This window comes from Rutidosis leptorrhynchoides, chromosome 11, assembly GCF_046630445.1.
Source record: "Rutidosis leptorrhynchoides isolate AG116_Rl617_1_P2 chromosome 11, CSIRO_AGI_Rlap_v1, whole genome shotgun sequence".
NCBI lineage: Eukaryota > Viridiplantae > Streptophyta > Magnoliopsida > Asterales > Asteraceae > Rutidosis > Rutidosis leptorrhynchoides.
Genome location: NC_092343.1, coordinates 75,016,803 through 75,088,891, shown reverse-complemented (window position 1 = coordinate 75,088,891; position 72,089 = coordinate 75,016,803). Strand labels below are relative to the sequence as shown.

General features: G+C 33.6%; 4 protein-coding genes and 1 pseudogene across 4 annotated transcripts; 1 reads left to right on the top strand and 4 right to left on the bottom strand.

The window, feature by feature from the left end:
- The first annotated feature begins 19,792 nt into the window (after window positions 1-19,792).
- LOC139877736 (aluminum-activated malate transporter 13-like) lies at window positions 19,793-22,413 on the top strand. Its single transcript, XM_071865158.1, has 6 exons — window positions 19,793-20,066; window positions 20,481-20,621; window positions 20,712-20,984; window positions 21,071-21,180; window positions 21,368-21,511; window positions 21,614-22,413. The coding sequence occupies exons 1-6, from the start codon at window positions 19,793-19,795 to the stop codon at window positions 21,932-21,934; spliced, it is 1,263 nt and encodes a 420-aa protein (XP_071721259.1). The 3' UTR covers window positions 21,935-22,413.
- A 4,292-nt stretch (window positions 22,414-26,705) lies between these two features.
- On the bottom strand, window positions 26,706-29,880 carry LOC139874692 (uncharacterized; annotated as a pseudogene).
- Window positions 29,881-31,094: 1,214 nt separating this feature from the next.
- Window positions 31,095-33,614, bottom strand: LOC139874245 (uncharacterized). The gene is made up of 6 exons (XM_071861700.1): window positions 33,499-33,614; window positions 33,171-33,371; window positions 32,384-32,683; window positions 32,128-32,289; window positions 31,403-31,486; window positions 31,095-31,321 (listed from the first exon to the last, which is right to left on the bottom strand). The coding sequence occupies exons 1-6, from the start codon at window positions 33,526-33,528 to the stop codon at window positions 31,214-31,216; spliced, it is 885 nt and encodes a 294-aa protein (XP_071717801.1). The 5' UTR covers window positions 33,529-33,614; the 3' UTR covers window positions 31,095-31,213.
- A 4,613-nt stretch (window positions 33,615-38,227) lies between these two features.
- LOC139874246 (uncharacterized) lies at window positions 38,228-41,887 on the bottom strand. The gene is made up of 7 exons (XM_071861701.1): window positions 41,752-41,887; window positions 41,613-41,680; window positions 40,967-41,075; window positions 40,401-40,483; window positions 39,685-39,843; window positions 39,330-39,431; window positions 38,228-38,427 (listed from the first exon to the last, which is right to left on the bottom strand). Exons 1-7 carry the CDS (start codon window positions 41,798-41,800, stop codon window positions 38,275-38,277), a joined length of 723 nt encoding a protein of 240 aa, XP_071717802.1. The 5' UTR covers window positions 41,801-41,887; the 3' UTR covers window positions 38,228-38,274.
- Window positions 41,888-43,145: 1,258 nt separating this feature from the next.
- LOC139877122 (uncharacterized) lies at window positions 43,146-47,363 on the bottom strand. Its single transcript, XM_071864540.1, has 9 exons — window positions 47,010-47,363; window positions 46,256-46,317; window positions 46,036-46,090; window positions 45,025-45,123; window positions 44,789-44,875; window positions 44,283-44,399; window positions 44,040-44,132; window positions 43,837-43,867; window positions 43,146-43,715 (listed from the first exon to the last, which is right to left on the bottom strand). The coding sequence occupies exons 1-9, from the start codon at window positions 47,124-47,126 to the stop codon at window positions 43,531-43,533; spliced, it is 846 nt and encodes a 281-aa protein (XP_071720641.1). The 5' UTR covers window positions 47,127-47,363; the 3' UTR covers window positions 43,146-43,530.
- Window positions 47,364-72,089: the final 24,726 nt, after the last annotated feature.

The window sequence follows — 72,089 nt, the reverse complement described above, 5'->3', positions numbered from 1 at the left end:
ATCACACTTTCCAAAAGCGCACATTATCCATTTATGTTAAAACAACATTCAACCTCAAGTATGGAGGATCATACAAGTTATGGTCTTTTGAAAAGAAGCTGGTTGGTATTATAAAAGAAGCTCTTTGGACTCCAACTAGTAAAAGCAACATTAATATCAGCTCCTTAACCATAGTAAAATTTAACAAATACATCGTTGTTTAGTAACTGGATATCATACAAAATTTACAGAGTTTACAAAATAATAATGATAATATCTGCAGAACTGATCGAAGAACAACTGGTGTTTAGAAAAGCGTAGACATATACATAGAAAGTAGAGACGACATTTTTGACCCAATTGTTGAATAGGTTAATTTAGGTTATGATAATTATTTTCTTGATTTCATTTGAGATATAATACATAACCCAAATTAACCCATTCAATAATGGGCCGAAAATGCAGTCTCTACTTTCTATGTATATGTCTACTCTTTTCTAAACTCCAGCCGTTCTTCGATCAAGTCTTCAGAAACTATCATTATAATATTGTAAACTAGGTAATTTTATATGATATCGAGTTACTAAACAACGATGTATTTGGTAAAATTTACTACGGTTAAGGGAGCTGAGATTATGTTGCTTTTAGTTGTAATGTTGCTATTACTAGTTGCAGACCAAAGAGCTTTTTTTATAAGACCAACGAGCTTCGTTTCAAAAGACCATAACTTGTCTGATCCTCCATACGTGAGGCTGAATGTTGTTTTGACATACGAGGATAATGTGCTTTTGGAGAGTGTAATTTTGGAGCAGGATAGAAAAGGCATCCAAATGAAAAGCATGGAATAATTTGGTGGGTATTTGTAGAGAGGAATGTGAGGAATTTCATTATTAATAGCAAAGGATGGTAGAAGGTTGAGAAGGTATTGGCTACATGGAGGGCTGCAACCCAGAAGGTGGGAGGGAAGTGGGCTTGGAAGAGAAGTGTGTATGAGATTGTTTATTGTGTAAATCATTAATTAAGATTTTTCATTTTGTTGGGAAGTTTAAGGACATGAAAATCGGATTTGGATGTCGCCCATTGGTTTGAAAAAGGTGATGTAGAGAGTGGTTGCCGAATTCACCACGATGATCACATTGGAAAACCTTAATTTTACAGTTAAATTGTGTTTAATGTAAGCACAGAATTGTAAGCCTCGGATTTATTGTGTGACGACCCCGTTAAAACACTTAACGGATCCGTCAGTTGGTCCCATAGCTTGATCGGACTTAAATGAATTAAATAAACAAAGTTGCATTCTTTTATTTCAAAATGTTGCCCAAAAAGGAAACAAACCCAATTAAGTAGTTTAAATCAACCAACCATAGTAATGAACCAAAAGTTGACACAACACATTGCCAACAAACCCACAATTTAAATTATCCAAAATAGAATGCAAACTTAAGTTTCATAAATAGTTTCATAAAATCTGCCCAAATGCATGCAGACTCTTCTAACGACAGAGGAAGCATCAAATAACTCAAGTACCTGTGAAAACATGCAAGTAAACTGTCAACACAAAGGTTGAGTGAATTATAGGTTTAAATAAATAAGTAAACTTTAGACCACAAGATTTAAAAATGTTAGAAAACATTAAACATTATTCCATTATCAATGAGCCACCTGGTAACCACTTAACCCTTTATTTACCCTTGCCAAACACAATAAAAATATACACTTGGACAGTGTATCTACAACAAATTACGAAGTACTAAACATTCCGATTATAAATTGCTAGCGCGACTAGCTCGAAATGGGGTTGTCAAACCCGATAGATCTATCCGTAGGATTCGCGTTCACCGGTAGAAACCAATGATTACAGTTACCAGACTAGGGAATATTTTTGTCCAACTCACAATGAATAATTAAATTTAACTGTTACTTGTGTCTAAACGTAAATAAAAATATACATGTAATCACATCCCAAAAAGTATACTTTGAAAAGTATATAAAAACGGGACTATAACTCACCTTAAAAGCAACTGAAGAAACCACACAAACAAGCGAACATCAAGTAAAGTAAAGTGATCAAGAAAGATCACAACGCCGACCTATAAATAAAGCAGGTCGAAATAAATAACTAACTTAGGCCAAGTCTTAGTATGATAGCTATTGTACATGTTGCAAGTAGGCATAGAACATTACTCAGCAAGCATCGGTTTGATTGGAACAGCATAAAGACACACACTTTCTATTTTTAGAAAGTTTCTATTTTTAGCAGGTTTCCATTTTTGGAAAGTTTTCTATTTTAGGAAAGTTTCTATTTTTGGAAAGTTTCTATTTTTGGAAAGTTTCTATTTTTAGAAAGTTTTGAAGTTAGGAAAGTTTCCTTATTTAGAAAGTCAACAGAAGTCAACTGAAAGTCAAAGTCAACCGAAAGTCAACTCAAAAGTCAACCTTGGTCAAACATAGTCAACATTAATTTTAAAAGTGTAAGTTATAATAATAACATAGGTTATAATGTTATTTAAAGTCAAAAGTGTATAATAATGTCTTAACATAAGTTTAATTAAATAAAATGAATTATTAAAGTTAATATAAGTTGAAATGTTATAATTAGTACGACATAAGTATTTAAATAAATTAATTAAATACTAATCATAATATAAGTATTATTAATAATAATAATTTTTAAATTATATCATAAGTATTTTTAATTAATAAAGAATTATTAATTATATCATAAGTTTCTAATTAAAATTATTAAATCATAAGTATTTAATAATTAAATCATAATTAAATAATAATTAAGTCTTATAACAATTAAATAATTATTTAATCTTTATTATAAGTTTTTTTTTATAATTTCTCAAAAACAAATTTAATACTTATCATAAGTATTTTCCTTTAATAATAAAAGTATTATTAATCATAAGTTTAATTAAAATGTTAATTAAAACATAATTAATAATTAAATGATATAATAAATATTTATATCATAAGTTTTAAATAATAATAATTAATTCTTTTATCATAAGTAATTAATTAATAATGAAATCCATTAATTTTAACATAAGTTTAATAATTAACCATAAGTTTTAAGTTTAAAAGTTCATCGGGTCGTATCTTGAGCCCCGGGTGTCGGTTTCGGGCGAGCCACATATGCATTTCCGCCTACTCAAACCACCCAACACAATTATGAACTCAAGAACACTCCAAGAACAGTCCATAGGTCGTGGATATCAGCCATGACCACACTTGGGAAAATCAATTTACTCAAAACAGTAATTCGGGCACAACGGGTGAACCGTGGCTCAGATTTAGGTGACCCGAACATGAAAATTCGTCTCACCATCAGTCCTAACCAAATGAAACACCCTAAAGACACCAAGGATGGTCACAAAGTCGGACCCAACCTTGTTCATGCCAAGAACACCTTTCAATCTTTAACAAAAATCAAATTAAGCATATCTAGGGCTCCGGGAATCGAAACGACATGAATCCGGAGTCTAAAATTAATGTCTTGATGAGAGGAACTCATTTATATACTTTATTTTAACATTCATATCAGTTACAAAGTCAGAAAACACGAATCAAACTGCTGTCCAAAATTTACAAACCGAAAACATATGCAAACGAGTAATTCTACGCATCCAAACAACATTACAACAACTAATATACATCATACTAATAATATAAACTCAAAATACATAAATATAAATAAAAATGAAAAGTTCTAGGGTTAGGGTTTATACCCAAATCGAGAATCAAAGTATGTAATCGCGTAGAGAACGAAGAGAGGAACACGTTTATGCTAGCTATCTCTTGATCCAAGCTTGAAAATTAATGAAGATGATGATAATGGTGGTGGTGGGCGACGGCCAAAGAGGGAGGGAGAGGAGGAATTGAGAGAATTTTGGTGCAATTAGGTTTTTAGGGAAATTAAGGTGAAGTGTAAATGAAAAAAAAAAGAAAATAAGGGAATGGCACTCCCCCCTCATGGGGTTCGGCCGAATTTGGGATGGGGTGGGCCCCATGGTGGGCCAACTTTCTTAAATGATAAATCCTTGTGGCCCAAAAGCCCGAACGAAACCCGAAACGCGAAAACACGCTTACGCGATTAAAATTTCGGAAAGATAACAAACGCGCGACGAAAAATAAATATAAATACACCTATTAATAATATGATCATAAAATATCATATTTAAAATATTTAGGATTTAAATGTCCCAAAAACTCGACCGTTGGTTTGAAAACCAAAAAGATTTGCCGGATGGAAATCCGCGAGACGTAGAAACGTATAAATTAAAATATGAATACAAATATTCACATAACACATAATAATTAATATATATATATATATATATATATATATATATATTATTACAAATAATAATATAGGTCATAGAAATGACGTGGCACACTAACAGTTAACGGTCGTTAAATAATTAACGGAAAAAGATAACGGAAAAAGTAGGGTCGTGACAGTACCTCCCCGTTACGGAAATTTCGTCCCGAAATTTAAGCAGGCGCAGGGGTTGACTCGGCATCTGAGAACAAATGCGGGTACTTCTGCTTCATTTGGTCTTCACGCTCCCAAGTGAACTCGGGACCGCGTCTAGCGTTCCATCGGACCCGAACAATAGGAATTCTGCTCTGTTTAAGAGTCTTAACCTCTCGGTCCATGATCTCAACTGGCTCCTCAATAAAATGCAATTGCTTGTCAACTTGAAGTTCCTCCAAAGGAATAGTCTGATCAAATTCAGCCAAACACTTCTTTAAGTTCGAAATATGGAAAACATCGTGAACAGCACTGAGTTCTTGTGACAACTTCAAACGATAAGCCACCGGTCCAACTCTTTCAATGATCTCAAACGGTCCCACGAAACGAGGACTTAACTTCCCTCTTTTACCAAAACGAATAACACCCTTCCAAGGCGAAACTTTTAACATAACACGATCACCAACTTGAAATTCAACATCTTTCCTTCCTTTGTCGGCGTAACTCTTTTGCCGACTTCTAGCAGTTCTCAACCTTTCTTTAATTTGCACAATCTTCTCAGTAGTCTCGTGAATAATCTCTGGACCTGTAAGTTGAGCATCCCCAACCTCATTCCAACAAATAGGAGACCTACATTTCCTACCGTACAAAGCTTCAAACGGTGCGGCTTTAATACTTGCGTGATAACTGTTGTTATAATAAAACTCAGCTAACGGCAAATACTTATCCCACCCATTCCCAAAATCAATCACACAAGCTCGCAACATATCTTCTAATGTCTGAATGGTCCTCTCACTTTGACCATCCGTTTGAGGATGATAAGCGGTGCTCATATCTAATCTAGTTCCCAAGGCTTCCTGTAAAGATCGCCAAAACCTCGATACAAAACGACTGTCTCGGTCCGAAATAATGGATACAGGAACACCATGCCTAGAAACAATCTCCTTCAAGTACAAACGAGTGAGCTTCTCCATTGAATCTGTTTCCCTGATTGGCAAAAAGTGAGCCGACTTAGTGAGTCGATCTACAATCACCCAGATAGTGTCATAGCCACCCGCAACTCTCGGTAACTTAGTAATAAAATCCATTGTAATTCCTTCCCACTTCCACTCGAGAATCTCGGGTTGTACCAACAGTCCAGACGGTTTTTGATGTTCAGCTTTAACCTTAGCACAGGTCAAACACTTAGCCACATACGTAGCCACATCACCTTTCAAATTTGGCCACCAATACAGCTCCTTAAGATCATGATACATCTTTCCTGAACCAGGATGAATAGAGTACCTAGACTTATGAGCCTCATCCAAAACAAGTTGTCGCAGTTCACCAAACTTCAGAACCCAAAGACGTCCTACAAAGTACCTAGTACCATCTGCTCGAATCTCAAATTTCTTAGCCATACCTCTTACGTTCTCTTTCACAAAATTCTCTTCCTTTAAGGCTTCTTGTTGTGCCTCAAGAATCTGCCTTGCGAGGTTTGTTCTAATTGTCATATTCAAGGCCCTAAACCTGCGAGGTTCAGCCCTTTCTTTACGACTCAACGCATCCGCCACCACATTGGCCTTACCCGGATGATACAAAAGTTCACAATCGTAATCGTTCAACGTCTCAATCCATCTTCGTTGTCTCATGTTCAACTGTTTCTGATCGAGGATATGTTGAAGACTTTTGTGATCTGTGTACACAGTACTCTTGACCCCATACAAATAATGTCTCCAAATCTTAAGTGCAAAAACAACGGCCCCCAACTCTAAATCATGAGTTGTATAGTTCTGCTCGTGAATCTTCAACTGACGTGATGCGTACGCAATAACTTTCTTTCGTTGCATCAAAACACAACCAAAGCCTTGACGCGAAGCATCATAATAAACAACAAAGTCATCATTACCCTCAGGTAGTGACAATATCGGAGCGGTAGTCAGCTTCTTCTTCAAAATCTGAAAAGCATTCTCTTGTTCATCCTTCCACTCATACTTCTTCCCCTTATGCGTTAAAGCAGTCAGAGGTTTCGCAATACGAGAGAAATCCTGAATGAACCTTCGATAGTAACCTGCCAACCCTAAGAACTGACGAATCTGAGTAGGAGTTTTCGGGGTTTCCCACTTTTCAATCGCCTCAATTTTAGCAGGATCAACTTGTATTCCCTGTTTACTAACAATATGACCAAGGAACTGAACTTCTCTTAACCAAAAAGCACACTTAGAGAACTTAGCGTACAACTCTTCTTCCTTTAACAAATCAAGCACTAACCTCAAGTGTTCTTCGTGCTCTTCATCACTCTTAGAATAGATAAGGATGTCGTCGATGAAAACAATAACGAACTTGTCCAGATAGGGTCTACACACACGGTTCATGAGGTCCATGAACACAGCAGGTGCATTTGTCAATCCGAACGGCATAACAAGAAATTCAAAGTGACCGTAACGGGTGCGAAAAGCAGTTTTTGAAACATCAGATTCTTTAACACGCAACTGATGATAGCCAGAACGAAGATCAATTTTTGAATAAACAGACGAACCCTGAAGTTGATCGAACAGATCATCAATTCTCGGAAGAGGATAACGATTTTTAACAGTGAGCTTATTCAGTTCACGATAATCAATGCATAAACGAAAAGAACCATCCTTCTTCTTAACAAACAGAACAGGAGCTCCCCAAGGGGACGAACTAGGACGAATAAAACCTTTGTCTAACAACTCACGGAGTTGACTTGACAATTCTTGAAGTTCAGAAGGCGCAAGACGATAAGGAGTACGTGCTACAGGAGCAGCGCCGGGAACAAGATCAATCTGAAATTCTACCGCGCGTTGCGGCGGAAGGCCAGGTAAGTCATCGGGAAACACCTCGGGAAAATCCCTAACAATATGAACGTCATCAACGCTCTTTACTTCCTTACTAGGATCAACAACATGAGCAAGGATAGCATGACAGCCTTTGCGGAGATGTTTACGAACTTTCATACAGCTAATAAGGTTTAACTGTGTGCATTTCTTATCTCCAAAGACCATCAGTGGCTCTCCAATCACATCAGTAATACGAATAGCCTTATCATAACACACGATCTCAGCACGGTTTGCAGACAACCAATCCATACCAATAACAATATCAAAACTACCAAGTTCAATCGGTATCAAATCTATCTCGAAATCCCTACCACCCAGATTAATGTTACACTTACGATGTACAGTCTTAGCAGTAAGTTCCTTACCATTAGCTACTTCAACAACATAAGTATCGTCTAAGAGAGTTAACGGCGTTTTGATTCTCGGACTTAATTTACTCGACACGAAACTTAAATCAGCCCCTGAATCAAATAATACATAAACTGATAAATCGTTGACTGAGAACGTACCAGTAACAAGCTTAGGATCTTCCTCCGCATCCTTAGCATTAATGTTGAACGCTCGGCCGCGTGCAGTCTCTGCAGTCTTCTTGTTGGGACAAGCATCTCGGAAATGCCCCGGCTTCCCACACTCATAAAAAACCCTTGGATTACCTCCATTATTCGATTTCCCATTACCGTTACCGTTACCACCTCTATTACCAACATTATTATTATTACCACCAGTCGCGGGAGTAGCAGACCCCGACAAAAGCACTGTACAATCTTTAGCAATGTGCCCTTGCTTAGAGCACCTCTTACAAGTAACTGTGCAGTAACCATCATGAGCTTTATAGCAACGAGGACACACACGCTAATTTCTGTTATTAGCACCTGAGGTATCCTGTTTCTTCTGCTGACCCTGGTTTTGATTGCGATTGTTATCCCACTTTCGTTTCCCATTATCAGCCTTCTTGACAACCTCCTCACTACTTTCAACAACTGTCGTCTTTCTTCTTCTCAACACCTTGTCATTAAGTTTGTGGGCCATAGACATAGCTGCCTCAATAGTCTGGGGTTCACTGGACTCAACCCCGTGTTCAATCTTCTCGGACAAACCATCAATGTAAGCCTCAATTTTGCGGTCCTCATCCGCATAAACCCTAGGACACAGCAAAGTTAACTCGAAAAACCTTCGTTCATAGGCATCTAACTCGGTGCCATGCATTTTCAAATTCTTGAGCTCAACCTCTAGCTTCTTAAGCTCACCCCGAGGTCTATAGCGGGTGATCAATCTTTCCTTAAAATCATTCCAGGCCAAACCATAAGCTACATCGCTTCCCAAACTACTAACCAGATTGTTCCACCATGTCAAGGCACTATCCTTGAGAGTGCAACTAGCGAAACTAACTTTGTCCTCTTCACGGACCCGACTGACCCTGAAAATAGATTCGATTTTCTCGAACCAACGAGTAAGCCCTATTGGTCCTTCCGTACCACTGAATTCTTGGGGTCGACCAGCCATAAAAGTTTTGTGGGAGCATCCCACGTTGTTGTTCACATTGGCGTTAACATTAGCATTTGCTGCCATAGCAGCAGCAATTCCTTCATTGATCAGGCGTTGCATACGCGCTTCAGTGGACTCTCTTGGAGGCATGATCTTCAAAATAGAATAACACATCCGTTAGTACCAAGAATAATACTAGTGTCATAAAGGAATAGATCAAAACACGAAAAGACTAACCATTAAGATATTAGTCAACTAACACTATGAGTAATAACATGACAGTTATGATTGTTATAGAAATAACCATCACATGCATACATATTTTATGATAACATCATACAACATACATAGCACCTAACATACATGAACATATATTACGCATAATATAACATGCCAAGAGCCACAACATCAGAAATAAAACATGATAATGATAATAGATGTCATAAAAATAACCATCCATACATAATGAAAAAATATCCCATAACAAAATCTTAATAAAATCCTCGGCAAAACGCCGTACATAACCCAAAATGTATGTATAAAAAGGAAATTAAGTCTGATGAAATAGATAATCAATATGAATAATCACATCACATTCGCTTAGAGCGGGTGTGATAAGCTGGTCCAGCATGAGTCTCAGCAGGATCCTCATACTTACGTAACTTCCCTTTCACAACATCCAACTCTTCCTTCAACACACGAACAGTGCTCTCGAGAGCCTCGAACTTAGCATTAACTTCTCGATCACGCTTACGGTTCGCATCCTCAACCCTATGCTTGAAAGTGATAAAGTTACCCATGTCGGCACGGATCTCGTCCATAACTTCATTATGTGGCAAGGTGCGCAAACAATCACTAAGGGCGTTAATACGTGTCACCTCATTATAAGCCCGGTTCATATGAGTAATGGTAGAAAAATAGTAATGAACAGGATCATCGATCTCTGGTTGATTAGCACGACGTCTAGCAGGAGACGGTGGAGCAGGAGCAGCAACAGAGTTATCGCTCGAAGTCGACATCTGCAAACAGCAAAACCGCAAACCACATACCAAAAAGATATGAAAGCTAATAATATAACTTATACGAAATGAAATGCATAATAATGCTATAGCAAAAAGGTCGGGTTGTAGACTAGACTCTAATGCACCCTAATAACCACGGGTTGACCACATTAAGACCGCCTAGTTCCCTACAACCAGAGCTCTGATACCACATGTGACGACCCCGTCAAAACACTTAACGGATCCGTCAGTTGGTCCCATAGCTTGATCGGACTTAAATGAATTAAATAAACAAAGTTGCATTCTTTTATTTCAAAATGTTGCCCAAAAAGGAAACAAACCCAATTAAGTAGTTTAAATCAACCAACCATAGTAATGAACCAAAAGTTGACACAAAACATTTCCAACAAACCCACAATTTAAATTATCCAAAATAGAATGCAAACTTAAGTTTCATAAATAGTTTCATAAAATCTGCCCAAATGCATGCAGACTCTTCTAACGACAGCGGAAGCATCAAATAACTCAAGTACCTGTGAAAACATGCAAGTAAACTGTCAACACAAAGGTTGAGTGAATTATAGGTTTAAATAAATAAGTAAACTTTAGACCACAAGATTTAAAAATGTTAGAAAACATTAAACATTATTCCATTATCAATGAGCCACCTGGTAACCACTTAACCCTTTATTTACCCTTGCCAAACACAATAAAAATATACACTTGGACAGTGTATCTACAACAAATTACGAAGTACTAAACATTCCGATTATAAATTGCTAGCGCGACTAGCTCGAAATGGGGTTGTCAAACCCGATAGATCTATCCGTAGGATTCGCGTTCACCGGTAGAAACCAATGATTACAGTTACCAGACTAGGGAATATTTTTGTCCAACTCACAATGAATAATTAAATTTAACTGTTACTTGTGTCTAAACGTAAATAAAAATATGCATGTAATCACATCCCAAAAAGTATACTTTGAAAAGTATATAAAAACGGGACTATAACTCACCTTAAAAGCAACTGAAGAAACCACACAAACAAGCGAACAGCAAGTAAAGTAAAGTGATCAAGAAAGATCACAACGCCGACCTATAAATAAAGCAGGTCGAAATAAATAACTAACTTAGGCCAAGTCTTAGTATGATAGCTATTGTACATGTTGCAAGTAGGCATAGAACATTACTCAGCAAGCATCGGTTTGATTGGAACAGCATAAGGACACACACTTTCTATTTTTAGAAAGTTTCTATTTTTAGCAGGTTTTCATTTTTGGAAAGTTTTCTATTTTAGGAAAGTTTCTATTTTTGGAAAGTTTCTATTTTTAGAAAGTTTTGAAGTTAGGAAAGTTTCCTTATTTAGAAAGTCAACAGAAGTCAACTGAAAGTCAAAGTCAACCGAAAGTCAACTCAAAAGTCAACCTTGGTCAAACATAGTCAACATTAATTTTAAAAGTGTAAGTTATAATAATAACATAGGTTATAATGTTATTTAAAGTCAAAAGTGTATAATAATGTCTTAACATAAGTTTAATTAAATAAAATGAATTATTAAATTTAATATAAGTTGAAATGTTATAATTAGTACGACATAAGTATTTAAATAAATTAATTAAATACTAATCATAATATAAGTATTATTAATAATAATAATTTTTAAATTATATCATAAGTATTTTTAATTAATAAAGAATTATTAATTATATCATAAGTTTCTAATTAAAATTATTAAATCATAATTAAATAATAATTAAGTCTTATAACAATTAAATAATTATTTAATCTTTATTATAAGTTTTTTTTTATAATTTCTCAAAAACAAATTTAATACTTATCATAAGTATTTTCCTTTAATAATAAAAGTATTATTAATCATAAGTTTAATTAAAATGTTAATTAAATCATAATTAATAATTAAATGATATAATAAATATTTATATCATAAGTTTTAAATAATAATAATTACTTCTTTTATCATAAGTAATTAATTAATAATGAAATCCATTAATTTTAACATAAGTTTAATAATTAACCATAAGTTTTAAGTTTAAAAGTTCATCGGGTCGTATCTTGAGCCCCGGGTGTCGGTTTCGGGCGAGCCACATATGCATTTCCTCCTACTCAAACCACCCAACACAATTATGAACTCAAGAACACTCCAAGAACAGTCCCTAGGTCGTGGATATCAGCCATGACCACACTTGGGAAAATCAATTTACTCAAAACAGTAATTCGGGCACAACGGGTGAACCGTGGCTCAGATTTAGGTGACCCGAACATGAAAATTCGTCTCACCATCAGTCCTAACCAAATGAAACACCCTAAAGACACCAAGGATGGTCACAAAGTCGGACCCAACCTTGTTCATGCCAAGAACACCTTTCAATCTTTAACAAAAATCAAATTAAGCATATCTAGGGCTCCGGGAATCGAAACGACATGAATCCGGAGTCTAAAATTAATGTCTTGATGAGAGGAACTCATTTATATACTTTATTTTAACATTCATATCAGTTACAAAGTCAGAAAACACGAATCAAACTGCTGTCCAAAATTTACAAACCGAAAACATATGCAAACGAGTAATTCTACGCATCCAAACAACATTACAACAACTAATATACATCATACTAATAATATAAACTCAAAATACAGAAATATAAATAAAAATGAAAAGTTCTAGGGTTAGGGTTTATACCCAAATCGAGAATCAAAGTATGTAATCGCGTAGAGAACGAAGAGAGGAACACGTTTATGCTAGCTATTTCTTGATCCAAGCTTGAAAATTAATGAAGATGATGATAATGGTGGTGGTGGGCGACGGCCAAAGAGGGAGGGAGAGGAGGAATTGAGAGAATTTTGGTGCAATTAGGTTTTTAGGGAAATTAAGGTGAAGTGTAAATGAAAAAAAAAAAAGAAAATAAGGGAATGGCACTCCCCCCTCATGGGGTTCGGCCGAATTTGGGATGGGGTGGGCCCCATGGTGGGCCAACTTTCTTAAATGATAAATCCTTGTGGCCCGAAAGCCCGAACGAAACCCGAAACGCGAAAACACGCTTACGCGATTAAAATTTCGGAAAGATAACAAACGCGCGACGAAAAATAAATATAAATACACCTATTAATAATATGATCATAAAATATCATATTTAAAATATTTAGGATTTAAATGTCCCAAAAACTCGACCGTTGGTTTGAAAACCAAAAAGATTTGCCGGATGAAAATCCGCGAGACGTAGAAACGTATAAATTAAAATATGAATACAAATATTCACATAACACATAATAATTAATATATATATATATATTATTACAAATAATAATATAGGTCATAGAAATGACGTGGCACACTAACAGTTAACGGTCGTTAAATAATTAACGGAAAAAGATAACGAAAAAAGTAGGGTCGTGACATATTGCATAAAGGATATACCCACACATAATGCGACTAATTGTCTAATATAATTACATAATATATGAAACCGCTAATACTCAGAAGTGAAGAAGTCCATAAATTCAAGTGTACAAGACCAAATAATGAAGTAACAATAGTATTAGAAACAGAAAAGGGAAGTATTACGTGTTTTACCAGCCGAAAAGCATGGAAAAGTGAGGGAGACTTCATTTTATTACAAACTATAGCATGACTAGAAAGTTACCGACGAAACTGCCAAGGTGACCTAGACATTGGTGAAAGCTAGTAGGGGAAGAAACAAGAGCTTGATGAATGGGCTGCGAGACATGAGGGGTGACTTGATAGAGGTCTTTGGTGCTATCACATCAGAGGAGGAGGTGATGATTCAAGATATCTGTCACAGAAAAATCAAACTCATCAAATTCAATGAAACTTTATAATCACGTGTAAATTGAAGAACAAAGATAAGAATTTTTACAATATTAAGGGTAACCAAAATATTATTAAGGTGTAGTGGTCGGTGAATGTTTGTTTTCAGTGTTGGTAACATGAATTGTGTTCTCATTGCCAACAACAATAGAGTGTATAGACGATGATTAATAATGGTACGTAGATAATTAATGCTAGAGGTAAGATGGGAAAACACACATTTGTACATGTTCTAATTGACGGAGCCATAATCATGTAACGTCATGGTGTTAAACACGTGAGGTAACGTCGTCTCCTGATGCTGCAAATAATTAATAGAAAACGGACGAGAATAATTGATTGAGCTAAAGGAATTAAAATCCTTGAAAGTTTATTTTTAACTATATACATCCTCGTATATAGTATTTGTGATCACACAAAACATAGTAAATTTTATACAAAATCTGAGAAACTGGACAAAAAAAAAAACTTCAATAATCACATCATTAATGTTGTGTTAGTCCATATTTAAGTTATATATATATATATATATATATATATATATATATATATATATATATATATATATATATATATATATATATATATATATATATATATATATATATATATATATATAGTGGTAGGATCAAGAGGGAAGTAACCATTCGGGGGGAAGCGGGGGAAGCAAAAACTTTTTTTTTTCTTTTTCATTTTTTGAAAAAATTTTGTTCACGAACATTATAGATGAAATGAAAATATGAACATTTAGTAGAGACACTTTGTGATAAATGTTTTTATTTTGGCGGGAAAACGCTCAAAGAAGTAATATATAACAATTATCGTGTTTTTCGAGCGTATTTTGAGGTTTTAGCTATTGGGGTTTAGATATTAGGGTTTATAGGGTTTAGAAATTAGGGTTTAGAAATTTAGGGTTTAGGGTTTAGATTTAGAGTTTAGATTTAGGATTTAGATTGAGTTTTTAACACGAACGGTTTAGAGTTTAGGGTTTGGTGTTTTGGGTTTATGGAATAAACCCAAAACACCAAACCCTAAACCCTAAACCCTAAACCCTAAACTCTAAATTGGGCTAAATTTTACTTCACAAAACATGAAAAAAACGCTCATATTCTTCACGAACAATATTATATTAAATGTTATTTTTGTCGATCGTTTTTCCGCCTAAATAATAACATTCATCACGAAGTGTCTCTTCTAAATGTTCATATTTTCGTGTGATCTTGATGCCGGGAAAAAAATTCAAAAAAAACGAAAAAAAAAAATTTGCTTCCCCCCGCTTCCCTACGATTGGTTACTTCCCCATTGATATATATATATATATATATATATATATATATATATATATATATATATATATATATATATATATATATATATATATATATTAGTTGCTGGTCTAAGTCTATGTAATATTTATATAATTATTATGCTTAATTATTCTTTATATATATATATATATATATATATATATATATATATATATATATATATATATATATATATATATATATATATATATATATATATATATATATATATATATATATATATATATATATATATATTAGTTGCTGGTCTAAGTCTATGTAATATTTATATAATTATTATGCTTAATTATTCTATGTACTTATTGTTAACAGGGTCAATGATTTAGGGGTCGTCTTTGATATTGTGCAATATAGGCAATCGAAAATGGCCTATAATTTTGGGAGGACCCAAAATTTTGAAAGCTCCTATATTACTGTATTCTTTTTAGTGGTCGAAAAAAAAAAATACATCAATGCTATATTGAAAAGATTAACATGATCACCATGATCATCGTCCTCTCTGACGACGATTTTAGTAATGGTGGTTTTTTTTTTTTTTTTTTTTTTTTTTTTTTTTTTTTTTTTTTTTTTTAAGGCGGTGGTTGGTGGTTTTAGGTGATCAAAAAAGTTTCATCTCCTCCTAGCTGCATTTTTAGTGAGGTTTGAGACTCTATGTTTTTTTTTTTTTTTTTCTTCCATGCCTCTCCATGTGCCTCTTGATCTGCTTCGGTATCTTTCGCCGGAATGGCTGGTAGGATTTCCTGCTCGAAATCTGACCGATGGTCTAATTGGAAAGTTTGGGGTTGGACTATTTTTTCTGGTTGATTGGTATGTGGTTTGGTCCTACTGTAATATCTTTTTTTCCAGCTCCCGACTCCGACCTTCCATCTTCATCGTCGTCGGATTTGGTTCGGGCCGGTCCAGCGTTGTTGTCACCTTAGTGGGTTTTTTATTGCTAAGCGCCAATAATTGGTTTTCTAGGGCGTTTCTCTCAGTTGTGTCTCGACTTTCCGTAGGTCGGATTTCAACTGGCTAGGTTTCTGAGTGAATTTGCCGGCTAACGAGGGTTCTTTCTGGATTTGCTGGCTGACAGGGTTCTTCCTAGTTGCAGTCTCGATGTGTGTGTTCTTGAGTTTCTCGGCGGGCGATTTTGTAGCAGGTTTTACAGTGTTAAAGCAGTTGATTGTGGGGTGTGTGGAGCGAGGTTTGCGTTGCTGACTTTGGTTCGAGCATGGATGTTTTATAGTTTTGGTTTCCTGGTTGTTGGTACGTATGGCTGAAATAGGTTTTATGTTGTTGGGTGCTTTCGGTATCTATTGGTTTCCGAGCATGCTTTTGTGGATATCCAATGTAACAGGTCATATGTTGTGAATTGCGATTCAAGTTGATCGCATGCTTATTTCAAACAGATTGTGAAATCTGTATCATATGTAACGTCACTAGATCATCAGTTCATTTTCTTTTCTATATATGATATGTATTTTCAACAAAAAATAAAATCAAATAAATCTATAGGAGCTCAATATTTATGCTCCAAACAGAAACTTCTAAACTAATGAGACGGCTGTGCCTTACAACATTTGTAAGGGAAGCAAGTTTGGCCTTCATGAATAATTTAATCATTTCCTAATTGAAGATAATTAATTAGTTGCTTTGAACATCGATGGTGGCGCACATCATCATTTCTGACGATTTAGTGTAGAAAGTGACTATGATAGGTACGGATGTTGGTACAACCGTATCATCATATGAGAAAATTAAACCGACTTGTTCGCCTTTTAAGTTTCTTTGTGCATCCACGTTTAAGCCACCATCTACATAAACATGCAATAAAATTAAGTATCTTGTTTTTGATAATAATATTTCTAATTGTCTTGTTAAATAAGCATTGACGCCAATGAACAATAATATAATCTTAATTAATTTAATCATGTTGGAAAAACACCAACAAACTTTAAAAGTTAGCGCGGAGTAACGATTTAAAGAAACAATACACGTGATTTCAAACTTAAACCCATTTACATGGTCACCTCTAGCTAAAATGTTTACTTGGTGAGTTTCAAAACTTGATTTCATGTGCCTTACCATGTTAATTAGGTTATTGTCGTTGATAATATACCACGAGTCTACACATTAATAATAAATAATAGTGAACCTATGTAATGATCTCATAATGGACAAAAATAAAGTAGGATTAGTGATGCATCACTTAATAAAAAATTCTTTTGTCCTTGCCCTCTTTTGAAAAACTTGATTAAATCACTATCTTTGTACTTGAATCAACATCCAACTCCTTTAATTTATATGTAATCATGGTTTAATGGACCTTATCTAGGTTCATTGTGGTTAGTGAACTATATTGCCAACTTATGCAAATTGTTTTGGGTTTGTAGAGGAAACCTACCTAGCGAAAACCACATTAAATCCCCATTAGCGAGTATTAATTACTTACTATGTATTCATCCTAATGCACAATTAGAATATGAAATGGATGTTGCATGCCTTCCAAATCACAACTAATTAACTTGGAAAACTCATAAAGAAGGTAAATAAAATAGTAAAATTAAATACTATAATAGTATTACCTTATTCACCAAATCGCCATTCTCCTAGTAATATCGTGATGCACTAGTCAACCATGTGGTTAGGGTTTTATAATTAAAAAAAAAATGTGTAGAGTGGTACTATATAATGCACTTAGTGGCAGATCAAGATTTTTTTTCCGACTGGACAAAACTTCAAAAGGATGAAAAAACAATATAACAGCTTAAGACATTGAACTTAACCATGTAAATACACTAGAAAAGATTTGGCCGTCATGGGAGGCTATGTACACTAGCATAATTTTTGAAAACTTGAGCAATTAGTAGTTGCAAAAGTCATAATTTTTGAAAACTTGAGCAATTAGTAGTTGCAAAAGTAAGTAGATTTTGGATACGTATTTACTTTTCTTCAATTTGTCATGACAAAGAAGTGAGACAGAACAAACATATACGCTATAAAAATTACGAAACAGAAGATCGTTACAAGTGTAAAATCACTAATCGTTAAGCCCTGCCCACTTATCAGGAATAGTATTTGATAAAACACAAGTTCTTTCAAAAATATATCTGATTGTTCATTTGTTCTTATCAGCATTTAGTTTACCAACCACAGTTGGACTTTGTTGAATTCATGCATATATAAACGTCCCTGCGTAATCAATAAATATTTATTAATAAAAATTGATAGCTGCGATACACGTTTCGTGTTTGAATTAAGAAGCTACCAATGTAGGTACATATTTGAGGTACAAATGTGAAAGAAAAGTTTCCATTAGTTTAGCCTTTTTGGCACTAAACATGTCATCAGCACTAGAGAACAGGGATAACATATAAAATAACTAAATCCCATCTGAACCATGTTGTTTGGTAATATTCAGTAAACAATACTATTACTAGTCCTAAAGTATCACTAATTGGTTAGTAGAAATATATTAAAATTAAACTATTACGCGAGTGCGTTCTCATTGCATTTAGCTTAAATACATGTACACAAAAAGACTGAACAAGAAAAACCTTATTCGTTTATATGTACATAATACAAATCAAATAACAGTATTGAAATGAAACCACCTCCACAATGTATACTCGGATTCCATTTACTGCATTACATTTTTCACTTTTCAGTTTAGTATATCAACGGACTACTAAAGCTTTGGGTAAGCCGTAAGATCTTACGTTGTAAAATGATATTTTAGCTATAACATTCAGGAAAAAAATCTTTTACAGTACAGACAACTTATAGTGGTACAACTCTATATAATGCACTATAGTTGAAAATTTACCAATCAAGAAATAGAAACCTTTTTATGTGTCTTCATTTTGATTTACATAAATTTACTCTAAAGTAATGACCTAACTGATGTGAACATACACACCAATAACTGGAATAAAATGGAAACACAAATAAGTGTTGAGTCGAGATGCAAAGTATCTCGGTGCGTACTATTAGTGGTTTATGTGCAGACTATGCAGGTGATAAGTTATATGATATATTAGCAATCCTAGACACTTCCTTAATATGGAAACACTATTCGCCGAAATCTGATTAATGACCCGGCCAGATTGGCACATAATATGTCAAATAAAATGATAAACGGATAAGGTTTTCCCTGTTCAGAAACATAACCAATCACAATACAAGTTCTAAACGCTAAAAATTGATTATTGCAAATTGACCACTCATTAGGTTACACATCTATATATTAAAAGCATAATCAGATAGTTAATGTGCCACATAACCAAATGACACATCAAATGATACACTATCAGTATGAATCACATATAAAGAGTTATTAACCATATAAAAAAAAAATGTTGAGATAGCGAAAGTTGTGTCACGTAAACAATCATGAATCGGTCTGTCATTCATGAAAATGACAAAGTAATAGTCTTGAATATTAAAATAAAAAATAAAAATAAAAAATAAAAAAGAGAGCTAAAGTTTGGTATTGGTCATACTAATGTGCACTTACTTAGTGATATTATCTTCTTCTTCAAATAACAAGCATTACACTAACATAGCATGCTGTGAAAAGACCATTCTCCATATATTCAAAAGATAAAATTAGGACAAATATGTTCCACTTAATTCACCAAGTTCATAAATGGATCCACTTACTAATAATAATAAAGTTTCATAAAGTGTGATTGGTCAAACGGAGAGCGTTTGTCAGGAGACAGGTGTCGACTTTGGCACTTAAGTATGTCTGTTAGCTAATGAGATCGTCATGTATATATAAGTAACCTTTCGACGTATCAACTTATATAACACAATTCATTTTATTATAGTTAGAGAAACTAGTAACCATGAGCACCACAATAGACATAGACATTCGCAATGAAAGTGTAACTTCTAACGATTACAAGAAACAGAACAAACTCTGTTTTCTTCGTAGTTTTACTTTACGTATAGAAAAACAATGTGAACAGCATATGCAACAGATCATTCATAGTATCAAAGTTGGTGTTGGGTTGGTTTTGGTTTCGCTTCTTTATCTTCTTGATCCATTATTTGAACAAGTTGGCGAAAATGCCATGTGGGCAATCATGACAGTTGTCGTTGTTTTCGAGTTTTTCGCAGGTTCTTCATCGATTTTTCTAATTATGCTACTCCGTCTCATTATAACCCCTTTTTTTTTCTTTTTTTTTTTTTTTTTGAGTTCTTCAAAGTCCCTCAGTTCCATTATAATTGTCCACTTCTAACTTTCAAAGTCTTTTTTTTTCAACTTTGACTTTAAATATGTTTATTTGTGTTATATAATATTTGATGAAAATTATATATATGGATAGACTTTATATGTGTTTTCATTAATATAACTTTTATCAAGTATTATATAACACAAATAAAGGAATTCACAGTCAAAATTTAAAAAGAAAGACTTTCAAAAGTCAAACTTATAATGGGATGGAGTATTTATTTTCAAACTCACTTTTCATCTTTGGTGCTCAAATTTGAATTTTTATAACTATTTTTGATATTTTATATGTACGCTAGGTGCTACGCTAAGCAAAGGGTTACTTCGTGGACTAGGAACTATACTTGGAGGTGGATTAGGGTGTTTAACCGCCATTATGGCAGACGATTTAGGGAAAATCGGAAATGCAGTTTTCGTTGGTGTCTCAGTTTTTATTTTCGGTAAGATTAGTAAATTAAATATTACCATAATTTCACTAACATAATCTTTCCTATGAGTTATATTTCTTATGACTATTTTGTGATGTATAGGTGCTGCAGCAACGTACTGTCGATTAATACCTAGCGTAAAAAAAAGATACGACTATGGTGTTATGATATTCATCCTCACCTTTAATCTGGTAGCAGTATCTGGTTTACGCGCTGATAAAGTAATAGAATTAGCTCGCGAACGATTGTCAACAATTGGCATGGGATTTGCTGTTTGTATGTTCACAAATTTACTTATTTTTCCAATGTGGGCTAGTGATGAACTTCATCGTTCGACATATTCCAAATTTGACAAACTAGCTTCTTGTATCGAAGGTAGATATAGATATATACAATCGCTCGAAAAATATCAGTTTTTGTTTAGTATCATTATCTGAAAACGTTTAAATGTTGGATTGCAGATTGCATGAAAGTGTATTTTAATGTAGTTAGTGAAAAAGATATCATACCAAGCGTTAATGTTAGCGATTGCAAGTCCGTATTGCAATCCAAATCAAATGACGAATCACTGGTAACATCTCTTATCATGACACATGTCGTTAAGATGCATAAAAAGCTTGTAAAATTCAAGAACCGCCACTTTAAAGTGAAAGACAACTGATATGTACAAGTCTTTTATGCACCTTAACGACAACCCTAAGGGTTATCCTTAGAAAATTTTATACAAATATTAACTACTCAAATATTTTAAATTTTAGGCCAATTTCGCGAAGTGGGAACCTTGGCATGGAAGATTTGGACTTTATTATCCTTGGGAGAAATATATACAATTAGGTGAACTCATTAGGGAGCTTGCTTCTATCATTTTGTCAATGCAAGAGTGCCTTAAATCGCCATTAAAGGTAAGTTTAAATCTCACTAATGCGAAAACTAATATGTGTTCACTTTAATAACCAAATTATATTTCTAATTTTGATTTTTCTTTCTTTTTTTGTGTGTACTAGACTCCAACGCCGTTACAAAATGCAATCAAGGAGCCATGCAAAAATGTCGGTTTGTCGCTTGGACTAATCATTCGAGAGATAGGGGAAAGCATCATGAATATGAAAAGATGCCAATCGATAATCATAACGCCAAAATTGGAGTCTATTAAACTAGAACTCATCCTGCTTTCAACATCACCAAATCTAAAAGGGATTGCAAGTATTGAAAATATTGCATTTGCGAATTTATTATTTTTATTGATGGAGATAGTTGATAAAGTCGAAGAATTAGCGAAAGAAGTAGATAAACTTGGAGAAGTTGCAGGTTTTCAATCCAAATAACTTAACTTGCTGAACCCTTTGAATTAGTAATGTCAGTATTTTTGGTTACCACTGTACCAAAAAAACGCCCATCGCTTATACAGTATGACTTTCCCCTATCAAAGAAGGTGGTAAGCCAGAACAACTACAAAAAACGCGATAAACGTATAACTTTTACGTATAGGAAGAATGATGCAAAAAGGACTATTTACATGCACAAAGTAGAGCCATCTATTTATATTTGGGCATGTTAGTACTGAATCATAAGAAAATTATTAAGGATCCCAAATTCATCTCATTAGTAATTTGGGGTCCTTTTTTTCTAAATTTATGTTACATCTTTTATTCTGCCTTCTTTGATGTTTAGTTTTACGTACAAAATAGTCCAGTGGTTGGGGCCCTGAGTTCTTTGCAAGTGGTATCAGGTTCAAATCCTGTCTAGGACAAATATTTTTGATGGTTTCCAGTGGTTTCCAGCCGTCATCTAGATGGCTCTGTTCCAGCCGTCATTTAGATGTTCAAAGCTGCCGACGTTGACAACGCGTATGGAAGTGGCAAACTTGAACACGATGATGGCCGCCAACTTCCGCCAACCTTCCTCGTTCACACCATTCACCGCCATAGAATTTTTGCTATAAATAGAGATGCAAACTTTCATTGTAAATCATCCAAAAATCACTCAGAGAAGTATAATCACAACCTAGATAGTGTGTGTGAGTTTGAGAGTTTTTTTTTTTTTTTTGTAAGAGTTTTGTAATACTCTGTAAATCTATTTTTGTGAGTAATAGAGTTGTTTTTCTTTCAAATTTGTATCTCCCAACGTCCAGGCGATCCTCTCTTCCTAACAAGTGGTATCAGAGCTTGGTTAGGGACGTTGGTCGAGTTTTTGGGTCTTCTGAAGTTTCCTCAAAATCCAATTTTGAGTGTACCATTGATTCGTCTCGTCGAACGGAGTCTAACGCAAAAAACGGTGACTTAAACGGAGTTACAACGAGCCCAAAAAACGCGGTCAAAGTTTAGTCAACTCGCCGGAATCTCGCCGGAGAAGACGACCGGTGCCGGAATTTTCGCCGGAGAAGAAAGTACTGTAGCAATTCACTGTAGCAGCTGGTGGCACTGTAGCAAGTTCCTGTAGCAGTACTGTAGCAATTCTGAAATTTTACAATTTGGTCCCTGAAATTTTTAGAATTTCATTTTTGGTCCCTGATGTTTATAACAAATTATAATTTTGCCCCGTAAGTGAAATTTGAGCCGCGAAGTGTCTATTCCACCATTTTCAACCGTTCCGGACATAACGGTGATATCTGTTTTCTACAATTCAACCCCGTTTGTGTTGAAAAATTATTTGTAAGGTGATAATGTCCATAAAGAGTCAACATCATCTTCGGGAACTATGATTATGCTCACAGTCACAAACTACACGCTGTGGAAACCTCGAATGGAAGATCTCCTCAGTTGTAAGGATTTGTTCGATCCTATTGAATTGAAGGGTATAAATCCTGATTCTGCCAAAGAGAAAGAGTGAAAGAAATCAAATCGAAAAACTATTTGTCAGATCCGTCAATGGATTGATCATAGTGTCTTCCACCATGTTGCACAAGAGACAGACGCATATGTCCTCTGGAAAAAGTTGGAGGACATGTACCATGCCAAGACTGCTCGGAATAAAGCCCTGTTGATGAGGCGTTTAGTCAACATGAAGCTTAAAAGTGGAACTTCAGTTGCCGAGCATACCAGTGAGTTCCAGAGCTTGGTCAACCAGTTATCGTCTGTAGAGATGCCTCTTGGCGATGAAGTTCAGGCGCTACTGCTACTTAGTTCTCTTCCCGATAGTTGGGAAACGCTGGTCGTAACACTCAGCAACTCAGCTCCGAATGGAAAACTTACCATGTCAATGGTCAAGGATGCCCTATTCAGTGAAGAGGAAAGGAGAAAAGACATGGGCACAGATCAGACCCATGCCTTTGTCACAGAGAATCGGGGGAGACAGCGAATGAGTAGCAAAAATAAATGGAGAGGCAGAAGCAAGAGCAGGGGCAGGTCAGCTGATGGTAGAAAACCAGCATATAAATGTCATCATTGTGGATTAGAAGGACATATGAAGAAGAACTGCTATAGATTGAAAGAGGAACAAAATCAAAGTAGTTCACAGTCGAAGAACAAGGGTGGAGAAACATTAGTTACTATCACTGGTGATGTAGCTTATTGTTCAACCCATGATGAGACATGCCTTCACGTCTCACGAGAAGACACGGAATGGGTGGTAGATACTGCAGTTTCCTACCACGTGACTCCATACAAGGAATACTTCACAACATACAAAGCTGGTGACTTTGGAGCTGTGAAGATGGGAAATTTCAGTTCCGCTAAGATTGTCGGAATTGGTGATGTCAAGATAAAGACATGTTCCGGGAGCACAATCACTTTGAAGGATGTCCGCCATGTGCCAGATCTTCGGCTGAATTTACTTTCTGGGGTAGCTCTCGACAAACAGGGCTATGATAGTCATTTCAGTAAAGGCACATGGAAATTGTCAAGAGGCGCTATGATAGTCGCTCGAGGACACATTTGTGGCACACTGTACAAGACTCATGTGAAGATCTGCACAGACAGCATTAATGTTGCAGAAAATGAGGCTTCACAAAATTTATGGCACCAGAGACTCGGTCACATGAGTGAGAAAGGGTTGTCTACCCTAATAAAGAAGAAGCTTATCGATGTAGACAAGGACGCTGCACTAGATCCTTGCAATCATTGTCTGTTTGGTAATCATCATAGAGTCTCGTTTAATTCCTCTTCAACGAGAAAATCAGAGTTACTCAGTCTGGTACACTCTGATGTTTGCGGTCCCTTAAAGGTTGAATCAATTGGCGGCAATCGATACTTTCTGACGTTTATCGATGATGCTTCTCGAAAGGTGTGGGTATATTTCTTGCGGACGAAGGACCAGGTGTTCGATTACTTCAAACAGTTCCATGTCATGGTAGAACGTGAGACAGGAAAGAAGTTAAAGTGTCTTCAATCCGACAACGGCGGTGAATACTCTTCCAGGCAGTTCGATGCCTATTGCAGATCATATGGCATCCGACATGAGAAGACAGTTCCACGTACCCCTCAACACAATGGTATAGCAGAAAGAATGAACCGAACAATCATGGAACGTGTTCGGAGCATGCTCAGTATGGCTAAGCTACCAAAGGCATTCTGGGGAGAAGCAGTCAGAGCCGCATGTTACTCGATCAACCGATCTCCATCAGTACCACTAAATTTTGAAGTTCCGGAGAAACTTTGGTTTGGAAAGAACCCATCATACTCTCACTTAAGAGTATTTGGATGTTTGGCGTACGCACATGTATCCAAGGAGCTCAGACAGAAGCTGGATGCAAGGACCACTCCATGCATATTCATAGGCTATGGAGATGAAGAATTTGGATACAGATTATGGGATCCAAAGGAGAAAAAGGTGATCAGAAGTAGGGACGTAGTGTTCCATGAAAGCCAGACAATAGAAGATATTGAAAATCCCACAATATCTCAGAAATCAAATGTTGCTGCTCAGGTGCCAGAGGCAACAACGGAATCATTCATGAGAAATGAATTTTCAGTGCAAGAAGAAATACCAGAAGTAGAAGATAATGAGGAAAATGATGGTGCTGAGCAGGGGGAGCCACAACCCCATCTGCCAGACGTTCCAGAACCATCACAAGGCCAAGATGATGGTGGATCTCCTCAGAATATTCCAGAAGTTCGTAGATCTGAACGAAGCCGGATTCCATCGAGTAGATATCCAGAATCCGAATACCTTTTACTTACTGAAGATGGAGAACCAGAGAGTTTTCATGAAGCAGTAACTCATAAGGATAAAGAAAAATAGTTGCTCGCAATGCAGGATGAGATGGATTCTCTGCAGAAAAATCAAACTTATGAGATTGTAGAACTTCCACGCGGGAAGAAGGCACTGAAAAACAAATGGGTGTTCAAGCTGAAAAAGGCGGTAAAATGGATTCTCATATATCTTAAAGGTACAACGAAGATATGTCTTTATTATGGGGGAGCTGATCCAATCTTGGAAGGCTATACAGATGTGGATATGTTGACCAAGGTGGTGACTCGAGAGAAATTAGAGTTATGCAGAGACATAACTGGAATGTTCTTTGATTCGGCTGGAGGGGGAGAATTGATGGTTTCCAGCCGTCATCTAGATGGCTCTGTTCCAGCCGTCATCTAGATGTTCAAAGCTGCCGACGTTGACAACGCGTATGGAAGTTGCAAACTTGAACACGATGACGGCTGCCAACTTCCGCCAACCTTCCTCGTTCACACCATTCACCGCCATAGAATTTTTGCTATAAATAGAGATGCAAACTTTCATTGTAAATCATCCAAAAATCACTCAGAGAAATATAATCACAACCTAGATAGTGTGTGTGAGTTTGAGAGTTTTTTTTTTTTTGTAAGAGTTTTGTAATACTCTGTAAATTTATTCTTGTGAGTAATAGAGTTGTTTTTCTCTCAAATTTGTATCTCCCAACGTCCAGGCGATCCTCTCTTCCCAACAATTTTGTGGTGGCCAGGGAAGAGTTGGAAACAGCCAGGGAGTAATCATGCTGGGTTGCGTACATCAGAGTATGGGGTCGAATTACTCGCCCTCCCGGGTAGCTTGAACATGGAAAACCTTCTACCTTTTATTATATACCTTATTACATCACAATATGGCAGTAAGTGACACTATTGTTTATCATACATTAGGACATCGTTAATTTCATAATGAATGAGATCAATGATAAAGACCTTAATGGTCCATATTTATTGTATTCTCCATCTTTCTGTACATCACTGGAGATAATATAGCCACAAATAACTGAAATATAAACCAGTTGATAAAGAATTAGTTTTATATTAAAAATGAGAAAGCTGATAATCAACATGTAAGAAACTTGTTTCCTTTACAGAACGGCGGTAATATATAAAAAAACACTCTAGCAAACGGCTAGATGATGCCAAAATCAAAAAAGTTACAATGGGTTAATAAACCAATCGACCCAGCTAACATTATGTTAACCTCAATAACCCAAAAAAAAGTTACATATACAGTTGAAAATATCGCATTTCTTCATTGGTCTGTTGCTGAAAATAATATCGTTTCTAAATCTCCATATGCACCAAAAGAAAGCTGCCACAATCGCGTATAGACGAACATGTTAGATACTTGTTATATCTGTTTAAAGATTAATTCATCGCATTCTTGTCACGTTTAGTGGCTTTGATCCCATTTTTGGTACGTTTACCTCATCAACTCCGATTTTAGGGCCGAAGACACGGCTACAAAAGTCAAACTCTGACCCATCAAGTGTTAATGCTGTAATTATTATCGCTCTAAACGGGGCTTTTCTGATCTTGTTAATTTGTGGCTCAAATTCTACAACTTCCTTTGCAGATGAAAACACTACCTGCAGAGAAAGGAAAATATATATATATATATATATATATATATATATATATATATATATATATATATATATATATATATATATAGGGGCAGGATCAATGGGGAAGTAACCAATCGGGGGAAGCGGGGATAAGCAAATTTTTGTTTTTTTTCGTTTTTTTTGAATTTTTTTTTTCCGACATCAAGATCACACGAAAATATGAACATTTAGAAGACACACTTCGTGATGAATGTTATTATTTAGGCGGAAAAACGATCGACAAAAATAACATTCAAGATAATATTGTTCGTGAAGAATATGAAGGTTTTTTTTCATGTTTTGTGAAGTAAAATTTAGCCCGATTTAGAGTTTAGGGTTTAGGGTTTGGTGTTTTGGGTTTATTCCATAAACCCAAAACACTAAACCCTAAACTCTAAACCCAAAACTCTAAACCGTTCGTGTTAAAAACTCAATCTAAATCCTAAATCTAAACCCTAAATCTAAACCCTAAACCCTAAATTTCTAAACCCTAATATCTAAACCCTATAAACCCTAATATCTAAACCCTAATATCTAAACCCCAATAGCTAAAACCTCAAAATACGCTCGAAAAACACGATAATTGTTATATATTACTTCTTCGAGCGTTTTCCCGCCAAAATAAAAACATTTATCATAAAGTGTCTCTACTAAATGTTCATATTTTCATCTCATCTATAATGTTCGCGAACAAAGGTTTTTCAAAAAACGAAAAAAAAAAAAAAAGTTTTTGCTTCCCCCGCTTCCCCCCGAATGGTTACTTCCCTCTTGATCCTACCACTATATATATATATATATATATATATATATATATATATATATATATATATATATATATATATATATATATATATATATATATATAATGTCAAAATATAAAAAATTTCAACTACTTAGATCAAAACTCTTTTTACAATCAAGTGATTCCAAAAGAAATTACTGCACATACCAAGATGTCATCGGCTGTTTTCTTTAAATCAACAACGGAAGCACCATTTAATATTTTAGAAATTTCTGAAATAGTAAGATCATTGAAATCTGAAACTGGCACGACGGGGAAATTCAATTCGATATTGAATTTGTCTTGTGTATTGCCATTTGAAGATTTGCTATTATCGGGATATCTTTTGGCAGTCAAAATTCCAGAAAGTGTTGAGAATTCAATTGTGTTTGAATTCACTAAGCCATTGTGGAAAAGAAAATGGGAGGCTGCTAAAGTTCCATGGCCACAAAGTCCTACCTATCGGCATATCATAGAACACTTAATAATGATAATATTCAGTATATGTATCAATCAAATGAAAAAATAGCGCAAAAACCAAAACGAAAATTTGTTATCATCTTTTATCATATGTTAGGACCGATACTTGGCTCAAAACGATGTCGTACATACAAGTCAAGTTGAAATACCACTCTAAAACTAATTGGTGATAAAGCATGTAACTTATATGCATACTTTTGTTTCTTTCAATTTCAAGTGTGCAACGTGGGTTGTAGTTTTTGCTCCCAACATCAAATTACTAATCCTTATGTATCTAAGATCAAGATTGAAAAAGGCGTGAGGCGGAGATGAGTCGGTCACGTCGAGATGGGGTAGAGGCGGATGTTCACCAACATTGACTTTTAAATATAGATATATTAAAATATATATTTTTCAAACATAAATATTTTAAAATTAAATGATTTACAAATAAGAAGACGTGGTTTTAGTTTTGATAATATATAGGTTCTTATAATGTTTCTATAGTGTATTTATTAATTAATCTTTAAGGGATGTTGTGTAAGTCGGTGTTTTTTCTAACTTAATTTTAAATGGGTTTGGGATTTTCGTTTACACTAGAACCGGGCCAGACAAAAAGTCGACTTCTGACCGACTTTGAGCAACTTTGACCCAACTTTTGACCGTTGCCCGACTTATTAGAAGATATTCTTAGAATCAGATTGGGCTAGTCACCAAACCGCCGTAACAGCCACTGCAACAGCTATTTGCGACCATGTCTAAAATTTAACAGATAATGACACCAAAAAAAGAAGAAGAAAAAAAAAAAAAAAAAGCCAAACAAACAAAGAAGACCGATCATATAAACTAATCAGAGCTGTAAATGTATAGAGATAACCTCAACTAAGGTAGTGAACCATCTGAGCTGGAACCTAGGGTTACTTATACCATGGTCAACAATCGGGGTCAAGTAACAAGTAATTGGCATATTGAGTTCAGTTGCAACTGATTGCAACCAATTATCATATTGAGTTCAGTTGCAACTGATTGCAACACACGGCTGCTGGATTTCCTTTAAACACCGTGTCAGTATACGCATCCACCTGTTATCAAATAAAAAACGACCAGCTCAACATTTACCAATAATATACATATGTTACAATTTGTTTACTATAACATTCATTAGTCATCATTGTGTGTGCTTGGTTACCTAGCAAAAATGGACGTAGATAAGAAAATAAAGAACTTACAATTGAGTATTTGACAACATTTTTCGCCATTTTCGAAAGTCTTCAGGTCAGTGCTTGCCACCCTTTGCAGGAGCCAATACCTGCTTTTATGGTTCTTTTTTTGACAACTTTGTCTGATTATAATATTAGAAAAACAGAACTGTCTCTTTAGACTGAGAGGTTAAAATTACAACTATATAAGAGAAACAGAGCTGTCTCTTTAGACTGAGATGTTAAAAGATATTCTAATTGAATTCTAACATGATTATACTCTTTTATAAGGTTTTAGTTAACTTGTTTTCAAGATTTGTTATATAAATTAGAAGTAATTTTTGTTATTGAACAAAAAATTTCAAACAAATACCAATTAAAGTCTGTATTAAAAATTACAGAGTTTAATTTAAAGAATCGAGCTTTTCTAGTGGAGCTCAATCCATATTGATAAACTTCGTGCCGAGCTCGAGCATTCAGTATGAAAGCTTATCGAGCTATCGATCCTAGCTTTTAAGCATATCCTAATTTAGTCTAGTCGTACTTGAGCACTATCGGCCATGTAGTACTTAGGAGCGTTGGGCAGATAGAATTCGCTGCACAGTAAGCCACCTAGCTCCGTTAGCCAGGACGTGCGAAAGAGTGTGTTGCACGGTATAAGAAACATAGTTCTAACCATTTTAGCTGTTAGGATAGAATGACAAGATATTCATAAATGGGATTCAAACAAGAAAGGTGGGGTTCGCGCGCTGCTGCTTGAAAAGTGCTAGCGATTTAATTAAAAAAAAATATTATATATTTTAAACCGTGTAATAGCTAGTGTATGTATTCATGTATACTATCCTATCAACTTTTTCCAAATGATAAAGACAAAATTAAAAAATATTATATATTTTAAACCGTGTAATAGCTAGTGTATGTATTCGTGTATACTATCCTATCAACTTTTTCCAAATGAAAAAGACAAAAAAATTAAAATTAAAATGGTGAACAGTGCTCGACCAATAGGAATCCGGGGGTAAAAAAATAAATTAAAATGGTTAAAAAAAGATGAATAGTGGCCAACCACTATTGTTGAATAGTGACCGGCCAATGAGATTGCACGTAAAATGGAGGAAAAAAAAATGAGTAGTGGCGGGCAACTAATGATGAATAGTGGACGACCAATGAGATTGTAGCATTCCACCTTCTTCCTTAGCTTAGTAATAATAATAATAATATATATAGTAATAATAATATAATATATAATATAATATAATATATATAGTAATAACAAATGCTCAATTATATAATACAACATCAAAGTCACAAATACATTATTCCAAATATTGAAATTCAAAGTTTTTAAATTGTATCAAATCCAACATGACGAGGTATGATGAGATCGTGAATTTTAAACCAAAAGAGATCCTTCCATGACTGTGGTGGCTTTACCTCGAAGAAGCACTCTTTGATTATTCTTATCAAGATGAACATGCAAAACTCCGCTTCTAGGTGACGCCTGAGTAGAGCCGAAACAAACAAACGAGCATAAGAATACAATGCAAGTAGTAAATAGTCATTAAAACGAGCATAAAAGTACCTGATACGCAACAAAATCACATTTCCCTAACTTATCATGCCAATAGGCTGCCAAGGCACAATGTGCACTCCCGCAAACGGGATCCTACAAAGAGAAATAAGCACTTAAAAGTCAAACAATTATACTATGACTAATCGCATTGTAACATAATGAATTCCATAATAACATTTATCATGATGTCTGAATCATTCAGGGTTGAAAAAGGCCCGAGACGGAGACGAGTTGGTCAGGACCTTGAAAGGTCAGGTGTATCGAGACGGACGTTGACTAACGTTGACTTTTAAATATTGATATTTCAAACATAAATATTTTAAAAGTAAATGATACACAAATAAGATGATGTGGAGTTAGTAAAAAATTCCGAGTATGTAGGTTTTTTATAATGTTTCTATAATTATAGTGTATTTATGTATTTATTTATTAATTTCTTTAAAGGATACTATGTAAGTCGGTGTTTTTCTCAACTAATTTTTAAATGGGATTGGAATTTTCGTTTACCCTAGAACAAGGTCAGACAAAAAGTCAACTTTTGAGCGACATTGACTGACTTTTGATCGTTGGCCGACTAACTAGACGTTTTTAGGCGAAACATGACAGGCTAGTCACCAAACCGCCGTTTGCAACCATGAGTTTAATAAATAAACATTATGCTCTGAAGATTTAGTATGATTTGAGAAACTATCCAAAACTTCAGGGATTACTAAACAATATTTCAATTTTGTTACCTCATCAATACCAAATTTGGGGCAGAAGAAGCGACTATAGAAGTCAAACCCTGACCCAGTAGGCGCACGTGCTGTAATTAGTATCCCTCTGCCTGGGGCTTCTTTGATCTTATTAATATCCGGCATGAATTCTACGACATCTTTTGCTGATGTAAGCACAACCTGAATGAAAAAATGATGAAAAGTTAATATTAATAAGTTTAATCACAACCTTTTTTTTGAAATAAGTGAATGTAGGAACAAGTTTACTACATACAAAGATGTCATCAGCTGCAGTCTTCTTTACATCAACGATAGAAACACCGTTTAATAATTCAGAAACTGCTGAAACCTTAAGATCGTTGAAATCTGAAACTTGAACAACGGGGAAATCCAGTTCAATGTAGAAACTGTCTTGTGGTTTACCGTTTGATGATTCGTTGATCTTGTTTGCGGGAACTTTATTGGCAGTTAAAATTCCAGAAAGGGTTGAGAATTCGATAGTGTTGGATGTCACTAAATCGGACTGGAATAGGAAGTGGGAGGCTGCTAATGTTGCATGACCACAAAGTTTGACCTATTAGCAAAACAGAAAAATTAAGATTCACACAGTAAAATGCAGATATATCTTTATTCTTTATCAAGTAAAAAAACATCAGAAACCAATCAGATATAATCAACAAGATAACAAACATAAGAAGATGTAGCATTCAACATACAATTGCTTTGTTAAATGGTGAGTAACTACCATATAATTCTGTAATCTGATCCATTGGTTAAAGTCAGGCTTCATTTGCATACTAAAATCAGCTTTTTATATGAAATAACAACATATATTTATAGATTTACACTATTTATCAACATTAAATTAATTAAGTACACATATATAACCGTTAGGCAAATGTAGTCAGTAACAAACAAAAGCTTTAAAAATTCAATACTAGAGTTATACTTCACCAATCATACTCACAAGTTCTCATGATACACTAAATTGCAGGTAAAACATTAACATGATTAATGAATAATGATAATCAAAATTAATATTGTAGAGTTACGAATATGACCTCAGCAACAGGAGTGAACCATCGGAGATGAAACCTAGGGTTTGCAGAACCGTGATTAACAATCGGAGTTAAATAACAAGTTTCTGAAATATTAAATTCAGACGCAACTGACTGCAACCACTTTTCATCTTTCTGTATATCATCTAGCCAACACACGGCCGCCGGATTACCTTTAAACGCCGTATCAGTAAATGCATCCACCTGTTTATCAATTCAAAACAAATTAATGAATTATAGTTTACCGGATTGATCAATTTGATAAAGAACATTGCAGCTCGTTGTGTGTAGTGTGTGAGAATGGTGATATATGTGAGGATTATGAAATTACGACGGAGTATTTGACGAGGTTTTTCGCCATTTTTAGAGTGAGGTTTCAACGGTCAACGTCCGCCGGAGTCAACACTTTGGAGTTCAAGTATTTCTGGCAACTGTGGGGTGTGTGTGTGTCTGATTATTGAACTAATAAGAAAAAATTACGTCCATAACTGTGGTTTGTCAAGTTTTTCACCACAAACACCTAAACTTTGTTTTTAACTTTGGTGATACCTCAAATATGTTGGTCTAACGTGGATAGTACCTAAGACTAACTATGGTCAAGATTTAACAAGTATCCTTCACATCGTGAATAGTACCTAAGACTAACTATGGTCAAGATTTAACAAGTATCCTTCACATGTGACTTTCATGTGAGGGCAGTTGAGGCATAATGCTGGAAGCAACCACACGTTCCCATGTTGCCAATTACTCGTATACATGCATGTAGCCCTTAATTTACCCATGTTGAAGGCATTTAGTTTTAGCCCACGTAACAGTTAGATTTGTGCACGTTTACTTTAATGTTTAGTCAGTAAGTTATTTTCCATGTAGTATAAATTTGTATCTTGCTTTCATTAATAGATCAAGAAGAAAATTGGCTTAAGGCTATCTCTGTTTCTCTCTCGTTTTTCATTCATATCATTTTAAACAAACAAGGAAAGTATTTATACTAAAAATAAGACTTCTAACTGCTACTACTTGGGGTTTAAAAAAATCATCATTTATTAGTAATAGTAAAATAGTAAAATACTAATAATCATTTAATAATAAAATATAATATATTTATATTTTTTTTTTTGGGAAATAGACAAAGATCATATGAATGATGAGGGTGTTACTCTAATTGTTGTTACTAGAAATCAAGTACAATCCGAGCCTTAACATTTTATGCTTGTTTACATTTAGTTTGTCCTTCCTTCATAACCACTTAAAACATATATATATATATATATATATATATATATATATATATATATATATATATATATATATATATATATATATATAGGGGCATGATCAATGAGGAAGTAACCAATCGGGGGGAAGAAAAAAAAAATAAAAATTTCGTTTTTTTTTTAAATTTTTTTTTCCGGCATCAAGATCACACAAAAATATGAACATTTAGAAGAGACACTTCGCGATGAATGTTATTATTTAGGCGGGAAAACGATCGACAAAAATAACATTCAAGATAATATTGTCCGTGAAGAATATGAACGTTTTTTTTTCATGTTTTGTGAAGTAAAATTTAGCCCGATTTAGAGTTTAGGGTTTAGGGTTTAGGGTTTGGTGTTTTGGGTTTATTCCATAAACCCAAAACCCTAAACTCTAAACCGTTCGTGTTAAAAACTCAATCTAAATCCTAAATTTAAACCCTAAATCTAAACCCTAAACCCTAAATTTCTAAACCCTAATATCTAAACCCTATAAACCCTAATATCTAAACCCCAATAGCTAAAATCTCAAAATACGCTCGAAAAATACGATAATTGTTATATATTACTTCTTCGAGCGTTTTTCCGCCAAAATAAAAACATTTATCACAAAGTGTCTCTACTAAATGTTCATATTTTCATCTCATCTATAATGTTCGTGAACAAAGTTTTTTCAAAAAACGAAAAAAAAAAAGTTTTTGCTTCCCCCCGCTTCCCCCCGAATGGTTACTTCCCTCTTAATCCTACCACTATATATATATATATATATATATATATATATATATATATATATATATATATATATATATATATATATATATATATATATATATATATATATATATATATATATATATATATATATATATATTTTTTAAGGCAAAACATATATTTTTATGATCACATATTTTGTAAGAAAACTAATCATTCAATATATCATCTAAACTATTAGTATCTAAACCACCAGTATTTCCCAAGGTTCTTGAGTATTGAGAGGTTTCAAGTTCGAGCCTCGCTCAGGTGATTACCATTATTTTCCATGGAATACATGCTCGTATGGATTGATAACGGTGTGAGGTCATTAGGAATGTCCTTGAAGCGTGTGTGTAGAATATGATCGCGAATGTGGTTGATACCCCTCTGGGTGATTCTGAAACGATTGTTCTAAAAAATACTATTAGTATCTAATCTGATTAGCAACTTACATATGATAAAACATCTTAATAAAACAGAAATTAAATCACCCGCTGCAACGTGTGGAGATTAAATTCTAGTTAAATCTAAATAAGATAATTTATTTTATAAAACATTTACTTGGGAAACACCTAATTTTTTTTCCTTTATTTTTTTGTATTTTTTTCCCGAAAAACAAGAATCAAATGAAAGATGGAGCTTTTCGAACAAAAGAGTCGTGCTGCTAGAAGCTTTCTAAGATGGTATTAAACCTTTACTCTCTTCGGATGACGAAGCCCAGTTGGTAATGAGCAAGTTCAGTGCGTGGGTAAGCTTATAATTCCGGATAAGACAAAGATATAGACGAAATCATCGGAAAAACCTTTTAGCGGGGATAGATTCTCCTCCTACAAAGGATGTAGTTCGAGGTAGTTCGGAGAAGGATGATATTAAAACTTTCAAGTCACGACATTTTGTATTGCTTCTTGGATTATGGAGAATCGATAATGAAGGACTCTGTTTATTCATGGGTGACCAACTGTTTCCATATGATAGCTTCGTGATTTATCAGTCTACAATTTCAAGGTTCATGTCAATTAAGCTTTTTTGAAGGCTTGTATAATGATCTTTTTAACTACGTGGTTAAATGTTACTCGTATGATTTAGGTATATGTTTGTTGCTTACTTTTCAAGTTGGGGTTAATTTTGAAGTTTGTGGCTTGTGGGTATGTAGCTTCATTGAAACCAAACCAATGAAGAACCAACCAACCAACTGTCACACCCACACAAACTCATTTATTTGAACAACCAAACAAACCAGTACTATTGAATCAAACGATCTCTGATGATATCGCGCAAACAGAGGCAAGGAAGTCATCCTCACAACTTCAAAAGAACGGAGCACCATTCCAACGGAAGCAAAATCATTGGATCTAATCCCCGAGAAACGCAAAACAGGCCCATAACCCCCAAAAGACCCACCAAACCGGAACCCAACACCAAAGAAGGTTTGAAACTCAAAATCGAGCTAGAGAATAAGATGAAAAGAAGAAGAAAATGAGATAGGAGGCCAACAACAAAGGGCAAAGCAAAGGAAAAGCAAGAAAACCAGACCATCCACGAGATTTTGGTCGAAAATGAAAACATCAAGAGGAGAAGCAAGATTTGAAAAGTTATGATAGAAAAATACACTAGTTATTTCAGAGATAAGTATGCAGTTTTCTTAGTTCACTTTATAGATGCACAAACCGGATAAAAAACCGGATTCGGACAAAAAAAAAACCGGATTTTTTTGTCCGGATTTTTCGGAACCGGTTCCGGATCCGGTTCCGGTTCTCGGCGTCGGATTTTTTTCGGATTTTTTTCCGGAACCGGTTCTTTTTCGGATCTCGATCGGATTTTTTCGGATTTTTCTTGGACTAGGATTCGATTTTGCGAATTATATTTTTACCGGTTCTATTTTTTTTAACGTTTGACAACAATAATATAATGAAGTTTGATCTTGTATCCTATCTACCTCATCCAAATAATCTTTCAAACATACACATATTTTCACAGCTTGGGGGGTAAGTTTTGACCTTCTTTCCGATATAATTCGACCACTCAAAGAAAAGGCCGATTCGGAAGCTACGGTTGAAGCTTGAATGCTTAATATTGGATATGTGTCTTGTTTTGTTTTCCACCATTTTAAAATGTCAAGGTTAAATTGTTCTTCACTCATGTTTAGTGCAAAGTTTGCTATCTTATAATTTCCCAACTCGCTTGTGGGTGCCGATGTTCGTGCGCGTTTGGAAGCGTCTTCACGTACCAAGTTAAAAAGACTTATTTTGAGGTCTCGGCTCCTTCGAGAAGATGATCCGGGTTGGTCAACAATTGGGTTTGATTGTCGACCATATTTTGTTGCATAAATACCAAACATATTTTGAAAAAACTCAAAAAAACTGCAAAAAAAAAAGGCTGAAACTACAAAAAAAAAAAAAAAAAAAAAAAAAAAAAAAAAAAAAAAACCGGATCGGATCCGGATCCGGATCCAAACCGGATCGGACAAAATCCGGTTTATATCCGGAAAAAATCCGGTTTTCTTGAAAAACTGGATCCGGGTGGAACCGGATCGGATCTCGGATCCGGATCCGGTTTTTGCTGTGTCCGGTTTTGCTTGGATCCGGTTCCGGATCGGGTCACCGGATCGGATCTGGATCCGGTTTTTTGCCCATCTATAGCACTTCACTTGTATACATGGATAAAAACTTCGTATAAAAGCGCTCTCACTTTGCAAATCGCGCAATTCTTTCTTTGAGACAAATACAGTAATAGTAACAAATTCAACTTAAAAATATATGCTTAATTCAATAGAAATTACATCCCTCCACTTAGTTACACGGATTCAAGTGTAATGTAGGGTATCATTATTGGACAAACATCTAAAAAATAAGAAAACATAAAAGAATCTTACAAGACCCGACCCTTACGAATATATAGTTACAATATTTTAAACGAAATCAAATAACATAATCTGGACAAATGAAGGTAAACCCACCAAACAGAAGGGGAAGATGTAGCAGTCACCAACTAGAAGTAAATATGTCAAGGGTGGGCATAAAGGTTACATCCAGGTGTATTTTAGCTACGACAAACTTAAGCTATTAATTTACATGGGTCGGAATCAGTTGGGGCCCAGACGTCTACCAAAACCCGTCTTTGGCCATTTTCAGAAACAGACAAAGAGTGATAGTTGGGAGCTCGTTGTTGGCCACTTTTTTCTTCTTGATCTTGGTCGCCTTCCACTCTTTTGTCCCTTTGGTCTCCAATTCGGTTGTTGAGATCAAGTTGTAGAACTGGCAATGACACGAGGATTTAGCAAGTGGATTATATGATATTCAATACGCATTAGTGGCAAACCAGCTGTAACAAAACTTATATGATTTACTATTTAAAGTAGTAATCATATGCATGTTTTGAAAAACTCTTATGAAACCAATAGACAAAATGACAATTTTTTATCGCAACACGCAAACCTTGTTTTGCCTTTAACAACCCACCAAACCCACCCCGTAAGAGTCATATATACCTCCACCGAATACCCCATGAGTGGCATATATGAGCCTATCCCGAGAGGCAAGTATGGTAACCGAGGTATCCGGTGATCAAATCTAAAAGCAGGTTGATATGGACCCGAGGGGGATCGGATCTGCAGATAGGTTGATTACGGCCCAAAAGTCTAGGGTAAAATACTTGATCCTCACGGGACTCGAACCTGCGCATACGTCTCAAAGGCTTCCCCACATGGGGCCCGACTTCAAAGATAATGGGTGCCAATGGAGCTATTGCTCATTGGTAACTAGAAAAAGTTAAGTGAAATGTAATTATAGTAAATGTCTATTTAACTAAATTAAAAGAATGAGTAAATTGCTAACATCAATTTAACATTGAATAATCTGTTGGTTGCAGCAGAGTATGAAACTCATCTTCCGAAGCTAATTATATTATATGACCTCTTAATAATTAGAATTAAAAAATTCGTATAATAATAACATTGAAAGCTAATTATTGCAGCGGTAGTGGCAATAATCAGATAATCAATTCCAAAAAGGAAATATACCCATAGTTTGGTTTATTGTTCTTAATTAGATCATAAGATTTAAGTTTTCATGTCATCATTATGATAACATTGAAGATCAATATCGGCACTGAAATCATGTATTTTTAAAACAAGTCTCAGCGGAGATTGAGATATTACCTCGCAAACACCATGCAGTAACAACCTCTGAAAAGGGTCCTGGACATAAAGCACAAGAACCTCTTCGTTAGCAGCCTCTGAGACAAACGCTCGTATGTTCTCCTGAAACAATCATTACTGCCAAGTTATACAACGATAGAGAAAAATTTCAACTTTTAACAAAACCTCATTAAAGTTTATCTTTAAATGACAAATGACAGATATTTGGATCAGTAACAAGAATTTCAAATGACAGATTTGGATCTTTCAGATTATCTTATAGTTGTATTTAAAATGGCGAACGGCACTTAATACAATCAGTTGAAAAATTATGATGTTGGTAATTTTCATATAGCAGGATGCATATGTTAAATACCTCGTAACCATTAACAAGTTCAGGAAGAAAGCTTCGGCGGAACGCATCTCGAGTTCTGCAGTCAATACGGTGCCATGCAGTTAACGCAGCAATCTTATCGGCATCCACACGGGTTTTCTTCTTTGGCGGGGAGCCTTTTAGGGACGCGATTGCGCCAGCCTACCAGTAAATACAATAACTTGGAAGGCTGAAGTATTCTATTATAAGTTATGGCAATTCTGACTTATTTACTTATAAATGGGTATGATTTGGCTTAGGTTTATTCTCTAACGGGTCAACTTGCACAAAGTTCACTTGTAATTACACCACTTGCTAAGTCATTTTAGTTAAACAATATTACTATGATAATAGCGATGATTCAACTTTTTAGAATAGCCATATTTAACACCTTGATTTTTGTAAGTTATAAGTTTTCTTCACAACCCGAGACCCAAAAAGACCCATTTTGCTATCTCGACAAATAATAAGATAAAAGGTTATATCATGAATGAAAATAAATAAGTATGGACCATGGTAAGATAGCATTCTCGTTCATACAAAATATAAAAAATTTTCAAACTAACATACTAAATTGAAGGCAGTAAAGAAAATGAAAACAGAAATCAACAAAAAGTATCGGCGTAGTGTCAAGAAAACATTAGAAATAAGAATAATTAGTTTCGCCAATAGTATAATTGTTCGAAAAAAGAATTAGAAAGTAAGAGAAGTGGAGAAACCTCTTTATCCATGTCTATATTCCTAAACTTGTCCCACTCCCCCACATTTGTCATGGAAAATGCAGACGGTCGTGCCTCATCACCTGTAGAAATGAACCTAAATTAGCAGTGAATGAAATTGCGACATATAGTTGTGCAGAAAATAAAAACATCGGCATGTAAGTAAATATGATATGACATCTTGGCTGTTAGAATATATGATCGTAAATATGTCGGCCCATGGGCCACTAGAGTTTGTCTTGGCCCAAGTATACATCTATATATATGTCAACCATAACATTCTATCTATATTGATACAATACACACGATATATTCAGTTTCCATTGTCATGTTTAGATGTTCAGAATTACATTCGCCAACCAAAAAAATAAAAAAGTTATATATATGAAGTCATTTCAACCCTGATTGTGTATCCATCCATCCATATCATGTAAATTTTATCATTTAAGCTTTATGATGCATACAAATTTTGCTTCTCTAGTTCCTCTGTTGGTTAATACTTAATACTACATGTGAAATTAATGCGTGTACAATAAATCAAAATAACGTAAACAGAAGTGCTTTACCAAAAGGAGGTGGAGCAAACAAGCCTCTAATTTCGTCTCCAGTTAAACGAGGTACCAGTTCCAACAGTATACGATCATTGATCCATCTGCGTGCTCGTCTGTTGCTAACCTGGAAAATATTTTGTTGCGTATCAGCTACATAGTTTACAAAAGAAAGTCACTAAACGTTCTGCAAGACCACAGAAAGAATTTATCACATTGAGCAAGACAGCAAGTTAACAACAAGAAATATATAAATACAAGCAGATTTTATAAACATTAAACATACAACTATAACATGTAGAGTTACATCGAAAACGCAAAGCCTAAAGTTACTAAATGTCATGTAAAACTAACAGAAGTATTAATTACAATCCTTAAACTTTATAAACTTCATATAAGATGATAGCAATACAAATCATACATAGATGAACATTTATAAATTTACACATACATAAATAAGGAATCTGACAAGCAAGGACTAAACTTTAAGCATTATACACCAAATTAAGATGATAAAATAATAAAACGGTAAATCAAAAACATTCTGTAACCAGCAAAATCATAATTTTACAAATAAAAATATAACATATACGTGTTATTTATTTAACAAACAGCATAAAGCTACGAACTTTGCGTATAAAAACTTGTAAATACAAATAATTACTTTATCGTTCAAGCTCTCAAGGTATTCAATTTTTTTCTCGAGCGCAAATCCTCGAGATTTAGCAGCACCTGCAAAGATACAAATATTCAATTTTAAAATACAAGTATTAATGACGTAAAATTAGGGCAAATATGGGTACCGTCAAATAGAGCGTGTTCGCCGTGCACAAAGACATCAGGAGTCGCCATGATTGCAGTGATTCGATTAATTGTTTGAACGATTGCGGAAACTAGAAACTTGTTAGGATGTAAAAGAAATAATTTAGGGAATCTGTGCCCTAGAAATAATAGCAGAATTCTGGGGGAATATGCTTTGTTGTGGTTGAGTGTCTAGATTTTGTAGTTAGATCAATATTGGTCCTTCAACAAATAATTTGTGCATAACATTCCCATATAATTATATGGATGGATATGATTATATGAATGATGAAATGACTTATTCGAAACCCGTTTAAAAAAAGTTCAGGATTTTTTTCTTTATACAGTAATAATTATAATTATATATTATATATTATATATTATTATATATATTATAGTAGGTTTTTAGCTCGTGAGATGCACGGATGTTAAAAAATATCAGTAAAACAATAGTTATTAGTACATTAGTTAATTAGTTAGAGTTTTCAATTAAGAATTAAAATAACAATGATAAATGATGAGACTGAATAATGAAACCTAAAACTGTGTTTGATTTACGAATTTCAAGAGTACGAATATTTAAAGTTTAATAATAATACTACAAAAATGTACTAATATTTTAAAAATCTTATAAATAAATAACCCATAAAATATATTGTTGAATTATAATTTCGGGCCTTTAAAATTTTGAGTCGTGTGCAATTGTACATATTGCACGTCTCAAAATCTGACCGTGAAAGATAAATAGAGAGGTTGGAATTTCTTGCATTACAAGTATTGGAAGTTTGGAATTTCTTGCATTACAAGTATTGGACGTTTGTAAACAAAATCTTTTATAAAATATTACTACGTAATTGTAAAAAGTTGAGGACAGTAAAATATTTGGAGTCTTGGTTGATTATGTTTTCAAGTAATTAATAAAAAAATAATATAATTAACAAATTGTAAATGTAATTAATAATGTTATTTATTTACTCACTTTTGGTTATGTCCAAGGATTCGATGTACTGTAGTGTGGAGATCAATTTTGGTTATGAATCAATGCCCTTGTAGAAAACATCCCAGAAACAAGTACTTTATCAGGTTTGGTTCTTGTTATTATCGTGTTGTATTCAGCTTGGTATTAGTTAGTTCATTTTAAGGTTTTTCGGGTTGTTAGGGAATACTCATTTGTAGATAGTTTTTGTTTAGATAATTGTTTTCTAGACGCGAACTTCGATGTTTCCCGGTTGAGAGTGTTTTCCTTTAAAAAACGGCCAAGAAAACAACCTCACTTGTTTATAAGTTTTAGTTATTTTTGACAAAAAAAAAACAAAAAAAAAAAAAAAAAAAAAAAAAAGTAATTCATCTGAGAAAGCCTAAAGCTGTAATTTTCAGGTTTCACCAAAGGTATATAAATTAAAGAAAGCTCAAATAATCGATTACCTCACTAAGACCAATACTTGTTCATAAATTACACAACTATGACTTTTTGTTTATAAGGTACAAAACAAATCGGTTAACCTACAACACTACCATCATCAAGTATTAAGCTCGATCCCTATCGCCAATCCAACAAAAAAGACAGGTCAACTACTAATCTTGAAAAAATTAGTAGGAAAATAAACAAAAGAAGTACACTTCAAACACTTCCATTTCAGCCGTTTTCTTGATTATAGTAAAGGTGGGTGGCGTTTTTTCCTTTCGTATTTTGTGTGCGTGACTATTCGTTTTTTGGTAACTTGGCTAGCTTATATCTTATTAATAGAAGGGCATAGAATTTACATGAGATGTGCAGTGAACTAAACAAGATCATCTGGTGTTGTGTCTGTTCTGGATATCAGCGGTCTATTTAGACCGAATGATGAATCGGCTGATATAGGCAGCCCGGGTGAGTCTAAATCTAGACCGTCGATGTCACCATTCTCAGCTAGTGCTTTTTCCAAAGCTGCTTTTGCAATTCTGATGATGTAAGCGATCAATATCACTGTCGTTATGTGAAGCAACAAAGAAAAAGGTTATCATCAGTCATATATGTACAACACAAGGTATGAATAAGCTACACAGCTCCAAACGAATATGAGAAGCCACACGTGTTTACGATTTACCTGATAACACGAGCCCAAAAACCATAAACATCTGCAATTACAGAAAGAAATGATCAGTGCGGGAAAAATGGAAACAAATGTTCATACAAGCGTATCTATTATTCATACAAGCGTATCTATCTATTACAGGATTACGAGTAACCAAACTACACACAACATAAAAAACATATCACACAAAGGTCAACAGAGCATACAAATCTTACCCAACGAGTTTTTGAGATACCATGCCATCCATGTGTAACATCAGCTATGTCCTTGAGAGTTGTTCCAACGTACACAAAAACGAATGTGATTGGCTGAAGCAGCAAATTAAAATAACTGTCAGGAAGTGGTAACAGAACTAGGATACAGCAATAAAGGTCTATCAACATTGATACCCACAAAATTTCACTCGAATAAATCAAAAGATTAAGGATAAACTGCCATAAAAATAGAAAAGAGCATACCATCATTCCCAGCCAAGTGGCCAACATATACTCCCATAGGCGAACAGGAGTAACAGACAACAGGTAATTCAAAACGTTAAATGGAAGCAAAGGAACAAAACGAAGCAGCAACACAATCTGTGAAACAAGGGCGAAAAAATCATTAGACATCTAAAATAGGAAAGAAAAAAATACATTAACAGCCAATTTTACCAGTAAGAAAAAAAATATACAGACAAATACAATAAAAATGCAAGTTTATGTCATATGCTGCATAATGTAAGAAGTAAACAAAGCGTCCAACGAACAGAGATGATAATTTTGACCAATTTACTTATGAATGGGTAGATTTGGGTTATCTTTCGTCCAATTTTTCACTTTGGTTTTTCAGATATGAGAACAAACATCAAATGAATTGAATAGCAACCTAGTTGTTTACAACAATTATGTAAAAGGTTTTATGCATTAAAACTTAAAAGTAAACTTCTGTTGTATATTTGCTAGTGTAATATTCAAATGTAAAATACCTTGAAGCCAGATCTTTGTATTGCAATAGCTATGGCCTGAAACTTTGGATATTTCTTTAACTTAGAAATGACGTAAGACCGTCCTATCTGCATACAGTAAAAGGAATTACAATGGATGAAATGCAAACTATTCTCCAATAATATGAGCTTAATAATTAAAACAATGGGATTTGGTCCCTATAAAGACAACAGATACGGATCTTATTAAATGCTCGGCTCAACGATTCAAGTCTTACCGTTTTGCCAACAAGAAAAGCAGCTGTCGCACCAAGGGTCGCACCGATTGAATCAGCAACAAAACCTACAGGCAATCCAAAAAGATATCCCCCTCCAACCTAAAATGTAAATAAGAAAAGAACGAGTAAGGACACAATTACAGGTTAAGAAGAAGGAACAAACAACAAATAGGCATCCAAAACCAGAACCTAGACATTGGCTGTAACTAACAATCTTGAAGTGATATATTTAAATACATAATAACTGACATAAAGTTATGAACACTGCAAAATACAATCAACTTAACCAGTCAAGCCCTAGACTGCTAGGCAGGTGCTCATAACTCGTAATGTAAATATATATTCGCAGTCCTCATTAACACATAAGGTGGACAATTTAAAACAAGCATTAATTTGATAACCTTAACCTACTTGCAAAAAAAGAGTCCATTAAAGATTTCAGTGTTTTCACATAGCAGACAAACGCAACGTCTAGCATGCTACATAACAGCGTATATCTAACTTTGGGTGATATAGTGATGTCCATCAGTGTTTTCCTGGGTAATGCAGACTTATAATTAGCAGCGTTAGCAAACTCAACCTAACAGACATATAATTTTGGACACAGTAGTCATTACAGAAGGCGCTTGTTGTATCAATTTATAATAAGTTAATAATAACAACAGACACATAATTTTTTACTCTGTCCAACACTGATCAAGAAATATGATCATCCATGTCTAAGTAGTCGTGGGAACAGCCTCACAAAGTAAAAATCAGCTTTACATTAACTATTTTGCATATGAACATCAATTTACTTATTCAGTAGATGTTAAGAAATACCACACACAGTTTAAACTATTTCAGTAGGCCAAAAGAACATACACCATTAAAATTTTAGCTTTTCTCAAGCATCAACCTTTCATTTAAACATAGGTATGTGAAATACTAAGTTATTAGTGTTATTTACAAAGAAGCGAGATTGCTTCAAGTATGGAAGAAATCAAGAACAAAAATAAGTTCAGTTCTCACCGTAAGGACGGAGGCGGGAACCACAAACACAGTAAGAGGGATATAAGCAACGGCACTACAAAAATGAGTATGGAAGAGAATATAAGACAAAATATTTGCTTTGAATAGACACAACAACAATTAATATGAAATTAGTTGCTGAATTTATAGAACACGGCTGACTGCAGAAGAATGTCTAAACTTAAAGTAGTAAGATACAATGAAAACAGAATTATCTTACAGAACTAGTGGCCCCCAAGGACCCAACTCCTCCTTAATCCACACCAAAAAGTTCTTCAAAATCTGTATAAAAACATAATATCAACATCAAAATATAAGCTGCAATTACAGAGCATTAAATTTGTATACAAATTTTCCTAGCGCAAATTGAACAATGAATGAAGATAAGTGACATGGACGTAAAACTATCTGATTGTCACTACTCAGCGCTTCCTACTTCTATAAAATACTGAAACTATGGTGATTCAAGCGGAAACTTAAACTCATATACTTCTTCATATCTCAACAAAATGATATTAGAGATGTCATACATAACCTAATCTCTATTTTACGCAACTAAGTTTCCAATTATCTTAAGATACGATCCACGATATTATGATATTACGGATATACAATGAGATAAACAGTATAAACAGTTAACTTCACAAAAGCTAAAATGATTAAATAACCTTATATGCAAAACTGTCATCTTCAGTTCATACATTCATTCACTGCATACTTATATATATATACATTTTAAGTATAAACCAAAGCTCATGAACTTCAAATTCTTAGCTAATAGTCTAATTATGCTTCAATTGCATATATCTATAACTGTAAATCTCTAAATTGAGCTATCACATATAATTAATATGATATCTACATTATAAGTCCTCCATTTTCGGTATTCAAAATCAATAATCCTAATAACAGTAATATACATAGATAAATATATGAAGCAAGTATCTAAAACTATGAGTAAAATGAGAAAAAACCTTTTCAACCGGAAGAGATATACAAGCAAAAGCAAAGGTAGCAATAAGAACAAGCAATACAGATGTACGGACGACAGACGACCATGTGAAGGCGCCAAACGAGACCTTCATCCTCATAGCTAATAACAACCGGCGACGCCACGGCCGGAAATCTTCGCCGTCTTCGTTTCCGGTTAGGTCTTGCTTCAACGCTGACCGAGCTCTTAATCCTATTACGTTCGCCAGATTTATTAATTCACAATCGAACTTCTTCTACTAATTGCTTATACATGAATTTTGTTCAAATTCGAAACGAATTCATTCAATTTAGAGAAATTGATGTGGGAATAACAGAGATCTCGGTGTGAATTACGTCGCCGGTGATCGGATTTAGGTTTGTGAAAAATCTGGTATAAAGTAAAAAATAGTACACTTGCTTTTCCGGTGTGGATCCCACATACGCTTATGACGTCAGCTACAAGGAGTCGGTGCGGGAAATTTTGTATTGCCATGTCATCTTGGGCCTGTTGGTATGGATTTAATTTTAAATGGGCTTTATGGCTTATAACTAGTCCGGATCCGGCACGCGCGATGCGGCGGGGGCTTTCGGCCTGTGTATTCATATTTAACGTAGCGTTGTGTATTTACAGAGGGGAAAACGGCTTATGTCTTAAGCCCCGTTTTAGATGTCTTTCTCTTAAGCGTTTTTTAAAAAGTGTCCGTTTCGAACGTAGTTAGTTTCGTTTTGTTCATAAAAAATTTTCGAGTGTAATGGTGCTGTCGGAAAAATTTAACTTGCGGCGAACAGAAAGATACGGGTTGTCGTTGTGTTAAGCGTTTTTCTGAGAAGTGTCCGTTTCGCGTATAGTTAGTCACGTTGAGTTCGTGAGATTTTTTCGAGTTGAACGGTAGTCTAGGAAAAATTTAACTGGCACCGAGCGAGAAGATAGAGCCCGTTATAAATCTGGGTGGAATTAGTTTCTTTTATTTTAATAAAATTATATATTTACACTTTCTACCTCTGAAAAAGTGTAAACTTAAGGGACTGTTGTGTAAAATGAAGAGAATTTGAGGGACCGATTGTAGTGTGAACGTAAAATCAAAACTACAATACAAATGAACTAAAACTACACAATTATGCATTTTTTTTTAGTATATAAGGGTTAATATAATACTAGAAAAAAATTCGACCGCGCGTTGCTGCGTTTGTATTCGACGCGCGGTCGAATTTGGATATACGTTGTTTCGTACCTAATATATCTTGTAGGTTGGGTTGTTTGTTGGACGTGTATGTATATGTATGTAATATAGCCCGAAATATTTAGTGTTTTTTTAACGATGTCCGTTTCGCGCATAGTTAGTCGCGTTGTGTTCGTAAAATTATTTCGAGTTAAACAGTGATCTCGGAAAAATTTAAATCGCACCGAGCGAGAAGATAGGCCCGTTAAAAATTATGGTGGAATTACTTTCTTTTATTTTAATAAAATTATATATTTACGCTTTTTACCCCTGAAAAAGTGTAAAATTGAGGGACCGTTGTGTAAATTGAGCCGAAGTTGGAGAACCGTTTGTAGTGTGAACGCAAACTCAAAACGACAATTTGATAGAACTAAAATGGCGCGTGTTTTACTATATTATAATAATAAAATAAAATAATAATAATAATAATAATAATAATAATAATAATAATAATAATAATAATAATAATAATAATAATAATAATAATATTGATTACGTTTAGTTTGATTTTCGTTAATGCGCATTTTACTTGGTATAAATATGAATAATTGCATTGTCTCATTTTTAACAGAATTAAACAATATTAGATATTTTGTAAAGAATTTTTGTCGAAAACTAGATGTTACCAAGGTATTCAATAATTTATCATCTATCATATTTATATTTTCTTAATATATAATATTTGGTATACTAGGTTATAACGCAAACTGCGGGATTAAGACATAAATGATGTTAAATCTAATACGATATTTTAACCAATTATATTACGTAGATATGAGTTTATCATTAAAACTATAAATTTAGTGAGACTCCTCACCGTTTTAATTTAGAGAAATTCTAGAATTACCGAAAGTTTACAAACTCCTAATTTACAAACTGACGTGTCTATATGAGTTACCATTCCACCTCACCCTACTAACCCATTAACCAAACCTCAATTAACCTAATTAAGGTTAATTTATTTAATTCATGTACGTATCTTTTTTCATCCTCTACCTTTAATCATTTTCTTCCTCGTAACTGCTAGTATAATATTCAGTATTATCATCTTCATAAATATGCATCAATCTTCATATTCATTTTCTTCATTACTGATTTTAGATCAATTATCTTACAATTCTTTTTTTATGGATTTGAGATCTCTTTCATATATTTTTGTTAAAATACAATGCAAATTTAGAATAATATGGAATTAGTAAATGTATATGGGTAAAATATCTAGATATTAATATGTATAAGAAAATATCTAGATATTAGAATATGAGAGAAAAATCTAGAAATTGAAATGTAAAAGAAAAATCTAGATATTTGTAGGTTGTAGAAATATCTAGATATTTATATGTATATAAATATCTAGGTTCTAGAATGTTCCATGGAGTAGTATAAATATGGGAGGAGATTTCATTTGTGTTGTGTGAAGTTGTGAGAGTGAAATAAGAAGTGAGTTGTGAAGAAGAGAAGAAGAGTGTGAGTTAGCGAAAGTAGAGAAGAGAAAGCTTGTAAGTAATATTGTAATTGTAATTTAATATAAGTGTTTTTGTTAAGTTTCCCGATCAAGCCTTAGTTTGTGTTTAAGTTCTTAGTGCACTTTTGTTGTTCTTATTATATGGTCGGCTCTGCCGCCTAAGTAATATATGGTCGGTTATACCGCCTAAAGATATATGGTCGACACTGTCGCCTAAGTACATTGTGCACTAAGGATTTATATAATTAAAGGCTAACCAACGTCAAAGTGTTGGTGTAGTGAGTCTAGTATAGTCTAGATCCTCTATAGTGGTGTGTTGGGCTCGTCGAAGCTTCCAACAATTGGTATCAGAGCGGGTCGTTCGGGATCATTTCTAGTGGAGGAAATCGGTAAACGTTGGACGTTTACATCGACTTGTTTTCACCAAGGCTCTAAGGGAGATTCTGTCGGAACACAGTTAGGAACTGTGAAAGCTCATCGGTCAGGGACCAAGCTTATTGGATGTTGGACGTCATGATGGCAGATCTTGCAAGTACGAGCAGTGGCATCAAGAGTCTCAATAACCACAACTATGGTTATTGGCGGACTTGTATAGAATCCTACCTACAAGGACAGGATTTATGAGAAATAGTTGCTGGCAGTGACACAACGCCTCCACCGAAAGAAAATGCCGAAGCCTTGAGAAAATGGAACATCAAGGCCGGGAAGGCTTTATTTATATTGAAGACTACAATCGAGGAGGATCTATTGGAGCACATCCGTGACGAGAAAACACCAAAGGCAGCTTGGGAAACTTTTGAAAAGTTATTTTCAAAGAAGAATGAAGCACGCCTCCAGCTCTTGGAAAATGAGCTCGCAGGTATCTCACAAGGAAGTCTATCTATTTCTCAGTATTTCACCAAGGTGAAATCTATTTGTCGTGAGATATCTCAACTTGCTCCTGAAGAGAAAGTGAGTGATGCAAGGATGAAGAGAATTATCATCCACGGCTTAAGGTCCGAGTATAATGGATTTATAGCCGCTGTGAGAGGATGGCCTACTCAACCATCATTAATAGAGCTGGAGAATCTATTGGCTAATCAAGAGGCATTAGCCAAGCAGATGAATGAAGTAACTATAAAAGACGGAGAATATGCACTCTTCACCAATAAGAAGAAAGCAACATCTCGAAGACAAGAGACGGTGAAAGAAAGTAAGACATATGGATGGAAGGGCCACCCAAAATCAAAAGGCAACGCTTCAGGGGGAGCTCAACAAGGAAGAAGAGATCATCGCCAACAATACGGGGAAAATGATAAGAGAAAGAATGGTGAATGCTTCAATTGTGGCAAGAAGGGTCATTTTGCTCGAGATTGTAGATTCCCCAAAAGGCGAACTTTCGAAGGAAATGTGGCCGCCGCAATGGATGAGAAGAAAGATGTCACATTCGAAGCATCCATTAATGAGGAAATTTGGGATGCAGAAGCAGGACTCTCCGTTGAAGCTGACATGGATGATCAAGCTCTTGCAGCAACCTTAAAGTCAAAAATAAACTACAAAGATGATTGGATCATTGATTCTGGGTGCTCAAATCATATGACCAATGATGAGACGAAGCTGCAAGAAATGGAGGATTACAAAGGAAAAAGAGTCGTGTTGACAGCCAACAATTCAAGGTTGTCTATTTCTCACATTGGAAAGACAATAATTCCAAATGAAGGCGGCTCTCATAAGCTCCAACTCGAGAAGGTGTATCTTGTCCCTGGCCTAAAGAAGAATTTACTGTCAGTACCACAATTGACAGCAGAAGGGAATTATGTGCTCTTTGGATCAGAAGATGTGTCCGTATTCAAGAGAGTAAAGGTGGTTGGCAATCCAGTTATGCATGGAAGAAGAATAGAATCGGTCTATGTATTATCTGCTGAAACAGCATATGTGGATAAGACTCGAAAGAATGAGACGGCTGATCTGTGGCATGAACGTCTTGGGCATGTAGGATACAATAAGTTAAAGGAGATGATGGTGACATGCATAGAATATGGGCTTCCTCAAATTGATATCCGAACAGATACAATATGTGCTGGATGTCAATTTGGCAAAGCTCACCAATTGCCATTCAAGGAGTCAGCGCATCAGTCCAAGACACCACTAGAGCTAATACACTCATATGTCTTCGGCCCAGTGAAACAAACATCACTTGGAGGTATGAAATATATGGTGACATTCATTGATGACTTCTCAAGATATGTGTGGGTTTACTTCATGAAGGAGAAGTCGGAGACTTTTCTGAAGTTTAAAGAGTTCAAGAACAAGGTAGAAAGTGAGCTCAATACTAAACTTCGATGCTTACGCACAGATAATGGAGGAGAATATTTATCAACCGAGTTCAATATCTATCTTAAGAAGCACAAGATCAGAAGGCAATTAACTTGCCCTAATACTCCACAACAGAATGGAGTGGCAGAACGTAAGAATCGCCATCTTGCTGAAACCTGTCGAAGTATGCTTCATGGTAAGAATGTACCAGGAAAATTTTGGGCCGAATGTATGAGGACGGCTTCATACGTGATTAACAGACTCCCACAAACAAAGTTGGGATATATTTCACCATATGAAAGATTATGGAAGATCAATCCAACCGTCAACCATCTCAAGGTTTTTGGATGTGTATGCTACGTCTTCGTACCAGATCATCTACGAAGCAAATTTGATAAGAAGGCGATTCGGTGCATTTTTGTCGGTTATGATGAATCAAGAAAAGGATGGAGATGTTGTGATCCAAATACTGGGAAGTGTCATACTTCAAGAAATGTGGTATTTGATGAAGCTTCTTCATGGTGGTCACCTCAAAAGATAGAGCTTCCAGAATCTCATGGATTAGAAGAAGTTCCAGAAGAGAAAGAAGAACATAAAGAGCACATATCGGATCCAATTAAAGAAGGAGATGGATCGTACTCTAAGGAAACGAGTCCATGGAAAACTGGGGTACATCAATCTACATTCGAAGAGGTTCGTCCAAGCCAAATGGATGCCGAGGAGCATGTACAAGAATTACGGAGATCAACAAGGCCGAGGCAACCTAATCCGAGGTATGCCAATGCTGCTCATGTGGATGAACTAATACATATTGAGCCTTCCACTTATGAAGAAGCAGCACAAAGTCAAGAATGGCAGAAAGCGATGGAAGAAGAAATTAATGCACTAAAAGAAAACCAGACATGGAGTTTAGTTCCAAAGCCAAAAGATGTAAAACCAATATCTTGTAAATGGGTTTACAAGGTGAAGACTCGATCAGATGGCTCCATTGAAAGGTATAAAGCTTGACTTGTTGCTAGAGGTTTTTCTCAACAATATGGGCTGGATTATGAAGAAACGTTTAGTCCAGTGGCGAAGATCACAACAATTCGAGCTCTACTAGCTTTAGCCGCTAGCAAATCTTGGAAGCTGTGGCAGATGGATGTCAAGAACGCTTTCTTACATGGAGAACTTGACAAAGAAATTTATATGGAGCAACCAAGAGGCTTTGAGAACAAGTCTCATCCTGACCATGTCTGCAAATTAAAGAAAGCACTATACGGCTTGAAGCAGGCTCCAAGAGCTTGGTACGGGAAGATTGGCGAGTTTTTAGTAAAAAGTGGTTTCACAGTTGCTCCTTCAGATTCTAGTTTATTTGTGAAACAAGATCAAGGAAAACTAGCCATAGTGCTAGTATATGTGGATGACTTAATCATCACGGGAGATCACTATGAGGAGATTCAAAGAACAAGAGAGAATCTGTCTATCAGATTTCATATGAAGGAGCTTGGAGAACTCAAACATTTTCTTGGACTCGAAATAGAGCAGAAAAGAGAAGGATTATTTCTGGGACAACAGAAATATGCGCGAGATCTTTTACAAAAGTACGGAATGCTTAATTGCAAACCTATCTCAACTCCGATGGATCCGAATACAAAACTACGAGCAGATGAAGAAAAAAGTCTTCAAGATGTTACCATGTATCGAAAGATGGTCGGAAGTCTTATCTATCTCACACTAAGCCGGCCAGACATATCTTATGCAGTTGGAGTGGTTAGTCGATACATGAGCAATCCGAAGAAGCCTCACCTTGATGTTGTACGACGCATCTTAAGGTATGGTAAAGGCACTATTAACTTTGATATTTTGTACAAGAAAACAAAAGAATGTCACGTGACTGGATATTGTGACGCTGATTACGCTGGAGACTATGATACACGACGGTTAACAACTGGATACATGTTTAGTCTTGGATCGGGAGTAATATCATGGTGCAGCAAAAGACAACCAACAGTATCCTTGTCAAGCACTGAAGCAGAATATCGATCGGCAGCATCAGCAACACAAGAAATTACATGGTTGAAACAACTAATGGAAGATCTTCATCAATCAACAGATTATCAAGTAAATCTTCTTTGCGATAACCTATCAGCTATACGACTAGCAGAAAATCCAGTCTTTCATGCAAGAACAAAACATATAGAAGTGCACTATCACTATGTTCGTGAGAAGGTCCTTGAAGGAAAAATTAAGATGGTGCCAACAAAGACAGATGAACAAGTTGCAGATATATTCACCAAGAGCCTAAGTAAACCAAAGTTTACAAAATTCAGAGAAGCACTTGGAATGGTCTGCAAGACATCGTTGGAAGAAAATTTGCATTGAGAGGGAGTGTTAAAATACAATGCAAATTTAGAATAATATGGAATTAGTAAATGTATATGGGTAAAATATCTAGATATTAATATGTATAAGAAAATATCTAGATATTAGAATATGAGAGAAAAATCTAGAAATTGAAATGTAAAAGAAAAATCTAGATATTTGTAGGTTGTAGAAATATCTAGATATTTATATATCCATGGAAATATCTAGGTTCTAGAATGTTCCATGGAGTAGTATAAATATGGGAGGAGATTTCATTTGTGTTGTGTGAAGTTGTGAGAGTGAAATAAGAAGTGAGTTGTGAAGAAGAGAAGAAGAGTGTGAGTTAGCGAAAGTAAAGAAGAGAAAGCTTGTAAGTAATATTGTAATTGTAATTTAATATAAGTGTTTTTGTTAAGTTTCCCGATCAAGCCTTAGTTTGTATTTAAGTTCTTAGTGCACTTTTGTTGTTCTTATTATATGGTCGGCTCTGCCGCCTAAGTAATATATGGTCGGTTATATCGCCTAAAGATATAAGGTCGACATTGTCGCCTAAGTACATTGTGCACTAAGGATTTATAAAATTAAAGGCTAAGCAACGTCAAAGTGTTGGTGTAGTGAGTCTAGTATAGTCTAGATCCTCTATAGTGGTGTGTTGGGCTCGCTGAAGCTTCCAACAATTTTATGTTCTAAAGTAAAAGATAAGGAGTAACAATTATTTGACACACATCTGTGAGAAAGGCATTTGTTCACTGAGCAAGACATTCGTTCACCTAGCAGGACATTCGTACACCGAAAAGGGCATTGGTTCACTGGGTGGGGTATTCGTTCACCGGGTGGGCCATTCATTCACCGAGCTGGCCATTCATTCACCGGGCAGGGTTTCTATACGCAATCAACTGAGTCCTTTGGGGATGGTCATTCTAAACTTAAGCTAAATGCCTAAATGAACAACTTTTGTTGTAATTTGTTTAATTGTGATCTTGAGTTTGAAATTTGTCCAAACATGTTATTGAATGATACATAAACCTTTCTCCTTTTACAAATATACCCATCTTTTTCTCCTTTTACAAAAAAACCTTTCTCACAAATATACCCAATCTGCATTTTGAATCTTCAAAATCACTCAAGTGGTTTTCAACAACTCACCCATCTTTTTCTCCTTCTCGTCCGACTCAAACCTTCAGACAATGTGAGGTTCCAATGGTCGTGTAGAGGGACGAAAAGGTATTTTCCATGTCGAAGTCAAATGATTATTCGTGTGCTAAGTCGGGTGACAATCGGTTAACATCGTTTATGATCTTCAATTTTCCGGATACGTGGTCTCGTGACGATTGTTGGAAAGTATTCGAGAATTATGGTACTCTTACAGACGTGTATATAGCTCGAAAGAGACTATCGAGTGGACAACGTTTTGGTTATGTACGATTTGAAGACATCAGTGATGTTGAATGCTTCTCTAAAACCCTAAACTCCATCCAAATATGTGGGAGGTGGATTCGAGCTTTCAAAGCTCTGGAAAGGAAACGTGATGCTACTAAAATCTCAGTGAATACGGATGCTAAAAGTCACCTAAACGTTGATGACAAGGGGGAATTTCCGAATGCTCCTTGGAACCATTCTCGTTCTAACCCGTTAAAATGGGAAGGAAAATCTTTTATTGAAACACTTGCAGGAAAAAACCGTAACCCCATGGAGTCTCAAAGCCCGACGAGTAATCGCATTGAAATTAAGATTGGCGGTAAATGGCTCGAATTTAATTTCCCCAAATCGATGAACAATCACAACCTCGTGTTTAGCTATAACAAGGATCGGGTATCTTGGACTTTGATCGAAATTGATAACAAGTGTTTTGGTGTCGTTGATGAAGATAAAGGGCATGATGATATCGAGACTGAATCGAAAGGTAAGGATACCTCATCTCAATCTTTCACCTCTGAAGGTTCACAGGACACCTCCGGTGATGTCGTGTCCGATTGTTTTTTAAAAAAATCAAAAGCCACTATTTCGTTGGATAATGATTCTTCTAATTTGAGCGATGAGAATGAAATTAGTGATTATGCGAGCATGAATAAACCTCTGGAGGGTTCGATGAACCTTTCGTCGGCATATGAGGTTGAAGAAGGAGAGTTTTTTCCGGCTTCTACGCTGGCAGTCGCGTCCGATGATGGCATGAAGTCGGCGGATGGTGATTGGTCGAGTGACTCAGGTGCACGTGCTAATTTTGCGAACCCCAAGATCGATTGTGCTACTCCCGATGTCAATGAACGCACGCGTGAAAAGGTTTGTGTAGATGAGTTTGATTTTCAAGAAAACTCATGTGAAGATGAGTGTGAGTCTCAAGAAAAGTCTATTGATGAGGGTGTTAGTTCCGAGAATTCATCTATCAAGGATACTGATATAGGTTGTTTTAATTCAGTAAATAAGGATGGGCCATTGAACCCAAATAAAAATGGTGATGGGCCATTACTGGAAGATGGGCTTGAGTCTAACATCTCAACTTGTAGCTCATATACTAATATAATTAGCCCATCTGCATCTAACGATGGACCTGGTTGTGGGACTGATTTGTACGATGGGAGCGGGGTTGACACTTCTTCTGTTCTCGGGGATAACTCGGATAATATTTCAACACCTATTGCGGTTTCTCGTTTTCGTGGTAAGATGAGGAAATTCCAACCGTTAATTAAAAGTCATTTCCTCAAACATATTTGGGGAAGAACAAAGTTGAAGCGTAGTAGATGTCGGGATAAATATCGATGGCAAGATAGGTATTTTATTAATGATGTGATGGAAAATTCGGAGGACGTTGATGGTGAAGTTGATTGCTGCTCCTGCTGCTGCTCGTGTTCCTCATCGTGCTCTGCCTCGGATTCGAAAACATAGTCTTCTTTGTTTATTGTGGTGTCTGTGGTTTCGGGTTTGTTTATGTTTGTAGTATTTCGTGTATGGGTTTCGTTTGGGTCCTTCGTAGCTTTGGTTAGGGCTTGAGTCGTGTTGTTTAGGTTTTTTCGTGCTTTGGTTGTTTGTGTGTTTGGGCGTGGCCCAGTGTGTTTGCTAGCTTCTTGCTAGTTTTGTTTCTTCGTTCTTTAGTATACTTGCCTTTCAAAAAAAAAAAAAAATTGATACATAAACTGGTACATATTAATCATTGTGAAGTTGATTAATTATATTTAATCATCGAATAATTCTTTGATTCTGGTTGAAAATTTCAATTCCTTGTTTTATACAACTTGAAAAAGAGTGGCTACTACGAATGTCTATTAAAAATTTTATACAAATATGTGTTCCTGATGATGTGTACCTAGTCATATTGACGATATTATCTAAAATCAATTATACAAATACTTCACGTTAAAAAGTTTAAGAAAATAATTTTCTTTAGAAAGAGATATGGTGTTAACTGTTAACAATTGATTTTAGGTTTGGGAAAGAGTCTATGTATTTGATAGGGATGTCAATAAGGGAAAATTAAAGGAAAGAGAGAATTTAGTTAAGGTTAGGTTAATGGGGGTGAGTTGGAATGCCTAATCATATTGACACGTCAGTTTGTAAGAAAGAATTTGTAAATTTTCGGTCATTCTAGAATTTCTCTTTAATTTATCGCTGAGATATTTAGAGCTACACCTCATTTATTGTTGTTTGATTTGTCATCGATGAGTTGAAACTTTTGATCACATTTTTCTTCGCATGTCCAAATGTAAGTGATGCTTGGAGAGCGTTTTTGTATTTGGGTTATTATTCAGTCGTTTCATTTCTAGCCAGAATGGTCAGATTGGTTTGACTTGTAGTGAACTTCACATGATACCAAATCTCGTTTGATGCTCTTTGTTAGATGTCTGGAGATATCGTAACAACGTGATCTTCAATGATCACAAAACGAATAAAAGAGAATTTTGTATCTAATTATATTATTCTCGTTTGAGAAAATTGCACGGATAGTCCCTGTGATTTGTAGCACCCAGCATGGATAGACAAAGTTGGTGATTTGGAGTTGGATAGTCATTGTGGTTGAAATGTTGAGCAAAGATAGTCCAACTCACTAACTCCGTTAATTTTTTCCGTTAAAGTTAGTCATGTGACAAGCACGTGAGGGTAAATCTATCATTTTACAATCACCTTCATCGTAACTTCATCCCACCTTCACCTTCATCCCCAAATTAAAAATACATAAAATCCCAAAATTAATAAATAACGAATTCACACTAACTCTAAATCATAAAACCCCAAATCAAAACTCTAAACTCATAACTCCAAGTCAAAATCAAAATCAAAAACCATAAACTATAGTCTGTTGGTGTTGGAGTTCATGCCTGATTTAATGTTCTTATGTTCATGAGTTTATCATCACCAATTCATAATCATCGAACAAAACCAAACTGAAAACCCACCCAATCAATACCCCAATTTCGATTTCATCCATCAAGACCATCAATATCTTGTTCGTGTTTTAAATCTGGAAAAAAACACAAAATCGTTCAGATCTGGTCAGCTACAGTGTTCGTTTATGTTCATGAACACAAAATTATCAACTTTATCATTGACGATTCTCAACATCTCCTAAGCATAATTTCATGATCCTTAAGCCTAACAACAGCCTTGTTCATCATCAGATTCCATACATCTACATATTTGAAGTAATTTGATCTGTGTTCATTTTTAACCGAAAACAAAATCCAGCACTTTAGAACAATCCACTCTATCACAGATCAATCTGATAGTAGTTATGGATTCCTTGTCATCTGTTTGTGCTACGTGAATCATTCAAACGAATGGAGAAACATCAAGCAATTACATATCTTCAGGTCAACGTTTTTGTGTCTTCGATCAGTTATTTGATTGGCACAAGTTGTGGTGTTTCTGATGTGATTGATGCTTAGCGAGGGTCACATATATGATTTGAAACACTTTTCGTGTTGGAATCTTTGACTGAAAACAACCTATTTTGAGGATTTGGATTTAGGTGTTCTTCATAAGAAACTTCACTGTTCATCAATTAATCTCTGATTTTGAAGTGGTTTTGGTTTAGATTCCGTCAATGGTGATGATATTCGTCGCAAATAGCTATGATTTCAATCAATTTCAGTTCACGAAGTAATTGTTCGTGATGATTGATGTTCATCAAGTGGATGAACACATTTGGTTCTTGCACTCGATTCTGATTTGGTATTGCTATTGATTTATGAATAGCAATAATTGTTATACGGTTTGATTTGGTATTTCTTAATGTTTGATAATTGTTATCTTTTTTTCTTCTTTATGTTTGATGTTTGATTTTGGGTTTGGTTTGAGTGTTTGTTTTACGGTTTGATTTGGATGTTTGATTTGGTAGTGATGAAGTTGTTCTTGAAATTGATGTTACAAAGGTCTTTTAATGATAAAGATGAATATAGAAATATCAATAGAATTTAATTGGGTTTAAAAGAAAAGTAGGTGGGTGGGTGGGTGGGAATATTCATATGTAATAATATAAAGATCAAAATACCCTCATGTGTGTCACACCCCCAAATAGGGCCTGGGGTATTTGTGACTAATTATATCAAATCACAGTTGTATAAACGAGAACGATTCTATATGAGACGTTTTATTGAGTTTTGCAGCGGAAGATAAATAGATTACATTGTATTTAGAGCATTAAATGTCTTTAATTAATATGATATGTAATGAAGACTCCAAGCATAGCAAGAAATCATCATCAAAGCAGCAGATATACAGCGGAAGCAATATTTAAGTACCTGAGAATAAACATGCTTTAAAAAGTCAACACTAGGTTGAGTGAGTTCATAGGTTTGTCATAAATAATGATTTCAGTAATAGATCACATGATTTAATAAAAGACGATATATCATGTATATCAAAAGTATGTCATGAGCGTATAATATCAAAACTAAACGATTTTACCCCGAGACAATACATATGTAATTGTCGAGATCATTATTATACCACCAATTGACCTGAGGTCAACAGTGCGGGACGTTACTCCCAATAGCGCTATTTATAATAATTCCGTTTGCCTCTTCATTATCTAGCAATTAATGATATTACAAAGCAGGGTTTTGCATGTTTCATATGAACACAATAACATGTTACATATCAACACAATAAAAGTACTCATGTTGGTTGCATAGTAGTTTGCACTTGTATCTATCATTTATAAAAATATTGCATTTATTCTCAGCCAAAAAATATATAAAAAGGGAGCAGATGAACTCACGATACGATACGATAGTTTGTAGTAAATATGCATAGGATGGCACTGAACAAGTACAGAGTTGTCCTCGAATTCATGAACCTATATCAAGTTATGTATATATTAAAACATATAATAACAATTAACCAGTTTATATATTAATATTATTAATATACTTCTTGTATTAATAATTTGTTAATTATTTAGCTATATTCATTTTATATATAAATACTTAATGTTTATATATTTATCAGATTTAAAGTATATGATATGTCATTTATTATAAATATCATATGTTGATGTTTAGGAATATTATAAAACTTAATATATATATATATATATATATATATATATATATATATATATATACACATATATATATATATATAATTGTAATATTTATTTGTACTAATAATAATAACAGTGATAATAATAATGATTAATAATTCTTTTTAATATATTTATTTTCAGTATTTGAAATAATTACTCAATAGTCATTTAAAAAGGTAAATTATCAATGTTAATATGTTAAATTAAAATATCTTAGTATTAGTAATAATAATCATAAAGATAATGATATTAGTATTAATAATTTTAATAATAATTGTAGTGTAATCATGTCAATGATAATAATAATAATAATACTAATTATAATAAACATGATAAGTTTAAAAACAATGATATTTTTAGTAATAAAGGTAATAATAATAATAATAATAATAATAATAATAATAATAATAATAATAATAATAATAATAATAATAATACTGATAGTAATAATAACTATAATAATAATTTTACTACTAATGATAAAAATAAAAGTTTTAATAATAATAATAATAATAATAATACTAATGGTATCATTTTAATAATAATGGTAATATTAATAATACTTATGTTAATGATAATTATAATAATGATCTTACAATTACTAATAATAATGATAATGATATTAATCATTTTAGTAGTAATAATAATTATATTTTTAATGTTTGTAATAATAATATTTATCATAATAAATAATGATAGTAATAATAATAACAAAATAATAAAAATGCTACCTCGATAAGCTTTTCTAAAAACAAAATGCCCCAAGCCGGGCTCAAACCCGAGACCTCCCGCTCTCACACAAACATCTTAACCATCCAATCCATTTCTGTTTTTCTGATTATGTCTCATACTAATTATAATTAACCCGTTATTTTTCTGTTTCCATATTCATCCCTCTTCATCATAATCAAATCGACCAGGGATCAATTAAATCAAGATAACGAATATGTGATATCATTTAGGACTTGTAACAAAACATATAATTAGAAAGGAATGTTCTTGATAATAAAAAAATAAAAAAAACGGAAAAAAAAATAAAAGAATGCAGCCCGCTGTCGACGGTTTTTGAGAGAAAAAAAATATTGATTTTGATTTTGTGAACGTTTTAGACAATACTTATAACATGAATTATGTTTCAAATGACTCATATAAACTTCTGAGATCGTTAATTATAACAGAAACATCACACAAATCTTCAATTCGATCTTAGAATAAAGTTTGACTTTTGAAAACCAAAACTTTGACTCGTAAATTCGACTTCGATAAAAGGAATTGGAATACGAATTTTTGCATATAGTTTAAGTATATGATTTCAAACAAAACTGCATTTAAGGATTTTAAAATGGGTTTCGAAATCGGGTTGTTAGAAAAATGAACAAGAACAGAGGTTTAAAGGTATTTTTTGATATTTCTGTTTGATTTCCAAGTAGTAATCGTTCATCAGCAGTTATATAATCAATTTTGATGAAGTTAAATGAATAATTTATGCAGCATAATTTGTTGTTATGGTTGACATTGAGTCATGATCCAAAACAGAAAGGCAGTCACGATAAAAAAATTTTTTTTAAATAAAAAGCAGATATACCTAAATTAGGTATTAGATCATGTCTAATTCATAATTTAATTAATATTAATAATAAATAAATATATTAATAATAATAATACTAATAATAATTATTATATTAATAATAATAATACTTTTAATATTATGAATAATGCAAAAAAAAAAATAATAATAACAATCATAATTTTAATAAAGATGATTATCACTTTTTTAATAATGATAATAATAACTATATAATGTTATTAATAATAATGACAAGTTGTTTTAATATGATATTTATAATAATTTCAATAATTTTAATAATAATGACAATACTAATATTATTAATAATGATTAGTAAACAAATAATGATATTAATAATACTAACAATAATGATAATAATATTAATTTAATTCTCAATCATAATAATAATGATATTAATATTATTAATATTGATAGTAATATTAATATATAAAATTAATTATGTGCATCAAATATCTTATTATTGAAATAATAATATTGATATAAATGTTAAGATTTATAATAATAATGAAGGTAATAATAATATGAGTATAACAGCTATGATTTAACTTGTATTTTGATATATTAATATTGCAAGTTGCTATTTATATAATAGGTATATATATTTATTTATAACAATTGTTCGTGAATCGTCGGAATTGGTCAAAGATAATTGAAACAGCTCAAAAATTCAGAGATTTAGTTTAACAAATGTTGCTTATCGTCTTAAAAATATTAAAGATTAAGTTTAAATTTAGTCGAAAATTTTCGGGTTGTCACAGTACCTACCGTTAAAAGAAATTTCGTCCCGAAATTTAGTTGTTGCCATCAATCGGCGTTGTTCATAAATGAGAAGAGGATATTTACGTTTTATTTGATTTTCACGTTCCCAGGTATACTCGGGGCCTTTCATGAATTTCAACGAATAGAATATTGTTTTATTTCTAACGTTTAAATCTTACGATCCATAAATTCTACGAAGTGCATTTTATTATTAATGGGAGGTTATCTAAAGGATTTATCAAGAGTGTTATTGATTAGGTTTTCTCAGAAAGGATGATGAAGCTATACAAGCATTTTAGTACATATGAAATGTGTTATGAATAATATTGATCTTATTTAAACCTTGAGCGTTTATGCCACAATATTAGGGTAGACAAAATAGAGAGGAGTTCGTGAAAATCACAGTCATGAAATTTGATAGAGATCTTCATTGTTTACAAAAAGAATATTTTAATGACAAATATAAGTTGAAAAATAAAGTTTTATCACTATTGAATAATATGGATAAAACGATTCGATTATAGAAAGAGTATAAACGAAGCTATCGTAAAAGAGTGAATGAGAAAATTAAATGTTCGCCTTAACTTTTGACGTAGTCACGATTGATTTCCGGAATTCAAGGGATTAAAGGAAATTTTCGTAATCTATAAGATTTGATTCTCCGGTATTTACGGAATTTTGGGATTTCTTTGATTAAATGCGGTGAATTGTCTCGATTGCTGTGTTTGAAATTTTGCTATAAATTAGCTTCTTCCGTTTAATTATCTTCACCACTTCTATACTTTCTTCCTCACTTCATACTTCCAAAGATTAAGGAAATGCTTAATCCAGTTCTGATCCTTGTTATTATATTGACCATATATATAGTCATTCTTCTTTTTCATTTACCACCAGAGGAATTTATTTTCTTCTACTATTCCCTTGGGGTTATAATGTTTTTAATTCTCCCGTGTCTTTACGTTGCAATACGTATTGATATACACGGTTTGTAATTTCGGTATTGTTATCGGGCTTTATATTTTCCCTTATATGTCGAAGCTTCATGCTTTTGTAAAGCAAGTAATGGTCCAGAATTCGTAGGTATGAAGTTTCGAATGATCATAATATACAAAGCAGAAAGGAAAGGTAATAGCACGATTTGATTTGTCAAATTACCAGAATATCCGGAAAAGACCGAATCATCAAGAAAAATATTTTCTTGATATGCTTAGAGGTTAAATAGAATGAAAGAGTTATGTAACATAGCAAATGATGATTATAAAGTCTATGAATCATTATCTTCCATTAAAAATTTAGCATGACTTACTGTAATATAACCATGTTAGCCTGACCTCATTATATTATACTAACTCATGCTTCAATTCCCAACACTTCTCCAAATCATTCAAAATTTGAATTTAAATTTTACGGAATATAGAAACTTAAATAGTTATTCTTTATGATGTAATAAAGATATCATAAAGAGATAATTAATTACGGACAAGGATCATTATGAAGATATCTTCAGAAATATCGAGGATATTTATAACGAAAGATACGATGATATTTTAGAATTTCTAAAATCGAAGGATAATGAAGAAATTCTTCTGTAAGGATTTAGAATGCGTAAAAAGATCTTCTGTGATTTCCTTCAGAAATCGAATCATCTAAATTCTTTGGTTATAGGTTTAGTCCTTGGGATTTGTCCACAACTTCCTTCATGTTTTGCTCAATACGTCTTTCAATATCAGATTTTCTTTCGAGCTTTTCCAACACACAATTCTTTATTATCAAGCTTCTGGTCATTAAGACCATCTACGACCTTTGCTGCTTCATCAGCATTATTAGGGTTAACGAATCTGAATCGTTGGTTATAGTTCTAAGGTGTTTTCAAGAATTTTGAAGAATGTACAATGTAACATATTAATGTGAGATATAAATATTTATTGGGTATTACCTACCCGTTAAAATATTTTCACAATTAACAGTTTGTACAAAAGAGTTTTAATTACAGTTTTTATGAAAATATACGTACATATATATTTTCCTTCAGATGTAATCATGAGTTAATATAATATTAAACTCATTTGATTTACGATTGAAACGAGAATGAATAATCTCCAAAACCTTAGAGATTTCATAATTGTCGCAAAATATTTCGCTAATGAAGTTATGAATCAATACATTCGTCGTTACACTTGATTTATTATGAAATGAAGTTTATTGTGTTGAAGCAGTGATTAAAAATTATTAAGTCATTAACAAATAGTGTACATCATAGCATATTAGTGATATGAATTAACCAAGTAGTACTTACTAGTTAAGATTCACACGTAATAGCTTAGTACGACAAGATTTATTATTGTTCCAAATCATATATATATATATATATATATATATATATATATATATATATATATATATATATATATATATATATATATATATATATATATATATATATATATATATATATATATATATATATATATAAAGTATACATATATAATTCTTCACGAAGAATGAGTCAATACATCTTAACTCACTATTGCTAACATTCCTTGGTATCTTTGGGGCGTATGATGTTGATATCCGAGGTACCGAGTGTGATGTTGAGGCGTGGGATGCGGGTTGTTGTTGGTGGTGATGATGGTACTGGTGGTGCTGGTTATGCTGCTGGTGCTGCTGATGCTTGTAGAATTCGCACCATATTCTCCAGAGCCACTACTCGAGCGCGAAGCTCGTTGACTTCTTCTACTATTCCGGGATGATTAGCGGTTGGAACAAGGGGATGAATAAGATCTAGAATCTTCGATATTATATAATCATGATGGGATACCCTGGAAAGAAGAGAGAAAATGGTGTTTCGGACTGGTTCGCCGGTAAGCGCTTCAGGTTCTTCACCAAAAAGTGAATTCGCTTGGTGGAAGGGATCATCCTCTTCTTGCCTCCATTGATTGAGTTGACTACGAACCCATCCCCAATTCATCCAGAATAGATGATGGCTGATTGGTTCGTTTGTTCCGGTTACGCTGCCATTAGAGCTCGAGGAGTTCGAGGAATCCATATTATGTGTTTGAAGTAGGGTTTGATATGAAATGAGTGCTGGATACTGAATGATATATTCCTTTCTTTGAATAAGTATATATATCAAAAAGATTTCCGTAATTTACGGAGGAAATTTAGAAAAAGTGTTAAACAAAGTCTATTGGGATAGATATGATAAGATATGATATGATATGATGTGTCTATACTCTGTTTATGCAAGTATGACGTGTCGAGATTTAAAAATGATAAGTATGTAATCAGATAAACTTTTGATTAAAGACTTTCAATTCGTAATGGCCTATTCACGTCTAGGGGCTTGAGCTATAGGATCCTTTAAATCAATAATCCAAACCCTTCCATTCTAGAGTTTCGTAGACGCCATCCGTCAAGAAAATTCAATGATCAAAAATAACGAGAAAGCAAAGATTTTGAAAGTAATGAATATGAATAGTAGAGATTTCAAGAATCATGGTTAACATTTCATGTAATACATATGTAATACACAAAACCACGATAGATGACAAAGGAATGTCGAGAATTTCAGAAATCATGGTGTCGCATTTAAATGTGGTGGCGGAATTGGATAGTACTTAGGAAAGTGAGCAGAGTTCTTAGATTGGCTCGGTATTCTAAGAAATAGTAAAGTTCCTAAGGTATAGTGTAACATTTAACAATTAAAGGCAACAATTCAAGGCACTATGGTCAAGAAATGTTGTAGTCCTACATTGCTAAGGTACTTAATTGTATAAGGCACACATAAAATACAATCCTGGTTCTCTACAACAACATGCTCTGATACTATTTCTGTCACACCCCCAAATAGGGCCTGGGGTATTTGTGACTAATTATATCAAATCACAGTTATATAAACGAGAACGACTCTATATGAGACATTTTATTGAGTTTTGCAGCGGAAGATAAATAGATTACATTGTATTTAGAGCATTAAATGTCTTTAATTTATATGATATGTAATGAAGACTCCAAGCATAGCAAGCAATCATCATCAAAGCAGCAGATATACAGCGAAAGCAATATTTAAGTACCTGAGAATAAACATGCTTTAAAAAGTCAGCACTAGGTTGAGTGAGTTCATAGGTTTATCATAAATAATGATTTCAGTAATAGATCACAAGATTTAATAAAAGACGATATATCATGTATATCAAAAGTATGCCATGAGCGTATAATATCAAAACTAAACGATTTTACCCCGAGACAATACATATGTAATTGTCGAGATCATTATTATACCACCAATTGACCTGAGGTCAACAGTGCAGGACGTTACTCCCAATAGCGCTATTTATAATAATTCCTTTTGCCTCTTCATTATCTGGCAATTAATGATATTACAAAGCAGAGTTTTGCACAATAACATGTTACATATCAACACAATAAAAGTACTCATGTTGGTTGTATAATAGTTTGCACTTGTGTCTATCATTTATAAAAATATTGCATTTATTCTCAGCCCAAAAATATATAAAAAGGGAGCAGATGAACTCATGATATGATACAATAGTTTGTAGTAAATATGCATAGGATGGCACTGAACAAGTACAGAGTTATCCTCGGATTCACGAACCTATATCAAGTTATGTATATATTAAAACATATAATAACAATTAACCAGTTTATATATTAATATTATTAATATACTTCTTGTATTAATAATTTGTTAATTATTTAGCTATATTCATTATATATATAAATACTTAATGTTTATATATTTATCAGATTTAAAGTATATGATATGTCATTTATTATAAATATCATATGTTGATGTTTAGGAATATTATAAAACTTAATATATATATATATATATATATATATATATATATATATATATATATATATATATATATATATATATATATATATATATATATATATATATATATATATATATATATATAATTGTAATATTTATTTGTACTAATAATAATAACAGTGATAATAATAATGATTAATAATTCTTTTAAATATATTTATTTTTAGTATTTGAAATAATTACTCAATAGTCATTTAAAAAGGTTAATTATCAATGTTAATATGCTAAATTAAAATATCTTAGTATTAGTAATAATAATCATAAAGTTAATGATATTAGTATTAATAATTTTAATAATAATTGTAGTGTAATCATGTTAATGATAATAATAATAATAATAATAATAATAATAATAATAATAATACTAATTATAATAAACATGATAAGTTTAAAAACAGTGATATTTTTAGTAATAAAGGTAATAATAATAATAATAATAATAATAATAATAATAATAATAATAATAATAATAATAATAATAATAATAATAATAATAATAATAATAATAATAATAATAATAATAATAATAATAATACTGATAGTAATAATAACTATAATAATAATTTTACTACTAATGATAAAAATAATAGTTTTAATAATAATAATACTACTAATGGTATCATTTTAATAATAATGGTAATATTAATAATACTTATGTTAATGATAATTATAATAATGATCTTACAATTACTAATAATAATGATAATGATATTAATCATTTTAGTAGTAATAATAATTATATTTTTAATGTTTGTAATAATAATATTTATCATAATAAATAATGATAGTAATAATAATAACAAAATAATAAAAACTAGGTTAATGACCCGTGAAATCACGGGCTTATTTAATGAATTTAATTAAAATAATTATGTTAAGAACGTACATTCGTTTAAAAAACATTTGTAAATATCAAACAAAAGGTATTTCAAGACTTATAAACCGGCTCATATCAGGCAATACCTATACCAATGATTGATCCAGTTTGATCCGAACATTTTAGACTCATTACACAATCATCCCAATAACCAACATTTACTGAAACTTATAATTCTAACTGATAATATTAGCATGATAAATACTTGAATAAACACTGACATATAAAAAATAGCCCAGATCATAACTTCAACACCTTCTATCAACTTATAAAATTAGAGTATGCTTGAGGGGCATACCTATAAATGAAGTGAAATTAAGAAGTAAAACAATGTTAACCAAGGCGTTACATATTGATATTTTTATTTTACTCAGTATTTTTTTTGCAACGTTATTAAACAAATTCAAGGGGTGATAAATAATACTTGCAGATAATTGTAAGATCGGTTTTCAGTTCCAAAGACGATGCTTCATATGTGCCTACAAAATCACAATAAAGTTGCGAAAAAACATAACTAAAAACAATGGAAAAGATAAATGGATTACATAACCATATTAATGTACCAACTGGAATAATTATAAGATATGAAATTGTGTAATAGGTTTTACATCTAAAAGCCTAACAAAATGCCTCAAATCAAAAAGCCTAGTAATGACATATCCATTTTATAAAACTCCTTCATAACAATAAAGTATACTCCAACTACCATTATACCTTGAAGATTAGTACATCATATGTAGCCTAAAAAACTAATAGTTCATACTGTAAATTTTATTAGCCAAACACTAAAATCATATGAGCATAAAAAAAATAATTATGTAAATACTTTTCCTAAGTGATGCTTTCCACATAGAATATTATGATGATACAAACTATAATGGTGCTTGAAAAATTCAAGAGTTTTCTTTCTTCACAACTTAGCAGTACTCACAAAATCAACTTGTTTGCTAACTAAAGTTTCAATAAAATCATATATACTAAGTCACTAACATATTTAAGCTTGGTTTTAGAATACATTAGTCCAAGCCTGCTATAGCATAACAACCTTTTGATGCCTGATTTAAGTTTCCAGCAGCCCAAGGCAGCTACATTTTAAGGGCATTCATGGCTTCCTAGTTCAACATAGATCATTATTAAATATTAAATATGTAATAAAACTCAAAAACTATAGTTTTAAGGACTACTTACCATCAAGGTTATAGAATTTTGGAAATCGTCGACATCAATATATTCAGACACCAATTATGTTTGAGGTGGTTTTAAAAAACCAATATCATTAATATTCAAGTGGTGGTTCTAAAGACTTTGCCTACATTTCATTTATCAGTCTAAAAGATAAACAATTAAAAACCCCAATAGACAACTACTATAAACTGATCTTAAGGGATTCCTTTAAAATATCTCAATGCGTTATTCACATACATAATTCAATATGATATAAATCCATCATAACTATGAGAGGTTTTATTAAGAAACAGAACATAATACATATTAGTTTTGCTTTTGCGAATTGATCGTAGCAGTGGAAGTTAAAGAATTATACCTTAAATATGAACATGTTGATGAACACAATGTTGATGATAACCAATTACTGTTCTCTTGATTAATTTAAGAAATAAAAACAATGAAGATGGTATGAACATACCTAATGTGAAGATGAAAACCAGGTCGACCAATATGAGTTTAACACTATTAAACGACCATGTTTGATGAGCAAAACGACCTCCAACTTTCATTATCTTCATGAACATTATGAAACCTAGTACACATTTGTTCGCCCAAATAGTCTAACCGATTTCACACAGGTGGATGTTTAAATCGATTTCATCTACCCGCACTCGAGGTAACTGCAAAATCATCATATGTGAACCTCATCTGCATCATGTAGATGAAAATGAAATAAGTTACCCAAATTCACATTCATTAGCAATGGCATTTGAACAACCTATTAGCAAATTATCGAACTCTTTTTTGTCAAATTCTGAACTAAATCAAGACTCATATAGAGATTTCACGAATCACGAGCTGAATCGAAAAAACTTAAATAAGATCTTAAACCAGTTATATAGGACAAAGTAAATAGAAAACATGAATTAAATTCACATGTATCAGATAGAAGTTACTGCCATCGAGATTGTTGACCAGCGTTTTTATCGACAATGTTGGACGTACGGAGACTTACTCAGAAGTGGAGGTACATTGAAAACCAACTTTTCAACTTTGCTAATGTACTTTTGCAATTCAGAACGGGTGCAGCTGCAACCACGTTTTTAGTAAATGTCCCTAACAAAAGAATGCCATAAGAAAGTAACAATTTGAAGTATTACGAGATACTACAGTATCTACATAATTCGATTAATGACAGAATTTACCTCGTTTAATTTATCCAATGTTGTAGCAAAGATTCCTCCAAAACCTGGAGTTAAAAATCTTTCATTGGACACTTGATTAAAAGGGAATTGCTGCTGACTCTATATGAGACACTTGATTAACAATGAACTACATATGTAAAAACAAGACTACTAACTTAATGATTTTTAAACGAGACATATATGTAACGATTATCGTTGTAAAGACATTTAATGTATATATATCATATTAAGAGATATTCATACATGATAATATCATGATAATATAATAATTTAAAATCTCATTTTATATTATAAACATTGGGTTAACAACATTTAACAAGATCGTTAACCTAAAGGTTTCAAAACAACACTTACATGTAACGACTAACGATGACTTAACGACTCAGTTAAAATGTATATACATATAGTGTTTTAATATGTATTTATACACTTTTGAAAGACTTCAATACACTTATCAAAATACTTCTACTTAACAAAAATGCTTACAATTACATCCTCGTTCAGTTTCATCAACAATTCTACTCGTATGCACCCGTATTCGTACTCGTACAATACACAGCTTTTAGATGTATGTACTATTGGTATATACACTCCAATGATCAGCTCTTAGAAGCCCATGTGAGTCACCTAACACATGTGGGAACCATCATTTGGCAACTAGCATGAAATATCTCATAAGATTACAAAAATATGAGTAATCATTCATGACTTATTTACATGAAAACAAAATTACATATCCTTTATATCTAATCCATACACCAACGACCAAAAACACCTACAAA

Coding starts and splice junctions, on each gene's coding strand:
- LOC139874246 (XM_071861701.1), bottom strand. CDS start 41,800: ATGGCGACTCCTGATGTCTTTGTGCACGGCGAACACGCTCTATTTGAC. Junction 41,076..41,612: donor TTGAGAGCTTGAACGATAAA/GTAATTATTTGT, acceptor AATATTTTCCAG/GTTAGCAACAGACGAGCACG. Junction 40,484..40,966: donor GTTTGCTCCACCTCCTTTTG/GTAAAGCACTTC, acceptor TCATTTCTACAG/GTGATGAGGCACGACCGTCT.
- LOC139874245 (XM_071861700.1), bottom strand. CDS start 33,528: ATGGCGAAAAACCTCGTCAAATACTCCGTC. Junction 32,684..33,170: donor GGTTCACTCCTGTTGCTGAG/GTCATATTCGTA, acceptor TTTTGCTAATAG/GTCAAACTTTGTGGTCATGC. Junction 32,290..32,383: donor CTGCAGCTGATGACATCTTT/GTATGTAGTAAA, acceptor TTTTTCATTCAG/GTTGTGCTTACATCAGCAAA.
- LOC139877122 (XM_071864540.1), bottom strand. CDS start 47,126: ATGAGGATGAAGGTCTCGTTTGGCGCCTTCACATGGTCGTCTGTCGTC. Junction 46,091..46,255: donor CCTTGGGGGCCACTAGTTCT/GTAAGATAATTC, acceptor TCATTTTTGTAG/TGCCGTTGCTTATATCCCTC. Junction 45,124..46,035: donor TTCCCGCCTCCGTCCTTACG/GTGAGAACTGAA, acceptor TTTACATTTTAG/GTTGGAGGGGGATATCTTTT.
- LOC139877736 (XM_071865158.1), top strand. CDS start 19,793: ATGAGCACCACAATAGACATAGACATTCGCAATGAAAGTGTAACTTCT. Junction 20,067..20,480: donor TGTTTTCGAGTTTTTCGCAG/GTTCTTCATCGA, acceptor TATGTACGCTAG/GTGCTACGCTAAGCAAAGGG. Junction 21,512..21,613: donor GCCTTAAATCGCCATTAAAG/GTAAGTTTAAAT, acceptor TGTGTGTACTAG/ACTCCAACGCCGTTACAAAA.